Raw genomic sequence first — 72,089 nt, forward strand, 5'->3', positions numbered from 1 at the left:
CAACTCCATGCTAATTCTCATTGCTCTCAAAGCAAACAATGATTTCCGGCTAAGGGCATCAGCTACCACATTAGCTTTGCCCGGATGGTAATTAATGACATAATCATAATTAGCCAGAATTTGCATCCACTTCCATTGTCTTGAATTCAAATCTTTCTGTGTTGGTAAATACTTTAAACTTTGATGATCTGTGTAAATGTGACACTTTTCACCGTACAGATAATGCCGCCATACTTTGAATGCTAGAACAATGGCTGCCAGTTCTAAATCATGGGTTGGATAATTCAATTCATGTGGCTTTAACTGTCTGGAGACATAAGCTACCACTTTCCTGTCTTGCATGAGTACACATCCTAACCCAGTATGAGAGGCATCACTGTAAATCTCAAAGTCTTTACCTGACACTGGCTGGGTCAACACTGGTGCTTCAGTCAACTTTTTCTTCAAAGTGTCAAAACTCTGCTGACATCTATCATCCCATTGAAATACGACTGCTTTCTTCAATAATCTTGTTAAAGGTGATGCAATGATAGAGAATCCCTTTACGAACCTTCTGTAATAACCGGCTAAACCCAGAAAACTTCAAACTTCTGTGACATTTCTGGGTGGTCTCGAATCAACAATAGCTTCAATCTTCTTAGGATCCACTCTGATACCCTCAGATGACACCACATGTCCTAAGAAAGAAACTTCTTCCAGCCAAAACTCACACTTACTGAGCTTGGCATACAGCTGTTTATCCCTCAGTGTCTGGAGTACAATCCGCAAATGTTTATCATGTTCAACCCTGTCTCTGGAGTAGACCAAAATGTCATCTATAAACACCACCACAAACTGATCCAGATATGAATGAAACACGTGGTTCATGAGATCCATGAAAACCGCTGGTGCATTTGTGAGACCGAATGGCATGACTAAAAATTCATAGTGACCATATCGGGTCCTGAATGTAGTCTTAGCGATATCTTCTTCCTTTATCCGCAACTGATGGTATCCCGACCTAAGGTCGATCTTAGAAAACATGCCTGCACCCTTTAGCTGATCAAACAAATCATCGATTCGAGGCAATGGATACTTATTCTTGATTGTCAGTTTGTTCAGTTGTTTGTAGTCAATGCAAAATCTGAATGATCCATCTTTCTTCTTTACAAATAATACCGGTGCTCCCCAAGGTGATACACTGGGTCTGATAAAGCCTTTATCCAATAACTCCTGTAGCTGAATCTTTAACTCTTTTAGCTCTGCTGGTGCCATTCTGTAAGGTGCAATTGATACTGGTGCTGCTCCATGATAGACATCTATGGTAAACTCCACTTCCCTCCTTGGTGGTAACCCTGGTAACTCTTCTGGAAATACGTCTGGATAATCACACACTGTTGGTATGTCTTGCACTTTTGACTGTTCTTTCTCTGCTTGTAATGCACATACTAAGTATGCTTCACAACCCTTCTGAATTAATCTCTTTGCTGCCATGGCTGATATCACATTACCCAGAAAATCTCGCCGCTTCCCGACTATTATAATTTCCTCCCCTGCTGTTGTATATAGTGTCACCCTTTTCTTTGCACAATCAACTATAGCCTGATGTCTGGATAGCCAATCCATACCCAGAATCACATCAAATTCTCTAAATGGTAATTCCATAAGATCTCCTAGAAACTCCTTTCCATGAATAACAATTGGACATCCTTCAACCACTGTATGGGTTTTTACTACATCGCCTAATGGATTAGTAACTACTATACCCTGACTCACATATGCAACTTCTAACCCTTTAACCCAAGGTTTAGGTACGCTAATGTATGAATGAGATGAGCCAGGATCAATTAAAGCATAAACTGTATGATCACATAAAGAAAACTCACCAACTATTACATCTGGAGCTTCCTCATCTTCCCTGGTTCGCATAGCATAGACCCTGGCTGGACCTCTTGTATCGGGTTTGTCCACAGTCTCTGATTGTTGTCTCTGCCCTCTGGAGCTCTCACCTCTACCTCTGCCTGTTATGAACTGTGTAGGAACTTTTGCCCTCATAGGACAGTCTTTCTTCTGATGGTCTGATGCTCCGCATAGCCAACATTTGCCAGTCACCAGCCAACAATCTCCACCATGTCGTCTGCCACAATGCTCACAAGGTGGAAAAGTATAACCGGCTGACTCTGCACCTCGACTGGTGCCTCTACTAGTTCCTCTGCCTGAACCTCGACTACCACCGGCAGAACTAGCCACAACTGATACCGCTGGCATGTTAGCACCCCTAGCTGTGCCTTGGCTAAAGGGAGGCCTAGAACCAGCTGAACTACTAGCACCTCTGAATCTCTTGCTTTTTGACTGATAGGTACTGGGTGAACTCTGAGTTTGGTCTCTCCTCTGCTGAGACCACTGGCGTCTGGTACGCTGACTGGCCTGAATTCGCTCTATCTCCTGAGCTGCCTCTACCAAAGCTGAGAACTCTCTGAATCTGGAAGCTACCACTCCCCTCTGAATCTCATCGTTCAGGCCTTCCTGAAACTTTTTACACCTCTCGGCTTCTGTAGCCACTATCCGCTCACCATACCTGCTGAGTCTGGTGAATTCTCTTTCATATTCAGCAATTGACATTCTGTTCTGCCGAAGGTATAAGAAGTCCTTCCTTCTCGCATCTAGGTAAGCCTCTGTGATGAACTTTTTCTTGAATTCATCCAAAAAGAATTGCCAAGTACGCTGCTCTGCTGATACTCGCTGCTGAACAGTATTCCACCATGTGTATGCCTCATCTATCAGCAATGATGTGGCACAAATCAACTTGTCCTCTAGTGTACACTGTAATTGTTCCAGAACTCTCGATGTCCCATCTAACCAATACTCAGCTATTTCTGGACTATCATCCTTGTTAGCACTGAATTCTTTCGCCCCATATTTTCGAAGCTTCTCTAGTGGGGGCTTTCTTTCTCTTTCTACTACTACTGGTGCTTGAGGTATCACCCCTGCAATCTGTCTAAAAGTATCCGCAAGTTGCTTTAACAATACCTCTTGACCTGGAGCTATTGGAGCCTCACCCTCCACTGCTCTGGCTTGACCCGGTGCTACTGGAGCCTCACCCTCCACTGCTCTGGAGGCGTGTGACTCACTCTCACCTTCCTGAGACATCCTCCTAAAAGAATAACAACTGCTTAGTTCATCAGGGTAGTCATGGCATGTACACTATATTGACTTATGCATGCAAGCCCGGGGAAACTAAACCTAGGGCTCTGATACCAAAATTTGTAACATCCCTTCCCGGTCCACTCGTAAACCCGAATAAACCGAGTCGAGATGCTACAAACTAGTTCACTTATATCCTGTCATGCTGAACTCATAATGTATATTGAATATAATAGCATGCTGATGTGTTGTTTACAATAATAATGTAATTTATATTTACAAGACATGATACTAGTATCATGATGGAATGGGCCCAACTGTGTGCCCTGTACATGCCATGAAAAGGATAGACAAAAGATACACATCCAAATGAGTAGCTACCCTGAAGACTGAGTCTTCTACAGATGAACTGCAGCAGTTGTAAGCTGACTCTCTATGGTCCAGTCTCAAAACCTGCGAGTTAAACAGGTAACTCGCTGAGCAAATAAAGCTCAGTGGATATCTCAACATAAAAAGAAACAAGTAAGCACATACATGTGTAGAAAGAACCATGTAAACACATATGGCACATATAAGCACACATGTCATGATACCTTCATTATACCTTGATGATCTTTCTTACTGTTTATAATACTGTATGATTCATGCAATGTTATGTCAAGATATTTGTATGGCTCCATAAGGTTATAGTGAAACCGAAGTGATAAGAAAAACTGTATGAAACCGGATGAATACTGTATGCTTGGCTGCTATGGCCCATATATAATCATATCCACTCAACGGCCCGTAGCTGGAGTATCGAACTGTATGGGGTGCAGATCTGCTATCCTATGTCGTGACATAGCCTTATCTACATGGTTTCTACCTAACCTCAATGGAGCATAATGTTGGTATGTCAATAGTATAACACAACATCATATTAATAGTTCATAACTTTATAAATCATAATGTTTATTTGATTTCACATCATTTGCATGCTTGCATGTTGTTTTGATACATGTTCTAATGTTGTCTTTTTGTTTTAAAATGATTGGAGGCATACAAGTTGAGCAAAGGAATGCAATTGCATAGAAAATGAAGTCCAAAAGTGCATGAAAACACAAGTCGCGAGCGCGCCTTGCAAAGTCGCGAGCGCGAGATGCAAAAATGAGAGTCAGAGAGTTTCCAGGTGAAAGTCACGAGCGCGCAGTGCAAAGTCGCGAGCGCGAGAAGTGCAAAATGAGAGTCAGTGTGTTTTCGGGCACAAGTCGCGAGCGCGCAGTGCAAAGTCGCGAGCGCGAGAAGTGCAAAATGAGAGTCAGTGTGTTTTCGGGCACAAGTCGCGAGCACACAGTGCAAAGTCGCGAGCGCGAGAACTGCAAAATGAGAGTCAGTGTGTTTCAGGTGAAATTCGCGAGCTCGTCATGCAATTCGCGCGCGCGCGTCGCGTTTTCCAGCCTGCGCAGTCTGTACTCTTTTGGTCATATCTCTCAATATACAACTCCGATTTGGATCATTCAAAAACCCATGTAAAGCTAACACATAGAGGAACAAATAACTCTTCTATGACAGTTCCTAATTCCATCATTAAATAGGGTAAAAATCAAGGTGAAGTCACTAGTTCCTTTCCAGCAAAACCTGTTTCAGCATAAACTCAATATTGCCTTCATATATTCAATTCCTCCCCTGTTTTCTCACCATTTCCAGTCCTCCCACTCAACATGAAGCAATAGATTGTCTCATTATCAACACACCACACAAATTCTCATGCAAAGAAAATGGTAAATGAAAAGAGATATCAAACCTCCACTCCAAAAAGCTTGAGCTCTTCTTTACCTTCCTTTTTCTACAATCTTTGAACTCCCTTCTCCTATACACATCAGAATTCTTATAACTTATCTACAATATAGCTCAATTAGAGGTTGAATAATATAAAGCTTCAAGAAATTCTACTTACTTGGAGAAAATTGAGGTTGCCTTAAACTACCATGAAAATGGATGGAGAAAGGAAGGAGATGAAGAAGATGAAGATAAATATGAAAATGGGAAAGTGAAAATGATTATCACGGGTAGGCCATCAAAATATCAAGAAAAATGATGTGAAACTTACTAAATGGTACCTCAAGTGGCAAAAGGCTATAACTTAATACCCAAGCTTGATCTTTTAATGCAAATAAATCCTAACCCTTATACTTTGATCTTTTTCTCTCAATCAAGTAAGTCCACTTATAAACCCATTCTACCCCAACCGGGTTTGGTTCAACTCGACTCGACTCGACACAGTACAGTGCATAGAGGGAAAAACTGTAAACTCTCGAATTCTCTTTGATTTCGGGACGACGCAAATAAACTGCATGATTCCTTTAATGCTGAAAATATCCTACCTGCCGGGAATGGTTATGGCGAAGTCTGGAAAGACATACCCCACACTGCAAGCTTGGGAGTGTCCGGTGAACAAAGGGACCTTTGGGCTAGGTTATGAGCCCACCGATGAAGACCTTGCTGGAAGGACCAGGAGAAGAAAGAAGAAGGGTATACAGATGCGGCCTTACTTTTTGACTTTGAATGGTCATTTCTGCAAACCGGGAGAAACAATTCCTTATTGTAGCTTCCAGGAACCACTCTACTGCGTGATAATTAAGAAAATGCTGTCCGGGCTGGAAATATTTACTGATGCCTGGGACAACAAGCCAGAGGCAATAACCCAGCTGGAGATAGAAGATCTCATGCAGCCCAGTCTCTTTGACGAGGTTGCAGTTATTACTAGTAATGATGGGAACCAAGACTTGTTGAGCCCGATCAAGCTGAATAAAGGGCCTCTCACCAACTGGTATACCGAGGAGGAGCACGCTGCTGACAAAACCCTTCCAAACCTAGAGTCTAGACCTGATGCCAAGTGCTGTACTGAGTCTGAGTCTGACCCTGAGTCTGAAATTGAGTCAGAGTCCAGTTTCGAGTCTTCTGTATCGGATTTGGAAGATCCGGATTTTAAATTTGATGTAATTTTTTAGGACAATTTCGTCCTTATCAATAAAAGCTTACAGATCATTGGTTACCCTGCGTGGCAATCTTTCCGAGCATATCCTAGGAAAAATAATGAAAAAGAAACAAATGAAATAAAAAATGAAAAAGAGAAAATAATCATTGGCAAAGAAGAAAATGAACATACATACATTGCATCTGACTGTGTGAACAGGGAACAGATCATTGAATGCTTGAAGAAGTTTGCCGATTGCTTCATGTGGAAGGCTAGTGACATCACGGGAATTGACCCAGCAATAGCAGTACACAAGATTACAGTGTACCCTGAGGCTAAGCCGATAAAACAGAAGCTAAGGAGGCTGAAAATAGAATGGTCCTTGAAAATCAAGGAGGAAGTAGCTAAGCAATTGGAAAACAAGTTCATAGAGCCCATTGCCTACCCAACATGGTTAGCAAACATAGTGCCGGTTCCTAAGAAGGGTGGAAAGGTGCGAATGTGTGTCGACTACCGGGATCTGAATAAAGCATGTCCGAAGGACGATTTGCCTTTGCTTCATATTGACTTGTTGGTTGACCGAATGGCTGGACACGAGATGGTCTCCTTGACTGATCTCGCTGTCGGGTACAATCAGATAATGATGCATTTGCCAGACAAAGAGAAGATGGCATTCATCACGGAGTGGGGAACCTACTGCTATAGGGTCATGCCTTTTGGGCTCAAAAATGCCGGGGCAACTTATCAAAGAATGGCAACAACTATCTTCCACGACATGATTCATAAAGAAGTTGAGGTGTATGTGGACGACATGGTTGTTAAATCGAAAACAGCTGAAGAACATACCACAGCACTTGAGAAGTTCTTCCTTAGGCTTTGAAAGTACAATTTAAAGCTCAACCCGGCAAAATGTCTGTTTGGAGCTACATCCGGAGTATTTCTAGGGCATATGGTCAGCCGGAAAGGCATAGAGATTGACCCTTCAAAAGCCAAAGCCATTTTGGAAATGCCAGCACCGAAGACGGAAAAGGAAGTTCGGGGTTTCCTAGGAAGGCTACAGTACATTAGCCGGTTCATTAATCAATTGGCCGATACTTGTGGTCCGATCTTCAAATTACTCAGAAAAGGGGTATCCGTCAAATGGAATGAAGATTGTCAGAAAGCCTTTGATCAAGTCAAACAGTATCTATTATCTCCGCCAGTCTTGCAACCACCAAGGCCAGGAAAACCTTTGCTATTGTACCTATCAGTGACAGAAGAAGCGATGGGTGCAATGCTAGCTCAGCAAGCAGAAGACACCAGGGTAGAAAATGCCGTGTATTACCTTAGCAAAAGGATGTTAGACTATGAGCTGAAGTATAATAAGATAGAGAAGTTATGTTTGGCTCTAGTTTGGGCTTGCACAAAGCTGCAGCACTACCTTTCATCCTATGCCACATATGTTATCTCTGAATCGAACCCCTTGAAATTCCTTATGGAGAGGCCGGTTCTTGACAGTAAGATGGCTAAGTGGGTGTCAGTGCTCGCAGCCTATGACTTGAAATTTGTACAACGGAAGGCAGTAAAAGGAGGAGCCTTGGCTGACCAATTAGCGGAACTGCTCGTGGAAGACGAAATGAGGGAAGTGGAGTTTCCCAACGAAGATCTCTTGAACATGGAAAATGATGTTTGGGAGATGTATTTTGATGGAGCTTCGAATTATCACGAAAATGGAATTGGAGTCGTGTTCAAAACTCCTTGTGGAGAATACGTCCCAATCGCAGTCAAGTTAGATTTTGACTGCACCAACAATGAAGCCGAGTATGAAGCTTGCATTAAGGGGTTAGAAGCGGCCCTGGAAAAAGAGATAAAAGTCCTTAGGGTTTTCGGGGATTCCAATTTAATAGTCTCCCAAGCTCTAAGGAAGTGGAAAATTAAGGAAGAGCGTTTGGTTCCTTACCTACAATGCTTGGACGAATTGGCTCAACAATTCGAGGATTTGTCTTTCCATTACTTGCCCCGAGCCAAGAACCAGTTTGCTGATGCCCTTGCTACTTTAGCTTCCATGGTCAATGTAGAGGGGAATCAAATTATTCGGCCTTTGACAGTTCGGCTACAGAAACAGCCGGCCCACATCATGAATTTGGTCGATGACAAGCCCTGGTTTTGGGACGTACAGAATTATCTTCAGAACGAGACTTACCTGGATGGATCCTCAAAGACTGATCAACGGACATTGAGACGGTTAACATCCGGATATTTCCTTACTGGCGGAGTTCTATATAAAAGAAGTTGGAAAGGTTTACATCTAAGATGCGTAGATGAAGGGAAAGCTCAAACCATTATGGACTCCTTACACAACGGGGAGTCCGGTCCACACATGCACGGGATAGCTCTGGCTCGAAAAATCATGAACCTGGTTTATTACTGGTCAACTATGAATGCAGATTGCGTGAGGCACGCGCAGAAGTGCCATGAGTGTTAAATTTTTGCTAAGCTACAAAAACAGCCTTCGGTCAATTTGAATCCCATTGCTTCACCCTGGCCCTTCGCAACTTGGGGCATAGATGTGATCGGAAAGATCCACCCAAAGGCTTCCAATGGTCATCAATTCATCCTGGTTGCTGTGGATTATTTCACTAAGTGGATTGAGGCAGCCTCTTATTCGATTTTGAATGCCAAGAAGGCAGCACAGTTCGTTCGTACTAACATCCTTTGTCGGTACGGAACGCCATTTGAGATCATCACTGATAATGGGTCCCACTTTCAGAGTGAATTTTCTGATTTGTTGAAAGAAAAGAGAATCCAACATCATAAGTCCTCACCCTATCGTCCACAAACAAATGGGGCTGTAGAGGCTACAAATAAGGCTATAAAAGTCATTTTGCAGAAGACAGTTCAAAAGCATAAAGCTTGGCATGAACAGTTACCGAATGCCCTATGGGGATATAGGACTTCAATCAGAACGCCCACCGGAGCAACTCCGTATTCCTTAGTATATGGTATGGAGGCAGTGCTGCCTGTTGAACTGGAAGTTCAGTCGGTAAGAATCATCCGGGAAAGCCAAATCAGCGAAGCAGATTGGGTCCAGAATTACCACCTCCAACTCCTGGGTATTGATGAGAAAAGATTACAAGCGATCCACCGAACTCAGGTTTACCAGAGGAGAATGGCTAGGCATTTTAATAAGAAGGTCAAAGACCGAAAATTGGAAGAAGGTTGTTTGGTCTTGAAGGAAATTAGACAACCAGTCATAGACCCACGTGGGAAGTTCCGCCCTCATTGGGCTGGGCCCTACATTCTAAAGAGAATATTGTCCGGCGGAGCCGTCATTTTGACTGATTTAGATGGTTTGGAGTTCACGAATCCATGTAATTTAGATAAGTTAAAAAGATATTATGTGTAATTATAATCATCGCATGATGTAAAAAAAGAGCTACATTAGACCTGATTCTCCTCGGAAAAAAGAGATTATGTATCGGAGATATGTAGGCAACCCTCTTTTAGGCGCGGTCTAAACATTAATGGAAAAATCATTTCATAATTCATTCTTCTTTGCCAAAAAAAAAAAAAAAAAAAAAAAAAAAAAAAAAGAGGAAAAAAAAGTGAAAAAAAAAAAGAAAAACCCGCTAAGTTGAAAACCCGAAAAGGGCGGCTTAGGCAAAAGTCGGGGCCTGCTAAGCTGAAAACTCGAAAGGGCGGCTTTGGCAAAAGTTAGAGCTTGAATAAATAAATTGGGAAATGCTTGGAAAGCCCAAAAGTCAAAACTGTAATGTCATTCCGTTTCAAAGTAATAAAGTCAAGCAAAAGAGTCCATAAAGTTCAAAAAATAAAATAAAAGTCTAAGTCCAAAAAAAAAAAAAAAACCATACATCTAAAGAAAAAAATCCAAAGTCAAAATTCTAGATAAAGTCTAGAGTCCAAAAAATCTAAGTGTCCCGTCGCCTACGTGGGGCAACATCCTCAATGTCGTCTTTAGGTGCTAAACCCTCTCCAACCTCGCCTGTCCGAGGAGCCATCACAATCTCCTCATCAGTCCCGTCTGCATCATCGGTGCCAACCTGAGCCCAACCCTCAAGTGCACTTGTGAACCCTCCCCCGAAGGCAAATTTATGCGTGAACGAGGTATGCTCACATGTGTGTTTTATGAAGTCGCCACCTAGTTTATTTTTATAAGGGAAAACTAAGAAAGAACCCTAAATGACTCCAATTGTAATTAACCTAAGTCTAGATTAATTACCCTAAAGTTTAAGGCACAATCTACGAAGCCGAGGTGGATCCTGAGACTATGTAATGCTGATTAACTAACCTAAGTGTAAATGCTTTGCAAGGTAAATTGATGCAATTGGACCAGTAAAGTGTTTTGGTGATTTCGATTTGCCGCTCAGGGTTAAATCCCGAACGTGCCTACGTACCCTCGTTTGAATGAGAGATCAAAGTCGACGTAGTTCGATAAAGCCTATTCAAAGGCATTTTGAAAGGGGTATGCTTCATGCATGAGTGTGTGTATGCTTCGTGCATTTTTTAGGCATTTTTGCCAAAGATTGATTGATTTTTTTGTTTTAGGCATTTGTTACCAAAAGGTGTTTGATTGGGCAATTTATTGCCGAAAATTGATATTTGGGCTATTTGTCGCCAAAATGTTTAAGGGCATTTGTGCCAAAGGGGTTTTGTTGGGCTATCTGTCGCCAAAATGACTAAGGCATTCGTGCCAAAAGATGATATGTAATTTAGGCAATTTATTGCCAAAGAAAAGGTCATATTTGGGCAATTTGTCGCCAAAAGGTGGTTATTTGAATCATAGGCAATTTGTTGCCAAAAGCGATTGATTAAACTGTAGGCAATTTGTTGTCAAAAGGTGATTGATTAAGGCTTTTAGCCACAATTATTGATTAATTGGACTTTTAGCCGAACTGTTCGAAATAAAGGCAATTACACCGTAGTTATTATTTAACTAGGCACTTTAGCCAATATGTTCGGAGTTTTAGCATTAATACAACGATTATTGATTAACCGGGCATTTTAGCCTAAACTTATTTACTTAAGGCAGTTTACTTGCCAAAATGACGATGGTGTGAATGCAGTCATTTAATTAGAATTTAGAGTAGAAGAGAATATGCACAAAATGCTGAAATTAAATGAGCAGAGTTTCGTTATTACCTGAGTTAATCGGCGGCCGCTTCTTAGCTTCAGTTTGAAAATTCCAGATTAAGCTCCTCACTTGGGGAATATTAATTAATTCAATTAAGTGACCAAGTATCACAACAGCAGAGTAATAAAAGCCTAAACTAAATGCAGAAAAGCCGTAAAAGAACCACAAGGAGCGTAGGAAAGAAGAGAGCGTCCGTCAACACAGACCGAGTGACTCAAACTGTCGATTCGGGGCTGTATTTATAGGGAAAAACAAGCTGGAGGGCGGGTGCTACCGCCGTGGACATTACATCCATAATCATTACATCCATAATCGTTCAAATCATTCAAACCAAAGCAATTAAATCAAATAAATAAAAGACCCTCTCTTGCCTTATGGTTCTAGGCGGGCTACAAACCGAACCTCAAAAATACATTCTACCCGATTCGAAATCAAGACCCAAAATCCCACAAACCAAAATCATGCATAATTACATTTTAATATTCTAAACCGAATTAAATTGCAATCTGTTCATAATTGGTCATCTTCGGATTTATTTGAAAAATTTAAACTTTATTTTATAAAAAATTTATTGTTTTTTGTTTGAAAGAACAAAAATTATTTCTGGAACCCTAGAACAGTCACGTCACGCAGCTGTTCTTTGGAAGAACAGTTGCGTAACGGATCCGATAGCTGCATGACGGGACTGTTAAAAACTGTTTCTAAGAACAGCTGCATCATGCAGCTAGTAGTTCCGTAACCTAACTGTTCATAATCCGGAAAACAGAATATTGGGCATGAAAATAAAAATTTTGACATGAACAGTTCCGTCACGCATCCGCCAGATCCGTTACGGATCTAGTAGTTGCATAACGCAACTGATCTGGGTAAAGAAATGATATTTTGGACATGAACAACTCCGTCACGCATCTACCAAATCCGTTAGGATCCACTGGCTGTGTGACGCAGTTGTTCTGGTCCGAGCTCTGTTTTTGTTTAAAAGGTTCGTTTAGACCGTTTTTATTTAAACATGCTTTAAGGGAATCGAAAATGACCACGGATGAACAAAATACAATTTAACTAAGATTAAACTACTAAAACAATAATGAAATAAATAATAAATAAATAAAAGAACACAAAAAGTGTAAAGAAATTACCTAATCCTCAGATTGAGGATTGTGAATGGCTTAAATGCCTTAACGAATGATGGTTAAGGCGCTCCAGAAGCTTTGTCAACAAGGATTTAAACACTCGTTCCTTTTCTCTCTTGATTTTCTTTTTTTATGATTTTTGCTTTCACCCTAATTGATATCTAATGGCTGTTTTTCTTCAAAGGAACTCAAAAGAGTCTCTGGAGAAAAACCTAGCCGAAAATGTGTTTTTTAGATGCCCTCAAAAACCTTTTTTTTCTTTTTTTTTTCAACTGAGAAAAAGATGAATTTATAGAAGTAGGGCAACAGAGGATAGCTGCGTCACGCAACTCTCGACTACGTGACGCAGCTGTCTTTCTGGACCACAGCCACGTGTAGCATGTCGTCATATTGGTGACGTCATACAAATCGGAGCTACATGACGCAGTTGACGGTGCCGTCACGCAACTGATGGCTGCGTGCGCAACTCTGACGCAACCAGACACTCAAAATCGATTTAATTTAAATCCTTGGGTTAAAAGAATTCTAGATAGCATTAACCTTTCATTCCACATCCTCGTATCATCATTGGATCAGGCGGGTGCATAAAGACACGCGTCAACAGGTCTAAATAATGAAAATCAATTTTTAAATAAAATCAACCACACCCGTTCAATTTTTCTTTTAGCAAAATATATATATATATATATATATATATATATCATCCTTAGCCATAAATGTGAAAAAATGGCTTTAGTATCCATGTTTATGAAAATGCGAATTTAGTCGCTAAATTTGAGAAAATGTGGCTTTAATTGTTATTTGATTGAAAATGATTCATTTGGCTTTAGTTGCTAAATGTTTTGAAAAAGAGGCTTTCGTTGCCTATTTAGTGTGAAAATGGTTTATTTTGGCTTTATTTGCCACAAGTTTAGAAGAAAGGCTTTAGTCGCCAATTTGCAAAAAAAAAAAATGGTTCATTTGGTGTTTGATTGCCAAAAGTTTTGAAAAAGAGACTTTGGTTGCCTATTTTGTGTAAAAATGATTCATTTGTCATTTAGCTGCCAAAAGTTTTAAAAGAAAAGAGATGAAGCGGTGCGCAAATAAAATAAAGAAGCATGCAATTCCTTCACAGCACACAAGACAACAAGCAATCCTCAACATTCATCTATTTTAAGCATACAATTCATGTTCATATCGTTCAAAAGCTTAGAGTCTGACATTGAAGGCAATTATAACAAAGAATGCAAAATTATGAAATTGTAAGATCATGCTCAAAATGCTAAGACAAGTGTTATACCTAAAGCATTTTCTAAGTGTAGAAAAGAAATATCTAAATGTAAAAATACAATTCAAAGTCTTTAACCTAAGGTAAAGACTAACATGCACTCTAAGTATTGAAGCATTTATTTCAACCTAAGTTAAACATGATCTAATCTAATTCAATTCAAGAAAGTTTAACTATTTTTTTCCTAGGTTAAAATAGACATTGAATTAATCCTAAGCTAAGAGAACATGTAAACTAATTAATTCTAAGTTTAATTATGCAACCCTAAATTTATCGTGCCAGTAATTAAGTCCTAAGTCAATTATACTTTAATTAAGTTCTAAATTGAACAAATCAATCATATGCAATTTTATTAAAAACAGCTATGTAATTAATTTATTAATTCTAGTCTAATTAATTAATTCTAAGTGCTCATGAAATTATTTATTTAATTCTAAACTAATCAAACCTAAATAATCATGCATTTAAATCTAAACTAATTAATTCTAACTAGGCATTTAGTTAAATTTAAATTAACCTAATTAAATATTAAATCTACGCTAATTAATTCTAACTAGGCATTTAACAAAATCTAAACTAATCTAATTAAATATTAAATATTAAATCTAAGCATATATATTAAAATTAAAAGGAGATGTGGGGCCTACCTCTTGTAGGATGCTTTAGTGGTGTCTCGGAGGCGGTGGCTTCACGATTTTTCCGTCCCATGCATGCAAATTTTTCAACTCAAAAAGTCCTTAAAGGACTCAAAAATAGGTAATAAAACCTTTAAACTATTGGGGCCTCTCACCTTGACGCAGAACGGTTACATGAATGAGAATAACGATTATACTTCATCAGGAGTTTTGATCAATAACTTATGATCTGACGAATAAAATAGAGAATTAAAAATTTCAAGAAGTTTATTGATATGCATAATAATCAAAGGTAATCAGCTTGCCAATAATACAAAATAACCTATTTATAGGTTTAGGCTAAAAGTTATAAAACCTTAAAAATAGCACAAAATTCGTAAATAAACTAAACCCTAGTGAAGGAGGCGGCACGGGCATGCGAAACCTGGCACGCGTACGAAACTTGGCACGGGCGTGCCGTATATTCTCAGGGGCTAGCACAGGGCATGCTTGGCATGTCATAGGCTTGCCGAAATTTGATTTTTTATAGTCTCATCATCACGGGTGTGCTTGCCATGACACGGGCTTGCTAGGACTTCCAAAGGCTAGCAACCACTCATATAATCTTTCCTTGGTCTTGAAGGCAGTCTTCCATTCATCTCCCTCTTTGATTCGAATTTAATGATACTCGCTAAGAAGATCTATTTTAGAAAACACTATAGATCCTGACAGTTGGTCCAACATGTCCTCCAGACGAGGAATCAAGAATCGATACTATACCGTGATCTTGTTGATGACCCTGCTATCCACACACATTCTCCAGGTCCCATCCTTCTTTAGTACCAATAAGGCAAGAACACCACAAGGACTAATGCTCTCCCAGATATGTCCCTTCTTCAGTAATTCTTCTACCTATTCTTGAAGGATCTGACTCTCCTTTGGATTCATTTTATAATGGGGCAAGTTTGGTATCTTCGATCCAGGGATAAAAGCAATCTGATGTTGAATGTCTCGCAATGGTGGAAGTGTAGATGGTTCTTTAATTACGGTATGAAACTCATCTAGCAACTCCTTGACTGGTGGTGGTACTAGGGCCCCTTCATTAAAGCCTATCTCTAGCTTAGTCAGCAATGCCAACGCACTCCGGACTTCTCAATTGCATCAGATAATTCCTGCACATTGGAAGAAATAGCTACTATGGATTTCCCCTCCACTTTAGAAGCTTTGGCAGAAGATCCAGAAGGTAGGACAACTATTTTCTTATTTTTCCAAATGAACATATACGAGTTCTCTCTACCCTTGTGCAATGCATCTACATCAAATTGCGATGGACGTCCTAATAGTACCCCACAGACATCCATATCCAAAACATCACAATTGACACAGTCTGAGTACGATTTTCCCATTGAAATAGGAACCTTACAAACCTGGTTTACTTCAATTGTTGGACCCTTTTTAATCCACCCTACCTTGTACAGTGAAGGATGTAGTTCTGTGGGTAAATTTAGTTTTTCAACCAGCTAGTTGGCTATCAAATTTTCACAACTGAAACTGTCGATAATGAGTCGACAAACTGCTTCACCAATCCAACATTTAGCTTCGAAAATTTTTCTCTGTTGAGTTTCGCTTTCTTGTCTTGGAGAGCACAAAATCTTCTGAATAACAAATGTGACCTAACCTTCTTCTGAACCAGCGATGGATCCTTCATCTTCATCTTCTCACTTTTCAACCTCAGGCACCTCATCAACTACATTAACCTACCGACGCCCTTCATTAGCCACCCTTCGCTCTGGACATATGTTAGATTTATGCCTGGTTTTCTGCAATGATAACAATAGTCTCCGGTTGGCTTCTGATACGGATTCGACTTATTGTTTCTATCTGCCAAAGGTGCCTTTCACCGAGAATCTTTCCTTTCTTCTATTGAGGGCTACTGTGAATTTTGGTTATTAACAGGAGTTGCTACTCTTGAATTCTGTCCACTGAAATTTCTATTGAACTGTTGGTTTCCGGATGAATATTATAGCCTGAAGTTCTAATTACGATTAGACGATTGCCGAGGTTGCTAGTTAATTCTATCTTTTGCACGTTTGGCCATCTCAATTGCATCTGCCAATGTGAAAATTGCAGCTACACCCATCATACACATTATATCATGGTTCAGTACCCTCTAATAATGAGCTACCTATTGGGATTCGATTTCACAATTGTCATAATGAGCCTGTAATCTCAAAAAATCTTCCGTATACTCATCAACCCTTCAGTTTCCTTAAACACAGTCATGATACCTCTTATACAAGATTTGAGTGATCACTGGGAAGGAAACGTTACTCAATCATCTGTTTCATTAAAATCCAATCCCGCACAGGTTCAATCCTTCGATGATCACTGGTGTTCGTTTTGAATAGAATGCCACCATGCTGCTGCTTCTTCTTTCAGCTTGTAGGCCACAATGGAGACTTTATGTTTATCCTCAACATTCATAACCTCGAAGAATCCTTTGACCTCCGCTAACCAGTCAAGAGTGCTTTTTATGTCTAGCGATCTTGAGAAGGGTTGATGGTCTACCTTTATCTTGTAGCCTTCATGAAAATTGTCACCATTGTCTCTGTAATCTCGACCTCCATCATAACGATTTTGGCGTCTTGCATAATCTGGTTGCGGTGGGTTCGGAGCTGCTGCTGTAGCTGCAGGTTGTGGTTTGCCTTATTGAGTAGTGAGAGTCAACTATCTAATCTATTTACAGAGTTCTTCGAACATTGCCTCTATGGCAGTGAGTCGTGTCTCATGATTGTCTGCCATGGAGATACTTTTGCCTTTCGGCTCTGATACCAACTAATGCAGAACGGTTACATGAATGGGAATAATGATTATACTCTGTCAGAAGTTTTGATCAATAAAGTATGATCTGACGAATAAAATAGAGAATTAAAACTCTCAAGAAGTTTATTGATATGAATAATAATCAAAGGTAATCAGCATGCCAATAATACAAAATAACTTATTTATAGGTTTAGGCTAAAAGTTATAAAACCCTAAAAATAGCATAAAATTCATAAATAAACTAAACCCTAGTGAAGGAGGCGGCACAGGCGTGCCGGAACTTGATTCTTCACAGTCTCGTCAGCACTAGTGTGCTTGCCATTACATGGGCGGGCTAGGACTTCTAGAGGCCAGCACGGGTGGGCTAGTTGTGATACGAGCATGCCTGTGTTTCTTGGTCTTGGGCATATCTCATGTCCAGGACTTCCAGAGTCTGGCACAGGCATGCTGGAGATAGCACAGTCGTGCTCCTTCTTCTTAGATCTATAGCGATACAAGACTTCCATATATTTGATTGCTAGTTGCTCCGTATCACACCTAGATTGGAATCCACTTTTGATCAAACACTCTTTAGGAGTAAAGGCTCTTAAATGGATTACTTATATTACTCCACTAAGTGAATGGCCAAAAATTTTTGTGTAAAGGAGGTTTTTTGGGGAGTATTTATAGGTTGTAGAGGTAGTGGGAGCATCCAAACTTACATAATGTGGGATTGGGGTGAAAATTTGGAGGTTTTGAGCGATTTTTGAGAGGCATCCAATGACCAGGTCAAGCCTAATCAGCTAGGCTGACTTGTTTGGCTCCGTTCTGAATTTCTATTTAAATCGGCCATTTTAAGGTCTGTTTCAACTTTGATTTTGGCCAGTAATATACTGTTAGAAATCTATAGATGTCTAGTTTCTATTTCAACTTGAATAACTCAAAATTTTGATTCGTATATCAAGATACGATCAAAAGAGTGGATAAAAGTCACTTTTTAAGTGCTTTTAGCGTGCAGTGAATTTATGCTCACAGTCTAAGGCACAAATTAGCTTAGATTTTGGCTTATAAGATATCATTGGAAAGCTATTTCTATCTTGTTTTCAATGGTATAAAGTGTGTGTCAAAATTATATCTTTGGAAAAATTTATGATGAAAAGAGTGATCAAAGGCCATCATTATATGCTAAGCTGACCTTAGGTTTTGACCGATTGGCTGTCAGTTTGAACAACCTTTTTTGACTAATTTTTATTGATATAAAGGTGTTAAAAACATGTGTTAATAGTGGAATAACTTGGTCCAGGAAAAAAATTATTTATAAATCAATGCAGATAACTAGCATTTTTTGCACTGATTTTGGTTCTACTGGTTTACGTCTAGCTCAAAGGATTTTCAAAGACAAACTTGATTTGAATGGGTGTGGAAAATAAGTGTTCACAATCATGTATTATGGTTATAACTTGGCTTGTATGAGTTAATAATGAAATCTTATTATTCATGGATGTAATTAATTATTGAGATTTGGGAAGTTGGGGAATTATTTGGGTTGAATGAAACTAGGACCATATGTGTTGTAATTCTTTTCTCCTCCCTCTTTCTTTGGATGAATTTTGGTTCTATGGTATCATTGAATAATGATGCTTTGTGAATGCCATATTTTGGTTAAAATTTGCATTAAATGATTTTTGCACCTTAGTTAAGTCAATCTCAATACTTTAAAATGGATAAATGGACAAACTAGCCCGCCTTAAGCCGAGCAATACTAATGCCTAACCGTTCCCGAGGTTGTACCTAAATTCATTACCTAGAATTTGGTTTATGTGTTGTTTTCCTTTAGTGAGGGATTCGATTGATTTTCAAATAAAAAGTATTTTAATAAAATGTCGCCTTTTTGAAGATAAAAGGGATAAGAGTTTGAAGTGTTTTTCAGTGCCTAACACTGATGAGCCTCATGTAAACACTCGCCTAATATCTCTTTAAGATAAACGTTCCCAAAAATCATGGCTCGACGCATCTTCATCCATTCATGCACTGTTCATCTTTTCCATTAATTCCATCAAGGTGCATGCCCTGGATCTATGCTCAAGTTTCATACCATCTTAATCAACTTACTTAATCTAATTGCTTGAATATATCATGAACAGTAATATAAATAAGTTGTGAAATATCGATTACCACTCGGGTGGCATTCAATCCGAAAAAACATCGATATTCGTCACCTAAGATTTTGGAATGTTACAAGTCTTCCCCTCTTATGAAGTTTCGTCCTCAAAATTTCTCAGCTATTCTAAGGTCACTATTGCACACTATACATCTATAATGTTATGTTCCTTATTCCATTGAAAACACAACCTTACTTTTCCATAGCATTGTGTTCATTAACTCCATTTGTCACTACCCTTATGTGACATTACTAATATAACCATAGGAATTGTAATTGGAACTAAGAAATCATATCAACTCATATATATATATATTGCATAATAATCTCATATGAATTCAAACAAAGTTATAACAACAAAATTTAACACCTATTTTAATCAAAAGAGACATGCTTTAATTCACAAGGGTCACATAATCCACATCTAAAAAGGATTATGCTATCTAAAAAAAAAGAAATTTTCTTTTAAGCTTATAAATTCTTCAGTTCTCATGTAGTATAAAGAGTTTTATTTTAGAACCATTTAAAAGTTACAATTATACACTTAGAATATATTCCAGCTCATATTGCATAAGGTCATTCTAATTGCAAATTCAAACATCTGGAAGAGATATGCACTACCATATAAAGATAATTCGTTACAATTTTCTTCTCATGCAATTCAGATGTATGGAACATATGATATGTATATGTATTTAAAGCAACTTGTGAATAGTTTTCTATTGATTCAGTTTAGTATCATGTTACCATGCATGAATCTAGACCAAATTACACATCTTTTACATTTTTATTCTTTTAAGCATGAAAGAAATTCATGGGATCTTAATCATTTTCACAACAAATCACATAAGGCAATGCAGCAATAAACAAGCCTTTAATACACTCAAAATTTTAATTCCATATGTTTCTCCACGAAGCTCAATAAGGCCATAATTCACATTTAGGAACTCATATAATCTTTTGCATGTAGCATATACAACTAATCATAAGATGTGCAAACCCTATTTATATGTTATTTTGTCACTTATGAATTCATTTATCCATCATAGCTCAACAACTCAAATAGCATAAATAATTTAAATTTTATTAAAGATAATCAAATACTGTTCCATAATCATAGTAGATCATATTAAGTCACAATCATTAAATGACTTACAATAGCATATAAGGATCAAAAAAACTGTAACACCCTAGGTTAGCAAGCTATTTTTAAACCTATAGATTGATTTAGTATTTTAGATAATCTTTTTACTTAAGTGAGTTATATGATTTTAAATATGAAAATTTATTTGAATACTATTGTGCTTTTGCTGTTTTTGAAAAAGGTCTTTAAAGTCTAAGTTTTTATAAATTATAATTCACTCCCCTCTTGTGTTTAGCCTATTAGGACCTACAATTTGGTATCAAAGCCTAGTTCTTGATTTATAAGATTTTAACCGCCTTAGAGAGATCCTATGGCTTCATTATCCACCCTTAGTATAGTTGGACCTTCTGAAGGTCAGTCTATTAATAGACCTCCTTTGTTTAATGGTACAAATTACTCTTATTGGAAAACTAAGATGAGAAATTTTGTGCAATCTATTGATATTGATTGTTGGAGAAATATTTTAAATGGTCCTTAAATTCCTAACAGAGTTGTTCATGGTGTTACCATTGATAAGCTTGAAGAGGAATACACGGACAATGATTGGAAAAGTATGTTGGCTCAAGGGTCAAATTCTAATCTCGGAATTTTGATGATTAAAACAAAATAAATAAATTTAAATTATATTATTTATACTAATAATATTTTATGCAGAATACATATGGAAAGTAATAAACGAACAAGGCAAGTCCTACAAATCCAAAGTGTATGAAGACATCCGAAGACCCTAGCGGTTAGATCTTTAGGATTCATTGTAGGATAGAGAGAAAATTCAATTATAAGCACAAAAACAAATTTTTCTCTCATAAAAATTATTTTTCGAAAAATAGATTCTTCAAAATAAATCTTTTCGTCAAAAAGTTGTTTTCGAAATTCCTTTAAAAGAAGTCGAAATGTTCAAATTACCAAAAATTAAAGAGATTATGTCTCAAACGATTTTGGTAATAAAAATAATAATAAATCTTATGCATTTTTTTCGGAAACAAAATCCTCTTTGAAAATATAAGAATTTTAATTTATTTTCTTACCTAAAACGAAGGAAGATCTTATTTTTTCGCTTTAGTAAGTAGAATCTTTTCAAAAAATATTTTTCAAATAATTGCTTTCGAAAATCTTTATGTTTTAGGAAAGAAAGGTCATCTCCTATTTTCTTACCAAAAGGATAAAACGATTTTTTAGTAACTAAGATTTCTGTATATTCTAAATAAGGAAAACAAATATTCTAATTTGAAAAAGAAATATCCACCTTCTAAAAACGAGAGTCACAGACCTCTCTATAAAAAGGCATTTTCATTTTTGAAATGCGTGGAAGAAAGAGTTTTCGTTTTAAGAGTATTCACCTATTGATCTTATCTTTTATCTCTCAAACTTACTCTCTACCCCCTTATTTCTTTTCATCTTTATACTTTACGTTCTTATCTTTAAAATAGAAAAGAATTTTTATAACAACTACTTTTGAAAAACAGTTCTGTTTTCTAAACAATTTTCTAATCTGAAAAACTATTTTTCCTGTGCTTATATTTGCATTTCTGTCTGTCTATTTAGATTCTGTAATCTTTAGAAGACAGGTTTTTATTTGATAAACAATTGTGTAATAGCTTAGGTGAGAAGCTATTGTGAAAGAGGTTATCAAGCAACCTTGTAACACCCTCCGCCTAGCCCTGTGAGACCTGACGACGGATGCCACATTCGGTATCGGAGACACCGTCTTAACTTAACATACAAATCATAAAATAAGATTATGAATTAGAAGTAATTGAGTATTCATAAGTTTAGCGAGTAATATGTTTTTTTTTATTAGATAATCATTTCATTTCGTTTTCATCTTTTTTTTTTTTTTGAAAAATAAATTGGGAAAAATCCTACAGAAATACTGTAAGAATTTCCCTTTAAAAACTGAGCTCGCTAAACATATGAATCCAAAACACTCCCAATTAAACTCCAAACTCCCAACATCTCCAAATAATCATCATAACACAACAACGCTTCTATATTTTCATAACTATATAAATCCTCAATAGCATTTTAATTAGGTGCCATCACAATATTCGAAATACATTCTCTTTTCAAGGAATATATAATTATTCTACACCAAAAATACAATAAGATGTTATTTCCTGAAATAATCATAACTCTTAATAAATTATACACTTAGTATAAACAACCTCCTTAACACAATATTTTATATACATGCCAAAAATCACCATTTACAAAATATCCTACCCAAAATGGTCTATCTACTCTGATGCTACTCCTCTGGTCTTGACAAACATCCTCTGCTCCTAACCTGCGTGTGATAAAAATCAACACGCTGAGTAGAAGACTCAGTGGTGCTAAATAACCAATAATTAAAATAACAAGAATAGCCAAGGCAAGTCTTCTACCCGTAAAAATCATGTATACATACTCCAAAAATATTAAAGAAAATATAAAACATATGTAGTAATTTTTTCGGACCAAAATAATACTGACTCCCGGACCGGTAGTACTATTCACATACCGATCGTACTATTCACAGACCGGTAAATCACTATCCATTCATAGTTAATTATACTCAATAGATTCCTTGGATCTAAATAAAATATTATCCCCCTCTCTGTAGCACCATTCATGACCCAATAAAATAATATCATTTTAAGATTTGAAAATTTTGGGGCATTATAAACCTTCTCCATGAGAGAGATTCTAATGTCTTGAATTGAGTTTCTGTACTCTACCAAAAACAGAAAGGGTTGAGGTTAACTAGAACCTTTGGAAAATCTAGTGGGATAAAGGGTAGATCTAGGTGTTGGTCTATTGCCTTGTACTGTTGGTTTGTCTCTTACCCTTGAAAAGAGATAACATAGTTGAGGATCTCAAGATGAGTCTTGGGTAGTGGATGTAGGCAAGTTAGTGTCGAACCACTATAAATCACTGTGTTGATCTTTTTAATTTCTAAAGTTTTGCTTGATACTACTTTACTCACACTTCTGTTTATATTCTAGAAATGCTAAAATTGTTAATGGTTTTGATATTCTAAAATTGAAATAAGTCTTATCTTCTCTGAATATTAGAACTCTAGAATTTTAATAAGTGAATATAGCAAGTTCTAAACCGTTCTTCTCTTTACAGTATATTTCACTACTTGGGTTTCTAATCAGTTTTCTAAACTTGATTAAAGCTTTGTGAAGCAGTTCTAATTTCAATAACTGTCTCTCATAGAGTCTTATATGATTTTCTAAACTTTATGAGGAAGTTCTAATTACAATAGCTTTCCGTCATAAAACAGTTCTGATATTGAATAAGACATTGTGAAGTAGTTCTAATTAATAGCTGCACTTTGCATAGTCTTTCTATTTTTCCTGAATAGAACATTGTGAGGAAGTCCTAATTCATAATTTATTCTCACAAGTTATTTATTTTTCCGCTGCACTTAGAATTTTGTATTTTGTTTTAAAAGCTAAAATTTATATTTTTAGAAAACCCAATTCACCCCCCTCTTGGGTTGTGCCATACATATATAGGACCCACAAAGTATTGCCCTAAATGCTAAAGCTATCAATATCTTACATTGTTCTTTAGATGTTAATGAATATAACAAAATTTCAAGTTATGCCTCGGCCAATGAAGTATGCGAAAAGCTACAAGTCACATATGAGGGAACTAGCCAAGTCAAGGAATCAAAGATATATCTATTATGGGGAGATTATGAAATGTTTGCCATGAAAAATGATGAAACCATTATTGATATGAATATTAGATTTACCAACATTGTCAATTCTTTGAAGATAGTTGGCAAATCTATCTCGGAAGAAGATCTCATATAGAACTTCTCCAATCTCTACTAGATAGATGGGAATCAAAGGTAACCGTCTTGTTTGAAGCAAAGGATTTCAAAAATCTCAACTATGATGAGTTGATCAGATCACTTCTCATACATGAAATAATGATGAATAGAAAAGTTGAGAAAGTTAAAGACAAAAGGAAGAAAGGTCTAGCCCTTAAAGTTGTCACAAGTGATGAAAGCTCTAGTGATGCTAATAATGATGACGTGGCACTCATGGCAAGAAAGTTCAAAAGGATGCTAAAGAAAGGTCGAACAAGATACAAGAAATTTGACAAGAAAACACCTCCATCTAATTGAAGCTATATGTGTAACAGGTGCAGATGCTTTTACATTCTTTTTGCTATGATTTTTCTTTTTGTTAAGACTCCTAGATTTTTTAAAGTATTTCTGATGTTCTAATGTTATAACATTAGAAATGACATTTTTCTTAATAGAAATATGATTTTGACTTGAAGTACCAACATAGCTAGAACTTGTCTTTTCTTTAGAAAATGATTCTGAAATTGACTTTAGAATTCTAATTTCAGCTTTTAAAGATTCATTTTCAGAATTCAGAGTTTTACATTTTTCTTTAAAGTGTTTCACATTTTCAGAAAACTTCTCATTGCATTCTTTAAGATCTTTGATTTCTATAATAAGATCTTTGCATGTAATTTCTTGATAAAAAGCATATTTCAAATGATTACATTCAGTTTTCAACTTTCTTTAACCTTTCTTTAGAACTTTATGCTTTTTAGCAAGTTTTTTTTTTCAAATTCAGTACAGAGATTATTATAAGTATCTAAAAGATCATTTTCAGATTCAAGTTCAGAGATACTTACATTGCTTTCATCTTGCTTTTGACCTGCTGCATTTGCTTTACTACTTTCAACCTTATGTGATGAAGTCAGAGTGTTGATTTCCTTAGAGTCAGAATTGGTAATGACCATCAGACAGATATTTGCAACTTCCTACTAGCCTCTTTGACTTTCAAAATTAGAATCGTCTGAATCACACCAGGCAACAATAAATGCTTGCTTTAATTTTTCTTTTTTGGACTTCTTTGTCATCTTAAGGCAGTTTGGTTTGATGTGATCGAGTTTGTTGCACACATAACAAACCACTTTAGAAGATTCTTTCTCAGGCAAGTTAGTATTTTTAGGTGAAAAGTTCTTTTTGATGAACTTTTTCTGTGGCCTTCCACCTTTCTTATAGAACTTTTTAAATTTTCTAGCAACAAGAGCTAAATCATCATTATCAAGATCGAAAGAACTATCTTCACTAGAAACAACTTTCAAAGTTAGACATTTCGTCTTTTTATCTTCTCCAGTCAAAGAAGACGTTATCTCTTCTGAAACAAGAGCTCCCATTAAATAATCATAGGTTACTGGAGTCTTTTTATAGTTCATCACAGTTCCTATAGAATTCCACTTTTTAGGTAGAATTCTATGGATTTTCTTAACAAGCTCATCTTCTGAGATTTTCTTTCCGAGAGTTCTCAAAGGGTTGACTGTATTTGTGAATCTGGAATTTAGTTCAGCTATAGTCTCTCCTTCTTTCATATTAAAAATTTTGTACTCTCTCCAAAGGATATTAATTCTGGATTCCTTAACTCGATCTGTTGCCTCATATGTAACTCTAAGCTTTTCCCATACTTATGTTACTGACTTAGATCCAGAAACTTTGTTATACTCTGCTGGATCTAATGCACAATGAAGAATATTGATGGCATTTGCATTTATATAAATATCGTTTCAATCAGCATCATTGTATTCTTCTTCTGTTTTTGGCACTCTTACATTTGCAACAGCTTTCATAGGGACGCGAGGACCAGTAATAATGTTCCTCCAACAATTTATATCAACTGATTTAATAAGTTTTCCATTTTGGTTTTCCAGTAAGAGTAGTTAGAACCATTGAATAGAGGTGGTCTAGATGTAGATTGACCCTCTAAGGATGTAAGTGGCAATGGGGCTGTCATGGGATCTTTTCTCTTAAGCTGTTAAGCTTTGATAAGTCAAGGGATGAGCTCTGGTACCAGATTGTGGGTCTCGTTCATTATGACACAACCCAAGAGGAAGGGTGAATTAGATTTTCTAAAAATTTAGCTTTTAAAACAGAAGATCAGAATTCTGTAGCAACAAAATTAAAAAGCATTTGTGAGAGATAGTTATCACGTTTAGAACTTCCTTGCAAAGTTTATGAAAGATTAGGAAACTGATTATAACTCAAATTCTGATTTCTATTAAATATAAAAGGAAAGATTAGAACTTTGAAGAAATTACAATATAGAAATCCAGAGTTCTAATGATCTATAAAGATAAAGCTTTATCATGATTAGAAACAGAAAATCATTAACAACTTTGTATTTCTAAAAATATTAACAAATGTGTAAGCAGAATATAATCAAGCAACACTTCAGAAAATAAAAGAAAATAACATAGAGATTTATAGTGTTCTGGCACTAATTCACCCCCATCCACTCCTCAAGACTCATCTTGAGATCCTTCACTATGTTATCTCTTTTAAAGTATAAGAGACAAACCAACAGTTACAAGGAAATAGATTTAATACCTAAATTTAACCTTAAACCCACTAGATTTCAAAGATTCTAGTCAACCTTTACCCTTCTATTTTGCAGAGATAAGAAAACTCAGATCAAGATATTAAAATCCCACACAAGAAGAAGGTCGTTTGATAACCTTTTACGACATAACTTCTCACCTAAGCTATTACACAAATGTTTTTCATTTAAAAAACCTCTAGCCTACAACAAATTACAACAATCTATATAGGCAGAGGGAAATGCAACTATAAGCACAGGAAGAATAAAAAACAAATTTTGAAAACAGAAAGAAAGTGCAGAACTATTCTTCAAAAAGAGTTGTTACCAAATTTTCTTTTCTCTTGAAAATATTTCTTGAAGAATAGTGATGAAAAGAAATGAAGGGGGTTGAAGAGAGATGTGACATCCCGACCCGGCAATGCGATCCTAAGAGGGCGGATAGGGCAAAGCTCCTGGCTAGCTTCTAGGATGGCAGGCTAGCTAGGGTAGTGGAATGCGGGACACAGGAATGAATCGAATCATATATCGAAAAGGGGGAAACTAATCATTAGAGGCGCCTTTTGGTGGAGCAGCTAGAGAGTTGGAAGAACTCCAGGGTTAAGCATGCTCGCTGAACAGAAATCTCAGGATGGGTGACCTCCTGGGAAGTTTCCCATTTCACCTGCGGGACAAAACCGTGTGGGTCTTGCCATCTTGTATGGGCGATTTGGCTTGATCCAAAGCGGACAATTTGCTCTGGTGATTGGAGTCGGGCGTAACAAGAGAGCTTTGAGAGATTTGAATTTTGAACAATGGACTCTTACTCTTGCCAACATTTGCTTTTGAAAGATTAGAGAGTTCTTATAAGAAAGAGTGATAATCCCATTATAAATAACTTGGGATTATTGCTTTAATGTGTGATGATTGATTCTAACATTTTAATTCAAAAATAACTTAGCATGGGTTGCATTAAATGAGCTGTAGTTCAAATTTTTAAAAGCTTACATGCATAGCATGGAGTTGAAAGGGTAACTTCAGAAAGCTGTTTAACTTTACAGATAGAAATTGTCAGTTGTGCTCAGAAAATGTTAGCTGTGTCAGATCAGAAACTGCTTTTTGCAAAAATTCATTTAATAGCCACCAAGGAGATTTACTCCAAAAATCTTTTTAAGTGGAAAAATGTTAAAAGCAATGATTTTGGCTATGTCATCTTAATAAATTTATTCAAAAACATTTAAAAATAATTTTTGAGAGAGATAAAATTGATTTTGTGCTTCTAATATTTTTTACCCTCTATCCTAAAATAATTTTCTAAGACTTAATATAATACTAACCAATAAAAAATCTTCATTCATCTTCATGGCCTTTAAATAAAAATCTTGGATTGTAAGAGCTTCATTTCTTCAAAAATTGTTCAACAATAATTTTCTGTATAAAATAACTTTAGCACAACAAGAATGTTAAATTATTTGGTTTGCATAATCTTCAAAATTTTAAGATAAAATTGACCTTGAGCCAACAAGTTTTATGCTATAGTTTCTAAGAGGAGAGGATTGGAAGATAAGTCAGTATCTAGAGGAGAAAGGTTAGGGAAGCCTTCCAATTCAGGTTAGTGCATTACACTTTTCTTGCTTCGTTTAAAACCAAAATGTATTTGATATCACATTCCACATTCACAAAATGATTTATGAATGAAAAGAAATATTGGAATGAAGATTTATTGAATTTTAAAAGAAAAGGAATACGATTTGATAGCCTATGATTTTAATGATTCTTAAAGTTAAATTGAAAGTTTTTATATGAGAAAGGAGGATATTGGCCAATTGTTACCTGTAGTATGAAGGGTGGCCGTGAATGAATGTTTTTAATAGTGTTTGTGGAAATAGATTGTTGCCCAATGTGTTTTTAATTATGTTTAATATATGAAATGATTTATAGTCTCATAGTAGCTGATAGACATAATTATTGCCCTATCGATATCACTTTATTTGTTGAATTTTTTTTTTTTTTTTTAAGTTGATATTGTGATTGATATGGAAATGAATGATAAGCAAATGATATTGTACCATCTTAAATGAGGTTAAGATTGTCCCTCTTCTATTGAGATATAAATCACAGATTGAGGTTGAGATAACTTTGTCTTAATGAGCTCATAGGACATTGATGGCCCTTTTGATTGAGTCTATTTAAGCTAATGACTAAATTGTTTAACTTTCTCCTCCTTCCTTTTCTTTGTATGTTTAATTAGTTGTTGTAGATGTTTAATTTATTTTATTTTTGTAATTATGGCATATCAATATGAAAAGATTAATCTTTTGATTTTCAAAATTAAAATATTTTCAAAATTATTTTTGTTAAGTAATTAGGTTTAAAAATTAAAATCAACCCTTATCTAAATAAAATAATAAAGTGGAGGTCGGCGCCATGGCCAGGTGGGCTCGAGTGCCTAACACCTTCCCAAACCCACACCTAACTTCCTTTTCCAGACTCTGATTAAGCAGTTGGTCTCTCTGCGAGGAATCCAATCGCTACGTGGTAATTATCTCAAATTTTATCTTGGTGGCGACTCCTATTCTCCGAATGGGCCTTAACGCACTCCGTCTTCTCTTAGGCTTTTGGGCCTTGACACAGTGCTGAGCCATTTTCTTAGGCAAAAGCCCACAAAAGACATGTGTTAATTTCACTATAATTTAGGGAGGTATTTTTTTTTTTCCTCTTTCTATACTATATCCCCTTTAAATCAAAATGGAAGGCAAGATTAATTTGATCTAATGGTCAAATATCAGTTCACTTAAATCTTTCCATATTTATACTTTAACCACTACCTTTCTTTGATCCTATTCAATCAAACCTCAATCAACTTTCACAAGTTACACTATTTCCAATCTCTACAGTCATTTTACAAGTATCTCTCCCATGTACTATTTATCTTTTCCATTAATTCTAACTAAGTCCATAATCCAGTTTTAAACTCTGGTTTATAGTATCTAAATGCTTATTTTTCATGGGGAATGCACTATTTATCTAAATGCTTATTACAAATATTTCTCTCATGCACTATTCACAACCCAAAAATGTACTATTCACTAACTCTAGATTTTGAAGCGTTACAACGAGACTCGGTCAGAATGAGCATTCCAATTTTTTTAGTGAATTCAATAAGTGCTCGGGTGGGGCCTCACAGTTTGTGACTCTCGTAGGAAAATTTCTCCCAAAACTAAATAAGAGGACTGCCAATTGGTTGAAAAAAATATTTTTTGAAGTAATTTCAATTTGGCCTTTCTATTTATAAGATTTCACCTCTTAAACACTTCAACCGATAAAAACTATTACATTGAATATACCATCTTGTAAAATTAAATTAATTAAACATTAGATAGTTAAAAATGTGATAATCATGGTTCTAAAATTGTACCGGCCATAAATAGCATTAATACTTTGCATATAAAATTCATAAGTTGAGGAATTATAATAGATTTTTTATAAAGTTTAATGTACCATAAAGGTTATAGGAGCAAAGTTCGAGGTTAAATTTATGATATAGCCTAAAAAAATATATAAGCGGAATAACTATTTGAGAATCTATTAATTAAATAAATGAAACTTAGAGATGATGATAGAATAATATTTTCAATTTTCGTTTGAAATACAGATTCAAATACAATACAGATATCTTATTTTTGAAACTTGCCTTTCTATATAATAGGTATATAGTCAAACACAATATGGGAAATACTTTTTCTGGCGGTGGCAAATGAATCAACACGGCGGCATGTCAGGCGGTGGAGGAAGCATATGCGCTTCTGGATCTTTTCCTTCCTTCACTATAAACACCGTATCCATTCCCCACGACAAGTGCCGATCTAAATGGCAGTGCATGAACCACACTCCTGTTTACATATGATAATAAGTCAATATAATTATGGTCCTCTAATTTAATGTTTTTTTTTTTAATTTTTAAATCCTTCCTAGTAAGTTTTCCCTTTGCATTTTTGGTGCACATAATTTACATTATATGTAAAAAAAAAAAAAAAGGGGGGGGGGGGTGGCTTTAAATTCAAATTTGAGTAAGAATCAATATATTTGGTTAGTTTAATTAGGAATTAAATATATTTTTAAATTCAGAATTAAATGAGCTGTACAAGATGAAATAATTTTTTGTTTTTCTATAATTCCCATGGATGCTCTATTCAGAAAATTTTTTAAATGAAGTTATCGAATTTTAATTGAATGTCAAAATTACATAATGAACGCAATTGACTTTCAAGAAAAGAACTAAATTGAACACAATGTTAAAAATAATCAAACCAAAATAATGAAGAATTAAAAACAAAACAATTAAAATAATTGAAAAATATTTATAATAATTAGCTATGCTCATAAATAGAATTGGTATTATTAATTAATTAATTAATTAATGACACATACCAGGATTATCTGCCTTGAATCTAATAGTAGTCCAACCATTAATAGGTACGGAAATGGTGTTTTGAAGAGGAGGATCCACAAGATTGTACCCTAAAGGATCTTTTTCTTGATCAAAATTTCCAAATCCACTTCCAACAACATAGAAACTAAATCCATGTAAATGCATTGGATGATCACTAGCTCCTCCAGCCACATTAGTCCCTTGAAATACAATCTCAACCGTTGAATTATACTCCACTACTTTCACCTCTGTGCTTGGCTTTGCAGTCACTAAATACAAGGGCAAATCCTCAGCAGTAAAATTAAACAACAATGGCGGCCGATCTGGAAATCTAGTTCCAAACGCACCGTTTTGTTTATAATAATAAGCTTCAAGCACATCCAAGTTAGGGTTTTCAAAGCTTATGTTGTTTAAACTAGCAGCTAATCTTGTTCCATTTGGACCAGAACATGAATCAATCAAACAAGGAAATGTATTAATTGAGACAGTAATAAATAATTCTTTATTTATTTTCAAAGGGACGTCATTGTTTTTATCTGATAATCTTTTAAGACTAGCAGTGAAATTGAAAGAAGCGGCTGTGTCATTGTAATAAGGAAGATTAGGTAATAACGGAGTTGGGTTTGCATTTGGTGTATGGTTTCTATTATTGTATTGGATGATTGCGGTGGTGGTTGTGTTATCGATGGGGAGGTCTTCTACGGCGGAGTAGACTCTTGCGGCCATGTAATAGAGGTTATTGGGCGGTTGGTTAGCATGTAATAAGATGTCAAAGGTTTGACCAGGGGATATTGCGATGTAATTAGTTGTTAATGGTTTTGTGTAGCTAGCATCGGTTGCTACTACTTTTAGATTGTGATTTGCAATGGAGAAGAAGAGAATGTCTTGTACTGCTGCGTTGATTACTCGAAGAAGATAAGTTTTACCATAGTCCACCATGAGCTTGAATGTTTCTGCAAGTAGTGAATTCCACAAAGAAAGTAACTATAGTTAGTGGTAGGAAGAATGAAGTTGGGAGACTAGAGATAATTAAATAAAGATGACTAGCATTTTGTTAGTGATTCTAACGATACTTGTCAACTAAAACATACCCATTTCTTTTCAGGTTAGCATCTTCTGGATATCGCTTGACTATATTTTGTGACCATATTTAGTTCTAGCAACGAATTTTCCAAATTTAGCAACGGAAAATATCCATTGTCCATTGCATTTTTCTTGTAGTGACAGTTAAGTAGCAAGCTAAACAAAATAATATAAAATTAATATCTAAATGTAATATTATTTTGGATGAGTTTTGACCAAACATTAACATTAACTCTTGATTGGTTGATTAGGCTGATTTTATGTAAAGGATAAAAAATTAGCCCCAATTTAACATGATTTGAAACTTGGTTCAATCTATCTAATTATCAAGTCTATTTTTTCGTATAAACTCACCTTTTAACGCTTTGTATATAGTATTACAACTTGATTGCAACTTGCATTTTCTTTATAGTATTCCCATATTGCAATTTAACAAGCAAAGTGAAAAATAGATTACTTTTGTGAATGCATGTCTATATATGTAGTTGATTTTGCATTTTTGGTAACCAACAAAAGAACTTTGACAAATCAAGTCTTCTCGAAGAACATTGATTAAAAAGGTTGATTTGCACTTCCAAATTCCAACTCCATCACCAACTTGTTGATTGTTTAACTTTGCCCAATCAAAGTTCAAGTAGGTTTCCTTTGTGACAAAAAAAAAAAAAAAAAAAAAAAAAAAAAAATCCAATAAAGTCCAGAATCCAATCTTGGCAGTGGCGGAGCCACATATGGTTAACACATATAGTTGAGAGGGTGCACAAGCACCCTCGACTTGAAAATTTTTTCTAAGCAACTATTAATATATTTGTAAAATGAACTCTTTGAATTGTTATATTTATAAATGGTGAATCTCCTGAAATTAGTTTGATTATCTTTTTAGGTATATGAAAAATTAAATTAATGTTGTAAGAGATAAGATTTAGTTGAGAGAGGCTTATTGTTTATCCATTAGCCTTTAAGTTAGCATTAGTTTTATTTATTGCCACATAGACCATAGAGAAAGCATTTTTTGCAAATAAGATTGTGAAGAGTCCGTTGTGCAATCTAATATATATAAAATACTTAATGAATGATTTTTTAATCATTTATATAGAAAGAGAGGCATTTAGTAGCATTGACAATGAGCTAATTATTTAGTGATTTCAAAATATTGAATAATGTAGAGAACAAATGTGATTTTTTTTTAAAAAAAAGATCATAGAATTATTTTCTTTTTATTATGTTTGTTCTCTTTTTATTATGAATGGAAGTAGTAGGCTTTTATTACAGAATTCAATCTATTGTTAAATTTCTTATACTAACAAAAAATATATTATACATAAGTCAATAGCAAAAACTTACAAGCTTTACCTTGTTTTGAGCACGGATAAAGATCACCAGGTTGACCGTTAATAGTGTAAGCTTCAGAAACATTAGGGTCTCCTCCTGACTGCAGAAATGCATCATAAAGCTCCATTATTCCTTGCTTCCACCAATCTCCTGCACGTATTAATTTATTGTTTATATATTAATATATTCAGAGCCCACAAGAATATCAAATCTTACACATGCAATCATTTGGTGGAAAATCTGTATATAGCTCCATCATCCCTCTCCCCATCCTATGTTACGTGCTTTATTCAACTTTTTCTTTTATCATTTAGTGGTAATATGGATTTGCAAGCCAGTATTATGTACTATGTTACGTTTATTTCTTTTGGTTGGGTCAAAGGTATATTATCTATGTCAAGATTTAAAATTTGCAAATAAAGAAAAATTGTCAGTTTCCTTCAATAATTAATCGAAATCGATAAACTGAAAAAAGCTACTCAATAATTAAAGTAAGTTTCATCGTTAAGCACTGAAATTCAAAATTCGTATTTCGCATGTATTATTGAGGAAACTGATATTGAATATAATTAGGTCTAAGAATTTGTTCTTTTCTATTTGAATTCAAAGTTCTCTTTTTTCTTTGGTAATGTTCTCTTATTGCTTTCAGTTCATTACAGTAAATTAAAGCATGCACATACTAGTCCAAGTTCAAAACTAAATTATAAAAAATTAAAAGGATTTAGATATTGAATGTAATTAGGTCTAAGAATTTTGTCTATTTCTATTTTTACTATCTAAAATCGATTTCTAGGGATAGACACATATACACGGATATGTTAATTTTATTTAATGCAGTAATGTGCTAGCTAAAACTTATATTGGTTATGACAAGGTTTCCTCTACCTAGAATGATAGGTACTTCTGCATGAGGCTTGGGAAAAGGGTAGGTACTTCCTCTCTTAGGGTATATAACTATAGCTCCATGAACAGTTGCCCTTGTCCAATCACTATGTGCATGCCACCATAGAGTCCCTTCTTCTGTAGAAAATATAACCTTTTGGCTAAACTTTCCTCCTGGTTTAATTGGACATTGTGTTACATATACAGGACCATCTGACCATGGATTCCTAGGCTGTTTCACTCCATGCCTGTAAACATTTAAGAATTTAATGTTACGAGTTGGACATTTTCTTAATTTAAATTTCAACTGAAGCCTAATTGACAAAGATAATTAATACATAAATAATAAATTATGGAGAATTTACCAGTGAATAGTGACATTGTAGTTGCCCATGTTATAGACATCAACAATAATTGTTTTTCCTTTTGTAACATAGAGCGTTGGTCCTGGAAATTGCCCATTCACAGTCAAGATGTTCTTTGTGCTGCATAGTCTTGTATATGGAGTTTCTTCCAGCTATATATAATTAAAAAAATTCAATTACAGCTTTTTAAGTAACTTTTAATATTTTGACTAGTCAAAACTTAAACGCTATTTTTTATAGTGTTTAATAACATAACGTTTGAACTAACTTTTAGAGATTAAGGTAACGTTTTATAAAAATTTAACTCATGTAACATTTAACTGTTAACTATCGTTTAACTTTAGCGTTTTATGAAAAGCGACTCAAATAGTTAATAGCTATCAAAATAGATAATTTTGCGGAAGAAATTATTACTATTTCTACTTATATCATAGAAATAATGCCCATGTACCAGAAGTAACATTTTAAGTATATACCTTGATATATGTTATTGGTGTTGTCCAGTTTGGTTGCAATAAGCTAGAGCTTATATCAGGACAAGTTTATCGGTCATTAAATTTTAACATTATATTGGAATAATTTAAATATATCAACAATAACTACATTTATTTTAATATTATTTTGAAATTTAATCATTGATAAGCTCATTTTTATATAACGTTAAGCAGCCTCCTTCCCTCCTTCCCTCTTATACATAAAACTTGAAAAGTTTATAATTCCTGTCATGGAAAATATTTTTAACTGTAAAAGCTTATATATGATCCTTATTAATAAGTTTGTTTCAAATACTCTTATGTACAAAAATAGGAACAGGGTACTCACCACAAATTTATAACGAGCAAAAGCTTGGGAATGGAGGACGATAGCAAACAGTAGAAACACTGAAACTTGTAAGGCAAAAATCTTCGAGATGGAACACATTTCTATGCAATTAGACGGAAGTTTGTTTAGTTTCTTGTTTTAACAACGTATAGTTATATTAGCTTACATATATATAAAGTAAGTATACATGTAAACCAAATCATGTCATTTTCAGAATACATGAACACACGCATCTTCCTTCCAATAAAGAAAAGTAAAACACGTTCCTTCATGACATGGATAATAATTTCTTCTTGCGGTGGGGTGGGATATAGGTCAGTCTTAACTGGATTAGTTATTACTAATACTATTATTATTATTGAAAACTTTATCAATTTACACGCAATTTGTATTATTATATTACAATTAAATATTAATTGATATGGAGCTCTCAATTTCCTATAACAAATTAGAATTTTCTTTTAAAAAAATTTTTTTTAAATTGCTTACATTAGAAAGAGGTGCTTTAGACATTCTTTGTTTGAAACTCATATTTAGCCTAGACCATCATAAGTTAAATTATAATCTTTGCAACCCTTTGAAGCTTATATTCAAATTTTTCTTATTTTATCCTTTATGAAACCTAGACATTAAATCAAGGTTAAATCCTTACCTTAAGTGCAAGATGTATAAGTATGGAGATTAGTTATATTAGAAAAAAAAAAGAATAAGAAGGGAGAGTTAATTCATTGATGCTAGATAGGAAATAATTATAGCAAAAAGAATAAGAATAAGTTTGGGGAATTATAGTTAGGAAGTAATTATCAAAGTATTAATTTTATGAAGGAAAATTGTTACCAAATCATCTTTAATGTTGTGCTAGTGAAATATTTCAAAGTAGTCTTTCCTTACAAAAAAAAAAAAAATGTTTTGGTATAATTAAAATAATCATATTATTTATTTTTGTGCTTTTTGTTTACCTTTTTTTCCTTTTTCTTTGTTAAGCAAATTTTATACTCTAAAACCCCATTACAACCTTAATAAAAGACCTTTTAATCTTTTAATCATGTTGCATTTTAATTGTGAAGGGTGACTAATTTTACTTATGAGAATGTTAAATTTATATTGTTCATCATTTTTTATAAAAATTCATTTTTTATTTGTCATTATTTGAGCAATTATTTGTTTGAAAGATCTTACTAGCTCATGTTTAAATTAATAAATTGTTTTTTGTTTGAAACTTGAATTTTTACAAAAAAAAAAAATAGTATATAAAATACTTGGTTTATTATCATGTTACTAAATTATTGGTATTTTTGAGATTTTGAATAATTATTCTCAACCATACTAAGCAAACTTTCTTAGCTCATTTATTTTATATTTTTGTTTTGCTTTTATTTCTAGTGTTAATCTTTGGGGAGAAGCAATAGTTTAAATTTAGAAAATTTGATAGGTTGATTTTTATAATATTTTTAACATAGTTTTTATTTCGGATTTTTTAATAGTTGTGATTTAATTTAGGTTGTTTTTATTATTTATATTTTGGTTTAGTTTTTAATTTTGTTTTCTTTATAATCTTGATATCGTTTTGGAAGATCTTTGTAAGAATTTAATTAGCAATTTGTCAAATATCAAATAATAAAAAATGTGTAACACAAAACTAATTACCTAATTTGAGTTTTATCATAATGGATCGCTTTAGATTTCTAATTAAGAAGAAATACAAGAATAAGTCATTTTTCTGTATTTTTGGTTGATTTCCTACAAAAATGCTGCAAAATTTGCTAAGATCAAGTGAAATGTGATTCAAGGAAGCTTTAAACAAAAACATAAATAAAAATTAATTAAAGTAATTAAAAATATTAAAAATCCTAATAAAAACTATATTAAAAATACTATAAAAATAACACCTATCGCAATTTCCCAAACTTAAACCATTGCTTGTCCTCAAGCAACAAAACTAAAAAAAAAAAAAAAAGAAAAACACGAGCTAAACAAACTAACAAAGCTAGCTTAATATGGTTGGGGATAATTATTCACAATTTCAAAAATATCAAAAATTATTAACATGAGAATAAATCAAGTGTTTCCTATATTAATTATATTCTAGCAAAAATTCAATTCTCAACAAAACACATCCCTTAATTTAAACATAAGTTAATAAGATTTTCAACACCAATAATTATTCAAATTATGATATATAGACTATGAATTTTCACAAAAATTATTAACCTTTAAGCAAGATGTTTAACAATATAAATTCAACATTCTCATAAGCAAAATTAGTCATCCCTTCTCTACAATCGAAACGCACACAATTAAAAAGATCAATAGGTCTTTATTAAGGTTATAATGGGTTTTAGGGGGTATAATTTAGCTAAACAAGGGGAAGGATGAAAGGGTAAACAAAAAGCACAAGAATGCATAATCTCAAGATTTTCATTATATTAAAACAAATTTTTATTTGCAGTGGGAGATTAACTTTGAAGTTCTTCACTAGCCCAAAATTAGAGATACTGTGACACGGTTTCTTGATAATACTTTGATAATTTCTTTCTTGCTTCAATTCCCCAAACTTGATTTCTTGATTGATTGCTTCTTTTATGGGATGTTTTGCTTTGAGTTTTCTAATTGCTTCACTTGCTAGTATTAATGAAAATTTTTCCCTTTTATTGCTATGTTTTGATAAAATCAATTCCTTCAATTATACAATATTGCACTTAGGGTAAGAATTTAATTTTGTTTAATGGCTAGGCTTAATAAGGGTAAACGAGAAAAATTTTGGTTATAAGCTTCAAATTGGTTGCAAAAGTCATAATTTAACTTAGGTGACCTAGGCCAAATATGAAGTTTAACAAAGAATGCCTAAATCATCTCTTTTTAAATGTGAGCATTTAAAATTTTACCTCAAAGAAAATTCTAATTTGTTCTAGAAATGCCAAAGTTAAATAAACTTTGATTAAAACATACCTATATTGTGGGTCCCGTATATGTATGGCACAACCCAAGAGGGGGGTGAGATGGATTTTCTAAAAATATAAATTTTAGCTTTAAAAACAAAACTCAGAATTCTAAGTGCAGCGGAAAAATTAATGAACTTGTAAAATAAGTTATAGATTAGAACTACCTCACAATGTTCTATTAAAAAAAATTGAAAGACTTTGCAAAGTGCAGCTATCAATTAGAACTGTTTTACAATGTCTTATTTAATATCAGAACTGGTTTATGACGAAAAGCTATTGTAATTAGAACTTCCTCATAAAGTTTAGAAAATCATACAAGACTATGCGAGAGACAATTATCGAAATCAGACAAAGCTTTAATCAAGTTTAGAAAACTGATTAGAAATCCAAATAGTGAAATATACTTGAAAATAGAAAAACAGTTTAGAACTTGGTATATTCACTGAGTAGAAGTCTATAGTTCTAATGTTCAGAAAATATAAAGCTTATTTCAGTTTAGAACATCAAAACAATTAACAACTTTAGCATTTATAAAATATAAATAGAAGTATGAGTAAAATATTTATCAAGCAAAACTTCTGAAATAAAAAGATCAACACAGTGATTTATAATGGTTCGGCACTAACTCACCTACATCCACTCCCTAAGACTCATCTTGAGATCCTTAACTATGTTATCTCTTTTCAAGGGTAAGAGACAAACCAACAGTACAAGGCAATAGATCAACACCTAGATCTACCCTTTGTCCCACTAGATTTTTCAAAGGTTCTAGTTAACCTCAACCCTTTCTGTTTTTGGCAGAGTACAAAAACTCAATTCAAGACATTAGAATCTCTCTCACGGAGAAAGTTACTTGATAACCTATTTCACAATAGCTTCTCACCTAAGCTAGTACACAAATGTTTATCAAATAAAAATCTGTCTACTAAAGATTACAGAATCTAAATAGACAGACAGAAATGCAAATATAAGCACAGGAAAAACAGTTTTTCAGATTAGAAATTCGTTTAGAAAACAGAACTGTTTTTCAAAAGAAGTTATTATAAAATCTCTTTTCTCTTTTAAAGATAAAACGTAAAGTATAAAGATGAAAAGAAATAAGGGGGTAGAGAGTAAATCTTGAGAGATAAAAGATATGATCACTGGATGAATACTCTTAAAACGAAAATTCTTTCTTCCACGTCTTTCAAGAACGAAAACGCCTTTATATAGAGAGGTCTGTGACTCTAGTTTTTAGAAAGTGAATATTTCTTTTTCAAATCAGAATGTTTGCTTTCCTTATTTAGAAAATATAGAAATCTTTGTTACCAAAAAAATAAGTCAACATTTTATCTTTTTGTAAGTAAATAAGAGACGATCTTTCTTTCCTTTAAAATAAAGATTTTCGAAAGCAATTATTTGAAAAATATTTTCCGAAAAGATTTTACATACCAAAACGAATTAAAATAAGATCTTTCTTCGTTTTAGGTAAGAAAATAAATCAAGATTCTTAAAAGAATTTGTTTCCGAAAATGAAGTACATAAGATCTTTATTCTTGTTACCAAAATTGCTAGAGACAAAGTCTCTTTGATTTAGGTAATTTGAATATTTCGAATCTTAAGAGAATTTGAAAACAATTTTTAACGTAAAATCAAGGAACGAAAAGATTTATTTTGAATAACTATTTTTGAAAAATAATATTGATGAGAGAAAATTGATTTTTGTGCTTATAATTGAATGTTCTCTCTATCCTACAATGAATCCTAAAAGTCTAACCACTAGGGTCTTCAACTGTCTTCACAATTCTTGAATTTGTAGGACTTGCCTTGTTCATTTATTACTTTCCATATGTATTCTGCATAAAATATTATTAGCACAAATATAATTTAAATTTATTTGTTTTGTTTTAATCATCAAAATCTCAAGATTAAAATTTGACCCTTGAGCCAACATATATATCATAAAATTCACAAAAATTAGTGCTTATGATCTTAAAAATAAATGATTAAATCAAAGAATAATGTTAAGTTAAAAAAAAAAAATTAAATTAAAGCTTAAACATACTAGACTAGAAAAACAACTAAAATTATCACAAGTTACTAAATTATGATAATTTTTAAGACTGCTCATAATTATTCCAACCATATTAAGCTAATGCAACAAATAATACTAAAATTTAACTTAAATTTTCCTTCTCCCAAATTAATCTAGCACATTGTCCCCAATGTGTGTTTTATCAATTCCCCAAACTTATTATATTACCAAGAATGATGCAAAAAAATATACATATATATTAGAGCTGAGAAACTGTTACCACCATTGTATTGAAAAATACAATAAAGAGGAAGGAATTGATATGATAAGAGTCGGGCATCGGAAATTCTCAAAGCTACGAAAAAAAATCACTAAAACAAAACACATTATATGCGAAATACTTAATATTAACAAGAACATGGTTTGAATAAAAAGGAAAAATTAAAAAAAGTATAAAACAATATCAAAACAATGCGAAAAATAATGAAAAATAAAACAATTATTCCTTGGGTGGTGGAGGTGGATGCGGCTGCAACAACTGTATTATAGTTTGGAGTTAACTAGCGATTTCTTGATATTGGCTTTGCATGGTATCTATTCAAGAATCGAGGCTCCCTTGCATAATTTCTATGGATTGGAACCTGTGAGAAATCATGGTCTCCACTCCTTGAAAGCGAGCATCAAACATGTCCATTCTAGACATCATACGTGCGAGACCCTTTTCGTTGGACAAATTGGACGCTCCTTAAAAAGAACGACTAGCTCCAGATGTACCCTGCACCAGAAAAAGTACCAAAACTAGGGAAAGAATGTGGAATGTCCTCCTCCATATTAGTTTCATCACCCTCTTCAGTTTCCTCAACCTCAGGTCTTGCTTCTTGGGATCCCACAATACGGAATGTATCCCCTACCTTCTCTACTAACCTTATATGCACCATGACATCAATATCAAGTCTAGTACCCTTTCCACCTCCCACAATATCATAAACCGATCGAACAAGGTTCCATGCTCTCAAATAAGAAGCAATGCGTATCACAAAACATCCCATCATAATAGCTCCCCTTTCTGCCTTAGCAATTCTAGACCATCATTGGCATAACCAAAAACCAACATTAAGAAGAATGCCCTGGTTCATTGACTAAATGAATTATCCTAAATAAAGTATAATTCATTTAGGCTCAACACCTCATCACTCTCACTACGTCCAAAAATTGTGTTAGCCAAAAATTTATGAATATACCTATATACTGGGTTTCTTAAGTTTGAGGTTTTTGATAATCTAGGATTGTACCCAATTTCCCCAGTCAGTCGTGGCCATGTTCCACAATCATTGAAATCTTTGGGTGTTTGCTTAATAGCATTCTCAATAGGAAACCCAAATATATGGCTCACCTCATTCACCGATAATTCATCATTTCTGCCAAAAAGTATGAACCTAGTCTTACTAGTGTGAATACTCAAATTTTGAGGCTCAAAAAGCCAATTTTCTCGGACTGCAAACAGTCTGGCCGGACCAGAGGCTATTTTGGAAATTTACTGGAAATATGCCAATATGGTACTTAAAATGTCCGGGACATCGCGAGGATCGCAGAACTAGTCCCAGAATATTTTTTAGAGGTCCGGAACTCCCAAAAAATCCTCCGGAACGTAAACTAGAAAGTCCGCCGGCGTCGGCCGCCCTCCCGGCAGCAGCTGCTGCCCTCAAGCCCGATTTTTGCCTATTGTGAATACTCAAATTTTGAGGCTCAAAAAGCCAGTTTTCCCGGACTGCGAATAATAAAATTTGCTACAGTAAATTTGACTTTTGCTACAGCGCCCATTTTGGAAACTCGTCGAAAGTATGCCAATATGGTACTTGAAACGTCCGGAAAATTACGAGGATCGCAGAACTGGTCCCGGAATAATTTTTGGAGGTCCGGAACTCCCGGAAAAGCTCCTGGAGCGAGGTACGAGAGACACCACCGCACACGGCAGCAGCGGCCGCCCTGGGCTGCCGCCCAGCTGCGGCGGAAGCAGCCGCCGGCTCCGGCGGCAGCGGCAGCCCTGGGCAGCCGCCCCGTCGCGGCGGCAGCTGCCGCCGACCCCGGCGGCACCTGCCGCTCCACCTCCTGGGTGGCAGCTGCCGCCGACCCCGACAGCACCTGCCGCCTCACCGCCCCAGACCCGTTTTTTGCCTATAAATAGGCCACTTACCCCTCCATTTGAGCTGGCTCGGTCCATGTTGACGGATGCTCCTTCTCCCCCCACGCTCTTTGCGATTTCTTTTACCGCTTTTTTGCATTTTAATTCAATTTTAATTGTATTTTGTTGTGATACTTGGCCACTAAAATTGAACAAATTAAAATTAATTAATATTTTCCCAAGCGAGGAGCTTAATCTGGAGTTAAGAAGTGGTCGTCGATTAAATCAGGTACTTAAACGAAACTCTGTCTATTTAATTTTAGCACTTCATGCATGCTTCTCTTCTACTCCTAATAATTCTATAACTGCATAAATGCATTCATATCATATTTAGACAAATAAACTGCCTCAATCAAATATGATTAAGCTTAAATACCCGGTTAATTAATAATCGTGGTATTAATGCTAAATCCGACAATATTGGCTAAAGCCTAGTTAATTAATAACTACAGTTTAATTGCCTTTATTTCGAACAGTCCGGCTTAAGTCCAATTAATCAATAATTGTGGCTAAAAAGCCTTAATCAATCACGTTTTGGCAACAAATTGTAACACCCACCGGCCAATCCCAGAGAACCAGACGGCGGATGCCACAATCGGTGCCGGAGCACCGTCTTATGTCACTTATTAAAGCTAGATCACAAATTAGAAGTGGTTAAATTTTCATAAGGAGGCAAGTAATTAACATTTTGTTTTGTTTTTTTTTTTTTGTTAACGAAAATAATATTTAAGGAAATTCCTACGAAAATTTCGCAAGAGTTTCCCCTAAAAATTAACTTGCCACACAAAGAAAATATACACACTTCCAATTTTCTCCAAACCCCAAAACTCCAATTCAACATAACATACCACAAGCACTTCTAAATATCCATCAACATACGCATCATAGTCTAAACACATTCTTTTCAAGGAATATATAATCATCATACACCAAAAATATATAAAATGTTATTTCCTTCAATAATCATAACTCTTAATACATTATAAACTTATTATATACAACCTCCATAATACAATCTTTATATACATTCCAAAAATCACCATTTACAAAATATCCTACCCAAAATGTGATCTCTACTCTGATGCTTGTCCTCTGGTCTTGAAGAACACCCTCCGCTCCTAACCTGCGCGTGATAAAAATCAACGCGCTGAGTGGAAGACTCAATGGTGCTAAATAACCAACAATTAAATTAAATAGAAAAGCCAAGTCAAATCTGAAATTACTCAACTATATAAATACCGAAATCGCATTCATTTAATTCAAATACTTTGAAATCAATGAGAAGATTATAAATACAAATATGTCTTCATTCTTTTATAGCAACAATAAAATTTCATTTTTTGTTGAGGCTCGTACTCATGCAGAATGAACATAAGCAGATTTGATCGTGGCCTATATTAGCGCCACCCCCATCACATACTCGTGGCCTATGAAAGCACCACCGTGGCCTATGAAAGCACCACCCCCATCACACAATCGTGGCCTATGAAAGCACCACCGTGGCCTATGAAAGCACCACCCCATCACACAAATAAGCGCGTCCGCCTATTTATAAGGGCTGATAACCCTAGCATATGATCATAGCTTCACAATAACAAAATCCATCTCATCATACCACGTCTCAATCATGCATAGTAGAGCCCAAATCAAAGTCATTCTTTCACAAAAGCAATAATTCTTAATCAAAACCTCTTCATTTAGTACTCATCAGTTCAAAAGTTTTACTCAAAACACTATAAATGTATATATACTTAATATAGTATAAAAGTACATAAATCAAGAACTTTTCAGCATTTCCAAAACTTGACCTCTGCTGGGTTTTTAACACATAATTTGAGTTATGGGTCTCCAAATTGAATGAAATCAGATTCATTAGAAAGCTAAGACAAAATGATACAAATGTTCAGAAGGGACCACAGCCCAGATCACAGAGTAAGATAACAAACAAAAGCTCAGAACACAGACTAACAGATCAGACCTGATTCAGCAGAACCAAGTCCAATGTTTCTTGAATTCCTACTTCACCAAACACTCAAATGAAACCAATCCAGAACGAGAGAATTCTCAAGACACAGGGCAACAACTTTTATGAAGAACTCAGAACCTAATCTTATCATTATAGTGGTCAAAATGGGCACTCAATTTAGTAATGCATGTGGCCCGACACAACAGAGTCAGTTTGGGTGTTTCAGCCATAAGGTGAGCTATGTATCTCCAATTTGGACACAAGAGGATGGGTTGGAAAGATAAGAAGTAAAGATATAACTTTTATGAAGAACATAAGACATTATTTTGCCATTTGAGTGGTCAAAATGGACAATAATTTCGGATATACAGGTAAGACATCATAACAGAACCAGTTTTGGTATTTCAATCATAAGTTGAGCTACAAGTATTGGAATTAGACATAAGAATATGTTTTGGAAAGCTGAGAAATAGAGCTACAACTTTCATGAAGAAGTCAGAAACAAATGGGAAGTATAAAGGGGTCAAAAATGAGTTCCAATCCCACGGCAGAACACATCTCACATTAAAATTCAGCAATTTCAACAAAACATACAAAGTTCCCAAAATATATTCAAAACCCTAGCCATGTAAAACAACTTAAACAAGTGAAATTATGATTGCACTAACCTTATTAACAAGCTTGAATAAGCTTGGAAAGCCTTACTCCTTGGCTTTCTCTTTCCCCTTTGAGGATGGTTCTCCAACCTCTTCAAAGCATGAAAAATCAACATTACAAGCAAAACTTGACAAAAGAAATAGTTGGAGCATGATTTAATGCATCAATAACATGTCTAAACTATGAATTCTACTTAACAATTCACAAAACTCAAAAACCACAACTTACTTGCTTCAATGGTAACTTCACTTCTTTTTGCTTTTAATCACAAATCTCAACTTCTACTCCTTAATTCTTAAGCATTAAGTCCTATTCTATGGTTTAATTAGGTAGTTTGGTGGTAAATTTGGAGGTAAGAAAATGAAGAAAATGAAAGAAGAAGGAAGAAAATGGAAATGGCGTGGAGAAGAGAAGAGAAGAAAGACAAAAATATTGTGGTGTTTACTTTTAAGTGCCAAAGTCAAATTTGACTTCCTAAAATCATGTAAAATGTGTGGCTAAGATCAAGTCTTAAGTAATCTCATCCAATGGCTCTAAATATTCCTCAAATAATTCTCTTCTACTTCTTATTTAACTCCACTAATTAATTAAATTAACTCCACTAAAATAATTCCTCATTTATTTCTTAATATACCACACTAGAAATATTATGCATTTAATACATAAACTCTCCAAAAATATTCATTAAATATTTTCTACCCACCTAAATCAAGCAAGCATGCTCCAAAAATAGTAAATAAAATATTAACTAAGCATAGTAATTTTTTCGGACTAAAATAATACCAAGTCCTGGACCGATGGTACTGTTCACAGACCGGTAAATCACTATTATCGACACTAAAAGAAAAATCAGTCTGTTACACAAATTGCCTATAATTAAATCAACCACATTTGGCAACGAATTGCCCACGGTTCAATCAATTTTTGGCAAACAAATTGCCTATAAATTAGATTAACCACTGTCTAGCGACAAATCGCTTAAATCAGAATTCTTTGGCAAAATGCCTTAAATAAATCAACTCATTTTGGCTAAAAGCCTTAAAATCAATCAATTTTGGCGACAATCGCCCAATCAACACTTTTGGCAAACGAATTGCCTAAATCAACTCATTTTGGCTAAAAGCCTTAAAATCAACCGTTTCGGCGACAATCGCCCAATCACATCACTTTTGGTAAACAAATTGCCTAAACCAACTCATTTTGGCCAAAGGCCTTAAAATCAATCAATTTCGGCGACAATCGCCCAGTCACATCATTTTGGCAAACAAATTGCCTAAACCAACTCATTTTGGCCAAAGGCTTTTGGCAAACAAATTGCCTAAACCAACTCGTTTTGGCCAAAGGCCTTAAAATCAATCAATTTCAGCAAAATGCCTTAAAATCAACCATTTTCGGCTCAAAGCCTTAAAATCGACCATTTTTGGCAAAATGCCTTAAAATGAACCATTTTTGGCTAAAAGCCTTAAAATCAATCATTTTGGCGACAAATCGCCCGACAAAATCAATTTCGGCAATAATAAGCCCGAACATCAATTTTGGCAATAATAAGCCCAAATATCAACTTTGGCGACAAATCGCCCGACAACCATTTTTGGCACAAATGCCTTAAAACCAACATTTTTGGCGACGAACGCCTAATCGAATCAATCGATCCTTTGGCAAAATGCCTAAACAAACATGCACAAAGCATACACACACTCATGCATTAAGCATACTCATTCAAAGCCCTTCAAAAAAGGCCTATCGAACTACGTTGACTTTGATCTTCCGTTCAAACGGAAGTACGTAGGCACGTTCGGGATTTAACCCCAAGTGGCAAGTCGAAATCACTTCAAAATTGGTCCAGATTACATTAATCACCTTGCAAAGCATTCATTCATGGTTAGTTCATCAGCATGACATAGTCTCGGGATCCACCTCGGGTTCGAGGACCATGCCTTAATCATTGGGATAATTAATCTAGTAATTAGGTTAATTAAAAATGGAGTCACTTAGGGTTTTTTCCTAGTTTACCCTAAAATAATTAAACAAGGTGGCGACTCACACATTCACGTGCATTTCTTCTCATTCATCATATGCATTACATGCCTATGTGTTTTTCGGGGAAGGGGTTCACAGTTTGGCGACTCTGCTGGGGAATATTTGATGTAATCATTTTGCATAAAGTGGACTACAATTGTTGTGTAAAATTAACCTGCCCTTCTTTAGAGTATTATTTTACTATGCTTTGTTTTGCAGGGTATCTTAACAGGAATCAAGTGTTCTTTCCTTAAGAATACTTGATATGGAAATTTGGACTTAATTGTAAAATGTGATTAGGACATTAAAAACTTGTTGATTTATTTGCACGATTGAGAATCTTTTTCTCCATTGCATAAAAAATGAACTTCAAATGAATTTCTTCTCCTTCTGTTCAAACTTCTGAGTCTGGATAGCAAGTAGCGTTGATCGACAGGTCTCTTTGATTATGTCGACGGACAGCCAAAGCGTCCTCCCTGTTACCGCAAACCATCCCTAATCCTTTTGGGGGTGGCCCATGAGTATGCGTACCGTTGGACCCACGCGAAACTCTTTGTTTCACATGTGGTTAGGTATATCCATGCTCAAGGTTCAAGGGTCCCTTAATAAGCCAATTCTCTATTTGTGTCATGCCCTATAGAACCTATCCTTTAGGACTATATGCGCCCAATGATACGAATCATCTCATTGAAATGGATTATGACATGTTGTTGTGTAGATTCACGACATATCATAAACACAGAAAAACACAAAAAAGGACAAAAAAAAAACATTTCTTTTTTAGTCATGCACAGTTGGACAAGGAGTCGATCTACCTCATATCAGCTACCCTGATACACAATACTACCCACTGTACCCTAATCCAATTACCCTTATACTTACAGGTACCCCCTGTTTAAGTGCCAACATTAGTGCCAGCCACACCTACAGTGCTATCACCAACCTCACCAACTTCAACTGCACCAATGGCATCACTTACTGACATCAAAAATCTCATGGAACAAATGGAAGCTAGAATGGAGGCTAGAATGAATGAGGCATTGGCTGTCCAGAGAACTGCCTTATTAGCTGAACTAGGTGGTAATGGAAATGGGGCTTCATTTGGGGGAAATGGTCATGCTGCTGTGAACCCCTCCCCAAAATATCATGGGCATATGAATGCATGTGACTAAGGAAGAAATGCACGTGAATGAATGAGTCGCCACCTTGTTTAATTGTTTTAGGGTAAACTAGGAAAAACCCTAAGTGACTCCAATTTTAATTAACCTAGTTACTAGATTAATTAGCCCAATGTCTAAGGCATGGTATGCAAACCCGAGATGGATCCCGAGACTATGTCATGCTGCTAAACTAACCAAAATGAATGAATGTTTGCTTTGCAAGGAAAATGAAGTAATTGGACCAAATGAAATGTTTGAATGAATTCGACTTGCCACTCGGGGTGAAATCCCGAACGTGCCTACGTACTTCCGTTTGAATGGAAGATCAAAGTCAACGTAGTTCGATAGGCCTCTTTTAGAGGGCTTTGAATGGGATGCTTTATGCATGAGTGTGTGTATGCTTTGTGCATTTTGTTTAGGCATTTTGCCAAAAAGGTTGAAGGATTTAGGCACTTGGTGCCAAAATGTTGATTTTGAGGCTTTTAGCCAAAAGAATTTCATTTGGGCTTATTCTTGCCAAAAGATTGATTTTTAAGGCATTGGTGCCAAAACGAAATTGTTTTAAGGCTTTTAAAGCCAAAACATTGGTTTAGGCAATTAATTTGCCAAATGATGCTAATTGGGCGATTGTCGCCAAAGTTGATTGATTTAAGGCAGTTTATTTGCCAAAAAATTGTTTGAAGGCTTTTAGCCAAAGAAATTTAATTTAAGCGATTTGTCGCTACAAAAAAAAAGGTTAATCTTCACTTATAGGCAATTTGTTTGCCTAAAGTGATTAATCAAAGGCTTTTAGCCAAATTTTTGATTTAAGCGATTGGTCGTTTTAAAAAGATTAATTTTCACTTATGGGCAATTTGTTTGCCTAAAGTGATTAATTAAATTGAATTATAGGCAATTTATTGCCATAATAAGAAAAAGTGTTTAATTAGGGCCTTTTGGTCACAATTATTGATTAATTAGACTTAAGCCAAAACTTGTTCGAAATAAAGGCAATTTCACCATAGTTATTGATTAACTAGGCTTTTAGCCAATATTGTCGAATTTAAGCTTTAATACCACGATCATTAATTAACCGGGTATTTAGCTTAAATTTATTTAATTGAGGCAATTTATTTGCCTAGTTAATGGTATGAATGCATTTATGCAGTTATAGAATTTAAGAGGAGTAGAAAAGAAGCATACATGAAATGCTAAAATTAAAAAAGACAGAGTTTAATTTTGTGTACCTGATTTAGTCGACGGCCACTTCTTAACTCCAGGTTAAGCTCCTCGTTAAGGGAAATTAATTAATTTAATTTTAATGATCACTTAACAAAGAAAGAAAGCAATAAAAGCTAAATTAAAATGCAAAAAAAGCAGTAAAGAATCGCAAGGAGCGAGAGGGAGAAGGAGCGTCCGTCAATACAGACTGTGTGTGGAAAAAAGGAGGCCCGAGGCCTGTATTTATAGGCACAAAAAAACGGACTGTTTTCGGTGGCTGGGTCGCCGGCCCGGCGGCCATCCCGGCGGCCGGGCCGCCGGTTGGGCCACCGGCACGGCGGCACGCCCGGCGGCCGGGCCGCCGGGTCTCGGCGGCCTGCCCGGCGGCTGGGCCGCCGGGACGGGCTGCCGACTTGGCGACCTTCCCGGCGGCCGAGCCGCCGGTCCTTCGGCGGCCTGCCCGGCGGCTGGGCTGCCGGGATGGGCCGCCGGGTCGGTGGCTGGCTCCGGTGGCTGAGCCACCGGGGCAGGCAGGTTCACTCCGGGGGCTTTTCCGGGAGTTCCGGACCTCCAAAAAATATTCCGGGACCAGTTCCGTGATCCTCGTAATTTTCCGGACGTTTCAAGTACCATATTGGCATACTTCCGGTCAATTTTCCGAAAGGCCTCCGGTCCGGCCGGACTGTTCGCAGTCCGGAAAAAACAGGCTTTTGAGCCTCAAAAAATTTGAGTATTCACAGGCGACTGCAGCCGCTGTCGCCGGCGGCCGCCTTTAAGGGCGGCCGCCACCGCCGCGGCCGGGAAAACCGGCTTTTCGAGTCTCAAAATTTGAGTATTCACAGTTGCCCCCCACCGGCAACCATAAAAATGATTTATGGGCGTCGGTGGTTGTCTGAAGACCAAATTTTGAGGATAGGCAGAGGAGGGAACCCCGCCGTGGTTTTTTTTTTTTTTTTTTTTTTTTTTTTTTTGAAAATGAAAAGATCAAATGCATGGATTTATGTTGGTAACTTAAAGATGTTTTTGCCTCTTAATGAGGGCTTAAAAAGAAGTTTTGCCTCTTAAAGGACTTGAAAAGAGAGGTTTTGCCTCTTAATGAGGACTTGAAAATAGATTTTGCCTCTTAATGAGGGCTTGAAAAGATGTTTTGCCTCTTAGAGGACTTGAAAAGATGTTTTGCCTCTTAATGAGGGCTTGAAAAGAGATTTTGCCTCTTAATGAGGGCTTGAAAAGATGTTTTGCCTCTTAGAGGACTTTGAAAAGATGTTTTGCCTCTTAATGAGGGCTAGAAAAGATGTTTGGCCTCTTAGAGGACTTGAAAAGGTGTTTTGCCTCTTAATGAGGGCTTGAAAAGAGATTTGCTTTATTTTTACTTTTCTCATTGAGAACCAAGGGTCCACCTAAAGTCGAAATGATCAAATGGCTTGGTTTTGGATGAAAAAGGGTTGGTTATTGGTTAGGGTTTCACCCTAGGTTTTATGTAAGAAAGTTAACCATTAACCGGGTTCTACCCTGGGTTTGGGTAAAAGAGATTGACGATGGTTGGGTTCCACCCTGGGTTGTGTATGTTTTTTTTTTATAACACTTGCCCCTGAATTCGACTTGGAGGATTTTGCCCCCTGCTTGAGGGAATTGATGCCTTTATTAGCTGAAACAGAATTTCTTCTTAATGAAAGACTAAAATTCTGTGATTACTTCTGTGATGGGAGAATGGTGAAGGTTCTTATCACTTCTTGCCCCCAGAATGGTGCTGACCATGGAATACTTCAAAACATTGGTGTTGTATTTGTCCTTTCGATCGAGGAATCAAAGAGAACAAGGTTACTTATATGACTCGAGGAAACGGACAATGTGGATGACATCGCTCGTCTGAAAGGATCGAAGAAACGATGGTCCGAGTGGAGACGAGGTATTAAAGAATTACCTCTCAATGATTATGTTTGACACTTTTTTGGGGGTTGTTTTGACATTTTTCTCTCTCCCTCTTTCTTCGAGGAATGACTCAAAGAGTGACGCTTTCAAAACGAACTTTTGAGAATGACTCGATTTTTGTGGCTCGTTGTGGAATGACCACTGGTGATGGAGACTTGATTTTAGAGACTCGATTTAGAGACCCAAAGTTTTCTTGTAGTGAATTTTGACTCGAAGGAACTCAGTGATTCCTGGAAAAAATGATTTATATACTCCCAAGGAGACCTTTGAAAGCACCTTTTTTTTTTTTTTTTTTTTTTTTTTGGCCTTAACTTTTGCCTAGTAGCCGCCCTTTCGAGTTTTCGACTCTAGCAGGCTCTTTGCCCTAACTTTTGCCTAGACCGCCCTTTCGGGTTTTCAGCCTAGCGGGCTCAATTCTTGCCTGAAGCCGCCCTTTCGGGTTTTCAACTCCAGCTTTTATTTTTCTTTTCTTCTCTTTTTTTATTTTTTATTTTTTATATTGGCAAAGAGAAAATGCTATTTATGATGCCAACTTATGTTTGTGACCGCGCCTTTGTGGCTGCCTACGTATCTCCAAGAACTCTTCGGGGGATGGGGAGAATCAGGTCTTTCGTAGTTCCTTCCGGGATGCGAACTTCGTGCTCGGCTGGTGCGGAATTCATCTCCGTCTTGATGTTAGTGCGGAATTCCTTTCCGTCTTGGTGCGGAATTTATTTCCGGCTTGCTGCTGGGGCAGAATTCAATTCTGACTTAATTTTGATTGTGGAATTCATTTCCGATTTGACTTCTTCGGGATTCCTTCCTGACTTGATATTAATACAGAATTCATCTCCGATTTGATTTTTTTTTTTTTTTTTTGCGGGATTCCTTCCCGGCTGGATGTCTCTGCGGGATTCTTTCCCGACTGGATGTCTTTGCGGGATTCTTTCCTGGCTTGATGTTGATGCAGAATTCATTTCTGACTTAATTTCTTTCGCGGGATTTCTTCCCGGCTTGATGTCTTTGCGGGATTCCTTCCCGACTTGATGTCTTTGCGGGATTCATTCCCGACTGGATGTCTTCGCGGGATTCTTTCCCGGCTTGATGTTGATGCAGAATTCATTTCTGACTTGATTTCTTCACGGGATTCCTTCCCGGCTTGATGTCTTTACAGGATTCATTCCTGACTTAGATGATGTTGAATCAACTTATTGACCCGAGCTTGTATGATAGTGATGACCCTAGGCGAATCTGACTTTGTTGTTGTAGTGGTTTTACCACTGGTTGACTGAAATATGACTTGCATTCATCACAAAGAGTTTTGAATACCCATATTGTGGTGGTAACTTGAGTGGGTTGAGTGTTGAAGAAGCTTTTATGCTTTGAGTTTGTGGCTTCGCCATGTTTAAATTCTTGAGGTTAATTTGATTCCTTTTCTTGAACTTTATCTTCCTCTGAATTTGAAACTTATTTCCTCAATGGTTCTCCTCTCCATAAGGAATTTTGAGGAGACTCTTCCTTTTCCTTGTTTTGAGAAATGACCCTTGTTTATAAGGACACTTGCACTTGTGCCATGCTTGGCACTTGATTTTCAAGGTGTTTGTTGTCATCCAATTTGTGGAAATGACTGCTTGCTTTTTCAAAATGTGAGCAGCCGCTTGGTCTTTGTCCTTATGGCTGAAATGATTTGTCATCTACCCTTGATGGGCTTGAATTTAACGGAGAGCTTGCAGTTGACTCGTTTCTGACAACTTGATTTCCTGTAGCTTTGTCCTTGATTTCTTTCTTTTGTGCAGAGGTTCCTTTTGACCCGCTTTTTCCTTTCGCTTGCTTAGAAGCAGCCTCTCCATAAAGAATTTTGAGGCAACTTGATTCTGAGATGACTTGAGTAGTGTATGGATAGCATTGCGATTACGTGCAGGCCCAACCCAATTCCAAACATAAACTTTTTTTTTTTATTCTGTCGCTTTTAAGCTCAAAATTCAAACACCTCTCTGTCGGAGCATCTTCCATTCTTGGGTTTTTGGAGAAACCATTCTGGCCCTAACCCCTTCAATCGGCTTTACCTTGGTACTGTTTGAAGTCTTGCGTGCCCTTTGCTGGATCCTTTCCATGATTTCCCCTTTGATGGTGCTTCTTAGGATGCCCCCAGCTTTGATTGATACAGAGCAAATGAATGCATTTTTCTTTGCCAATTTTTATTATCTTTTTTTTTTATCATCATCATTTTTTTTTTTAAATTTTTATTTATTTATTTATTATTTTTTGCTTTCACAGGAAAGGATAGGGAAAGAGTATAAACATGATTGGAACGTAAACTGATCCCTTTTTATTGATAAGACAAAAATTGTGTACAAAAGACACTTAGATTTACAAATGAAAACTTGAATGGAAATGAAAATGAAAAGAAAAAACTAGACCCTAAAAGATAGACTCTGTGATGGACTAGGATTGGATTGACTGTAGTGACTTTGTTCTTCTCGATGCTTCAATCGATCAGACATGTTGTTGTTGGTCTTGAACAATTCCTTTGTTCGGTTGGAGGTTTGATATCAATCTTCTCAAACACAAACTTCATTCATTTCTAAGAGAAGTTCGAAAGGATCGAACAATTCTTGTTCAGCAAAAAATTTTTTTCGCATTAATCCCATGGTTAGGCGAGGGATTGGTTGATGTTCAGCTTGCTCTTGGGGATGATGGACCCATTGTCAACCAGGTCTTGTAGACGGTTTTTCAAAGTCCAGCATGATTCGGTCTTATGCCCATGTCCTTGATGGTACTCACAGTATTCATTGGCTTTGAAATTCTGGGGCAGGGGGTTTGGTAATGGCCTTGCTTCTAAGGGCTTCAGTAAATTTGCTTTCACTGCTTCTCGGAACACCAAAAGGGTTGGCATGCCGAGATCAGTATATTGCCTCCTTGGCTGATTGTTTCCCAAATTCCCAACACGTAAAGGATTCGTGGGGATTATACTGGCTATTTCGTTTGTCTCACTGGACCCAACATGATTCTGCTTCTTGTATGAGTCTTCTTTGAGTTGACCCAACTGGATTAAGTCTTCCACCTTAGTTGCAGTCGCAATGAGCGATTGGAACGTAGGCAAGTACTGTGTTTGAAGCTGTGACTGGTAGACAGGCAGTAAATTCTTGATTATTATGTCAACTTGTTCCTGTTCAGAGGGTCGGTTGATCATTTGAGCAGCTTTGGCTCTCCACCTCGAAAGGAACGAGGAGAAAGACTCATTGTTCTTTTGTCTAGTGGTTTCCAGCTCCCTCCGGGTAACATCCACTTCGATATTATAATGGTACTGTGTGTTGAAAGCATTGCATATGTCCTCCCAATTCTTCATTTTGGAACGATCCAAGCTTACAAACCATCTTAATGCAGCACCAGTCAAAGATTGCTGAAACAACTGAGCAAGGAGCTCGCTGTTCAGGCCAAACGGGTTTAGGGCACCCATATACATTTTCAGGTGCGTTTTGGGACAAGTGGTTCCGTCAAACTTATCCATGTTGGGCATTTTGAATTTTGTAGGTAATCTTGCTTCGGGGAATAAGGACAAGGAGTCCATGTCCACGACTTCTTTGTGTGTCTTAAGGGCGGTGATTGACCTTTCCAACAATTCCAACTTCTCTCTTATTTTCTGAGCTTCCAGCTCAGAAGCAGTTCCAGAGGGCATGTCATCCAGGTTAAGGGTAGGGTTTGGCGGTTCTGCAGCAGGTCCTTGATTGGAGGCAGAAGGTCCACTTCCCCCGGCGGAAGCCCCATTTCCATTACCACCACCTAGTTCAGCTATTAGGGCAATCCTCTGGGCAGCCAATGCCTCATTCATTCTAGCCTCCATTCTGGCTTCCAGTTGTTCAATGAGGTTTTGGATGTCAGACAGTGATGCCATTGGTGCAGTCGGGGTTGTTGGACTTGTGAGCTCAGTTGGTGTTTCGGGTACAGGTGGTCTTTGGAGGGGTACCTGTGAAAGGACATAGTCAAAATGATTAGACTATAAGGTATTTTCATAGGGTATGTGAGATAGTGTGAGGTAGGGTAGTGTATGGGCGAGGTATTTGGACATGACCCTTGTGATGTGGGGTGATATTGGTATGCTAGGACACCTAGGATAGAACTCCATGGGATGTGATATGTAAGGTAGAGTGTTTAGGGCTGGACACCTCGACTTTTCGAAAGACCCTAAGTTCTCAAAAAAATTTTTTGGGCCTTAGGGGCCAAAATGTGAACTTTTGGGCCTTTGGGGCCAAAGTGTGAATTTTTGGGCCTTAGGGGCCAAATTGGGAATTTTTTTTTGGGCCTTAGGGGCCAAATTGTGAACTTTTGGGCCTTTTGGGCCACATTGTGAATTTTTCAGGTCTCAGGGACCAAAATGTGATTTTCCAGCTTTGAAATGAACTGTTGTTTTTTTTTTGTGAAGTATGGGATGAATGCGTGAATGCGCACAACATCACAACATAATTCATTTTAATGGAATGATTCAGCATCATTGGGTGCATACAGCCCTAAAGGATAGGTTCTATAGGCTATGACACAAATAGAGTATTGGCTTATTAAGGGACCCTTGAACCTTGAGTAAGGATATACCTAACCACATGTGAAACAAAGAGTTTCGCGTGGGTCCAACGGTACGCATACCCATGGGCCACCCCCAAAAGGATTAGGGATGGTTTGCGGTAACAGGGAGGACGCTTTGGCTGTCCGTCGACATAATCAAGGAGACCTGTCGATCAGCGCTACTTGCTATCCAGACTCAGAAGTTTGAACAGAGAGAGAAGAAATTCATTTGAAATTCATTTTTTTATGTAATGGAGAAAAAGATTCTCTCAATCGTGCAAATAAATAAATAAATTAAAATGTCTTAAACAATTTGTACAATTTGAGTTTAAATTCCTCATCTCGTATTCTTAAAGAAAGAATACTTGATTTGTGCTAAGGTACCCTGCAAAATAAAGCATTGTAAAATAATGCCTTAAAGAAGGACAGGTTAGTTTACACAGCAATTGTAGTCCACTTTATGCAAAATGATTACATAAATCCCCAGCAGAGTCGCCAAACTGTGAACCCCTCCCCAAAATATCATGGGCATATGAATGCATGTGACTAAGGAAGAAATGCACGTGAATGAATGAGTCGCCACCTTGTTTAATTGTTTTAGGGTAAACTAGGAAAAACCCTAAGTGACTCCAATTTTAATTAACCTAGTTACTAGATTAATTAGCCCAATGTCTAAGGCATGGTATGCAAACCCGAGATGGATCCCGAGACTATGTCATGCTGCTAAACTAACCAAAATGAATGAATGTTTGCTTTGCAAGGAAAATGAAGTAATTGGACCAAATGAAATGTTTGAATGAATTCGACTTGCCACTCGGGGTGAAATCCCGAACGTGCCTACGTACTTCCGTTTGAATGGAAGATCAAAGTCAACGTAGTTCGATAGGCCTCTTTTAGAGGGCTTTGAATGGGATGCTTTATGCATGAGTGTGTGTATGCTTTGTGCATTTTGTTTAGGCATTTTGCCAAAAAGGTTGAAGGATTTAGGCACTTGGTGCCAAAATGTTGATTTTGAGGCTTTTAGCCAAAAGAATTTCATTTGGGCTTATTCTTGCCAAAAGATTGATTTTTAAGGCATTGGTGCCAAAACGAAATTGTTTTAAGGCTTTTAAAGCCAAAACATTGGTTTAGGCAATTAATTTGCCAAATGATGCTAATTGGGCGATTGTCGCCAAAGTTGATTGATTTAAGGCAGTTTATTTGCCAAAAAATTGTTTGAAGGCTTTTAGCCAAAGAAATTTAATTTAAGCGATTTGTCGCTACAAAAAAAAAGGTTAATCTTCACTTATAGGCAATTTGTTTGCCTAAAGTGATTAATCAAAGGCTTTTAGCCAAATTTTTGATTTAAGCGATTGGTCGTTTTAAAAAGATTAATTTTCACTTATGGGCAATTTGTTTGCCTAAAGTGATTAATTAAATTGAATTATAGGCAATTTATTGCCATAATAAGAAAAAGTGTTTAATTAGGGCCTTTTGGTCACAATTATTGATTAATTAGACTTAAGCCAAAACTTGTTCGAAATAAAGGCAATTTCACCATAGTTATTGATTAACTAGGCTTCTAGCCAATATTGTCGAATTTAAGCTTTAATACCACGATCATTAATTAACCGGGTATTTAGCTTAAATTTATTTAATTGAGGCAATTTATTTGCCTAGTTAATGGTATGAATGCATTTATGCAGTTATAGAATTTAAGAGGAGTAGAAAAGAAGCATACATGAAATGCTAAAATTAAAAAAGACAGAGTTTAGTTTTGTGTACCTGATTTAGTCGACGGCCACTTCTTAACTCCAGGTTAAGCTCCTCGTTAAGGGAAATTAATTAATTTAATTTTAATGACCACTTAACAAAGAAAGAAAGCAATAAAAGCTAAATTAAAATGCAAAAAAAGCAGTAAAGAATCGCAAGGAGCGAGAGGGAGAAGGAGCGTCCGTCAATACAGACTGTGTGTGGAAAAAAGGAGGCCCGAGGCCTGTATTTATAGGCACAAAAAAACGGACTGTTTTCGGTGGCCGGGCCACCGGGTCGGCGGCCTGCCCGGCGGCCGGGCCTCCGGGTCTCGGCGGCTGGGCCGCCGACTAGGCGGCCTGCCCGGCGGCTAGGCCGCCGGGACGGGCTGCCGACTTGGCGACCTTCCCGGCGGCCTGCCCGGCGGCTGGGCAGCCGGGATGGGCCGCCGGCTCGGCGGCTGGCTCCAGTGGCTGAGCCACCGGGGCAGGCAGGTTCACTCCGGGGGCTTTTTCGGGAGTTCCGGACCTCCAAAAAATATTCCGGGACCAGTTCCGTGATCCTCGTAATTTTCCGGACGTTTCAAGTACCATATTGGCATACTTCCGGTCAATTTTCCGAAAGGCCTCCGGTCCGGCCGGACTGTTCGCAGTCCGGAAAAAACAGGCTTTTGAGCCTCAAAAAATTTGAGTATTCACAGCCTTTAAGGGCGGCCGCCACCGCCGCGGCCGGGAAAACCGGCTTTTCGAGTCTCAAAATTTGAGTATTCACAGCTGCATCCAATCAAGGACCTGGTGCTGCATCTGCATCCTCAAACCCTACCCTTAACTTGGAGGACATGCCCTCCAAAACTGCTTCTGAGTTGGAAGCTCAGAAAATGAGAGAAAAACTGGAATTGTTGGAAAGGTCTCTTACTGCCCTTAAAACACACAAAGAAGTGGTGGACATGGACTCCTTGTCTCTGTTCCCCGAAGCAAGACTGCCAACCAAGTTTAAAATGCCCAACATGGATAAGTTTGATGGAACCACTTGTCCCAAAATGCACCTGAAAATGTATGTGGGTGCCCTCAACCCTTTTGGTTTAAACAGCGAGCTCCTTGCTCAGTTGTTTCAACAATCACTCACCGGTGCTGCATTAAGATGGTTTGTCAGTCTAGATCGGTCTAAGATGAAGACCTGGGAAGACATCTGTAACACATTCAATTCACAATATCATTATAATATGGAAGTGGATGTTACTCGAAGAGAACTAGAGACCACCAAGCAGAAAAATAATGAACCCTTTTCCTTGTTCCTTATGAGGTGGAGGGCCAAAGCCGCCCAAATGATCAACCGACCTTCAGAACAAGAACAGGTAGACATAATAATAAAGAACTTACTACCTGTCTATCAACAACAGTTGCAAACTCAATACCTACCATCGTTCCAGTCACTCATTGCCACTGCTACGAAGGTAGAGGATTTACTTCAAATGGGGCAATTGAAAGAAGACTCGGGAACCTCAAAATACAAGAAACCTAGCCAAGCTAGCAAAGTCCACGAAGTGGCAAGCATCACCCCCACGAATCCTTTACGCGTGGGAAATATGAGAAATGGCAGTCAGTCAAGAAGAGCATATACTGATCTCTGGATGCCAATCCTTTTGGTATTCCGAGAAGCTGTCAAAGCAAACTACATCAAACCTTTGGAAGCAAGACCACCACCCAACCCGGGGCCCAAAATTTCAAAGCCAATGAATACTGTGAATACCATCAAGGACAGGGGCATAATACTGAAGCGTGCTGGACGCTTAAGAACCGCATCCAAGACTTGGTGGACAACGGTTCAATTATTCCAAGAAGTAAACCAAACATTAGCACTAATCCCTTACCAAATCACGGGGTAAATGCTATTGTTTCTGACCAGGAATTGATCGATCCTTTCGAGCGATTCCTAGAAATGAATGAAATCTGTGTCCTAGACCTGAATGACCTAACCGAGGAAGTCGACGCTATAACCAGAAGCGGGAGACAGTATGAACCATTAGTTTTGGACAAAGTCCAAAATAACCCCTACTAAAGGACAGATGAACCAAAGGAAGACCCGGTACTCTCACAGTTAAAAAAGACACAAGCTAGGGTATCGATTTGGGAACTTCTGGCATCATCCTTTCCTCATCGCCAAGCTCTTTGCAAGGCTTTGAGTCAACTTCAAGCATCGGTGGAAGTTAGCCCTGAAGTGTTGGTATCCACCCTCACCCAATCATCAAAGATGCAAAGCATCGGGTTTTTCGACGATGACTTACCCAAGGAGGGAGGCAGTCACAACGATGCCCTTTACATCACTGTTCAGACCAGAGATAAAACTGTGCCCATGGTTCTCATAGATAATGGGTCAGCACTGAACGTTTGCCCACTAAGGGTAGCCAGCTGTCTGGGGTTGGAGGAAACAGATTTCATTCCATCCGACCAGATAGTGAAAGCATATGACAGCACCCGAAGAGAAGTATTGGGGGTTGCTACACTAAAATTAGTAATTGGGCCAGCCATAATGGAGGTACCGTTCCAAGTAATTGATGTGCCCACCAGTTTCAACCTGCTTCTAGGACGACCATGGATACACCATACCAAGGCAGTACCTTCCTCTTTGCACCAAAAGGTCAAATTCCCCTACGAGGGTAAAATTATAACGATTCAAGGGGATGATTACAGCCAGATCAAGAAACCCAAGGGCCAGCCTCTCTTTGAGGTCAACCCCGAAAATGCCAATTTTCCCCTTTCGGGATTTCAGTATGACACTGTGCAGTTCATAGAAGGAAAAACTGTGAACTCTCGAATTCTCTTTGATTTCAGGACGGTGCAAATAAACTGCATAGTTCCTTTGATGCTGAAGATGTCCTATCTGCCGGGAATGAATATGGCAAGGTCCGGGAAGAAATACCCCGCGCTGCAAGCTTGGGAGTGTCCGGTGAATGAAGGGACTTTTGGGCTGGGTTATCAGCCCACTAATGAAGACCGTGCTGAGAAGACCAAAAGAGGAAAGAAGAAAAGCATACAGATGCCGTCACACTTCTTGACTTTGAATAGTCACTTCTGCAAATCGGGAGAGACGATTCCTTATCGTAACTTCCAAGAACCGTTTTACTGCCCGACTGCTAAGAAGATGCTGCCTGGGTTAGAGATATTCTCTGATGTTTGGGGTAACAAGCCCGAAACAATAACTGAACTAGAAGTGGAAGACTTCATGCAGCCCAGTCTCTTTGATGAGGTTGCAGTCGTTACAGGAAATGATGGGGACCAAGATCTGCTGGGCCTGATCAAGCCGAACGAAGGCCCTCTCACCAATTGGTACGCTGAGGAGGAGCACGCTGCTGATAAACCCCCTTCCGAGTCAAACCTAGAGTCAAAATATGTAATCAAGTCCTGTATTGAGTCTGAGTCTGACCCCGAGTATGAAACCGAGTCAGAGTCTAGTTCCAGTCCTGAGTCGTCTGTGTCGGATTTTGAAAACCCAGATTTCAAATTTGATGTAATTTTTGAAGACGATTCCGTCATTATCAATAAAGGCTTGCAAATTATTGACTACCCCGCATGTCTATCTTTCTAAGCATTTCCAAGCAAAAATAATGAAAAAGAAATAAATGAAATGAAAAATGAAAAAGAAAAAATAATAATTGGCAAAGAAGAAAATGAACATACATACATTGCATCTGACTGTGTGAACAGGGAACAGGTCATTGAATGCTTGAAGAAGTTTACTGATTACTTCATGTGGAAGGCAAGTGACATCACGGGAATTGACCCTGCAATAGCGGTGCACAAGATTCCAGTATACCCCGAGGCTAAGCCAGTAAAACAGAAGCTAAGAAGGCTGAAAACAGAATGGTCCTTGAAAATCAAGGACGAAGTAGCCAACCAACTGGAGAATAAGTTCATAGAACCCATTGCTTACCCAACATGGTTAGCAAATATTGTGCCGGTGCCGAAGAAAGATGGCAAAGTCAGAATGTGTGTGGACTATCGGGATTTGAATAGAGCATGTCCGAAGGACGACTTCCCCCTGCCGCATATTGACCTGTTGGTGGACCGAATGGCGGGACACGAGATGGTCTCCTTAACCGATCTTGTTGTCGGATACAACCAGATAACGATGCATGTGCCGGACAAAGAGAAAACGGCATTCATCACGGAATGGGGGACCTACTGCTACAGAGTTATGCCTTTTGGGCTCAAAAATGCCGAGGCAACCTATCAAAGAATGGCTACAGCCATCTTCCATGACATGATTCATGAAGAAGTAGAAGTGTACGTGGACGATATGGTTGTTAAATCAAAAACAGCTGAAGAACATACAACAGCACTTGAGAAGTTCTTCCTTAGACTTCAAAAGTACAATTTAAAGCTCAACCCGGCAAAATGTCTGTTTGGAGCTACGTTTGGAGTATTTCTGGGGCATATGGTCAGCCGAAAGGGCATAGAGATTGACCCTTCAAAAGCCAAAGCCATTCTGGAAATGCCAGCACCGAGAACGGAAAAGGAAGTTCGGGGTTTCCTGGGAAGGCTACAGTACATCAGCCGGTTCATCAATCAATTGGCCGATACTTGTGGTCTGATTTTCAAATTGCTCAGGAAAGGAGTAGCCGTCAAATGGAATGAGGATTGTCAGAAAGCTTTCGACCAAGTCAAGCAATATCTATTATCCCCGCCAGTGTTACAGCCACCAAGACTAGGAAAGCCTTTGCTGTTGTATCTATCAGTAACAGAAGAAGCGATGGGTGTAATGCTAGCTCAACAAGCAGAAGATACAATGGTAGAAAATGCCGTGTATTTTCTCAGCAAACGGATGCTAGACTACGAGCTAAAATACAATAAGATAGAGAAGTTGTGTTTGGCTCTAGTATGGGCGTGTACAAAGCTGCAGCACTATCTCTCGTCCTACACCACCTACGTTATTTCTGAATCAAACCCCTTGAAATTCCTTATGGAGAGGCCGGTTCTTGACTGTAAGATGGCTAAGTGGGTGTCAGTGCTCGCAGCTTATGATTTGAAATTTGTACAACGGAAGGCAGTGAAAGGCGGAGCCTTGGCCGATCAATTAGCAGAATTACCGGTCGAAGACCAAATGCCGGAGGTGGAATTTCCTGATGAAGACTTGTTGAGCTTGGAAAGTGAAGTCTGGGAGATGTACTTCGATGGAGCTTCAAACTACCATAGAAATGGGGTTGGTGTCGTATTCAAAACTCCTTGTGGAGAATACGTCCCAATCGCAGTCAAATTAGATTTTGACTGCACCAACAATGAAGCCAAGTATGAAGCTTGCATAAAGGGGTTAGATGCAGCCTTGGAAAAAGAGATAAAGGTCCTCAAGGTTTTCGGAGATTCCAACTTAATAGTCTCCCAAGCTTTAAGGAAATGGAAAATTAAAGAAGACCGTTTGGTTCCTTACCTACAACGCTTGGACGAATTGGCTCAGCAATTTGAGGATTTATCCTTCCACTACTTGCCACGAGCCAAAAATCAGTTCGCAGATGCTCTGGCTACTTTAGCCTCCATGGTCAATGTAGAAGGAGATCGAGTCATTCGACCTTTGATAGTGTGGCTACAGAAACAGCCAGCACATGTCATGAATTTGGTCAATGACAAGCCCTGGTACTGGGATATACAGAATTATCTTCAGAATGAAGCTTACCCGGAGGGGTCCACCAAGACTGATCAACGGACATTGAGACAGTTAACATCCGGATATTTCCTTACTGGGGGAGTTCTGTACAAGAGAAGTTGGAGCGGCCTGCACCTAAGATGCATTGATGAGGGAGAAGCTCAAACCATCATGGATTCCCTACATAATGGGGAGTCTGGTCCACACATGCACGGGATAGCCTTGGCTCGGAAAATCATAAACCTGGGTTATTACTGGTCAACCATGAATGCAGATTGCGTGAGGCACGCGCAGAAGTGCCACGAATGTCAAATTTTTGCTAAACTACAAAGACGGCCTCTGGTCAATTTGAATCCTATTTCTTCACCATGGCCTTTCGCAACTTGGGGCATAGACGTGATCGGAAAAATCCACCCTAAGGATTTTAACAGTCATCAATTCATCCTGGTTATTGTAGATTATTTCACTAAGTGGATCGATGCAGCCTCTTATTCTGTTTTAAATGCCAAGAAGGCAACACAGTTCGTTCGTACTAACATCCTTTGTCGGTATGGAACGCCATTCGAGATCATCACGGATAATGGGCCTCACTTTCAGAGTGAATTTTCTGACCTGCTGAAGCAAAAGAAAATTCAACATCATAAGTCCTCGCCCTATCGTCCACAAACAAACGGGGCTGTAGAACTTGCAAATAAGGCTATAAAAGTCATTTTGCAGAAGACGGTTAAAAAGCACAAAGCTTGGCACGAACAGTTACCGAATGCTCTATGGGGATATAGGACTTCAATTAGAACGCCCACCGGAGCAACTCCGTATTCTTTGATATATGGCATGGAAGCAGTGTTGCCTATTGAGCTGGAAGTTCAGTCGGCAAGGATTATCCAGGAAAGCCAGATCAGCGAAGCAGACTGGGCTAAGAATTATCACTTGCAACTCTTGAGTATGGACGAAAAGCGACTGCAAACAATCCACCAAACTCAAGTCTACCAGAGAAGAATGGCACAGCATTTTAATAAGAAGGTCAAAGACCGGAAACTGGAAGAAGGTTGTTTGGTCCTGAAGGAGATTAGATAGCCAATCATAGACCCACGTGGGAAGTTTCGTCCTCATTGGGCTGGACCCTATGTGTTGAAGAAAATATTATCCGGCGGAGCCGTCATCTTGACTGATTTGGATGGTTTGGAATTCACGAATCCGTGTAATTTAGATCAGTTAAAGAAATATTTTGTGTAATAAGCATTGCATAATGTAAAATGAACTACATTAGACCTGATTCTCTTTGGAAAAAAGAAATTATGTATCGGAGATATGTAGGCAACCCTCATTGGATACGGTCTAAACATTAATGAAAATCATTCCATAATTCTTTCTTCTTTGCCAACAATAAAAAATAAATAAATAAAAAAAAGAAGAAAAAAAAACCCGCTAAGTCGAAAACCCGGAAGGGCGGCTTAGGCAAAAGTCGGGGCTCGCTAAGTTGAAAACCCGAAAAGGGTGGCTTAGGCAAAAATGGGTAGCTCGCTAAGTTGAAAACCCAAAAGGGCGGCTTAGGCAAAAATTAGAGCCTGAATAAAGTTGGAAAACGCTTTGAAAGCTTAATAAGACAAATGACAAGCCCAATTAAAAGCAATAAAGTCAAGCAGAAAGCAAAAGAATCCAATAAACAAACAATGAAGTCTAAGTCCAAAAGAACATACATCCAAAAAATCTAAAGCCAAAATTCCAAATAACATCCAAAATCCAAAGCCAAAGTCCCAAACAAAAAATCAAAAGAGTCAAAACAAAGCCAAAACATCAAAAGCCCATAAGAGTCTAGGTGTCCCGTCGCCTCCGTGGGGCAACGTCTTCCGATTCATCCCTAGCTGTTGAACTCTCTCCAATCTCGCCTGTCCGAGGAGCCAACACAATCCCCTCATCAGCGTTAGCCTGAGTCCAACCTTCAAGTGCGCTCAGTAGTGCTTTCCTCCTTGGCCTTTCAATCGGCCAGACAGCGGCCAGGAACCAGGTTCGATACTCAGGAGAAGTCTGAATACCAACAGGATTAGGCAAAGGCCTAACCATATGATGGTCCCTAACCCAAGCCCTAAGGACGGCTCGGGTAACTCCCGGAGTGATGGCTGAATCAGATGAAGAGTCATCCACAATCGGAACAGTCTGATCTGTCCCCATCTGCCTCAAAACGCGCGAAGCGCAGTACCAAGTGCAATGTGTAAGACCTAAAAGGTAAACCCGAGCATGGCGAAAGCTAACCTGGATGAAGCGGATGATGTCATACCAGGGCACGAACCACAGTACCTCATTTGGACCCAATTCAATCAGCCATGAGGTCCATGCATCAGCAGACGGGTGTGTGATCAAGATCTTCTGCATACGGTACTGAACAGGGTTATAAGGCAATGAAGTAGGAGCAGCAACCACTTGGAGGTGGTCCTTTAACCAAACCTGAGTAATGGATCCTTTCTATTACAAAGGAACAGGCCAAAAGAAGAAAAAATAGAAAAAAATAGAAAAAAAAAAAGAAAAAAGGAGAAGTACCTGGAGAATAATCGGGGAAACCGTCCAGTCCTCGAAGCCTAAAGCAGCTCTGTCAAGGCTCCTGATAGTTTCTGCCAGCACAATGCCGCTAATGCAACTCATGTCCTCCATCTGCCAAACCATGGGACAGAGTCGCAAATCCCCGAAGCCTGGGTCTTTGTTGAACAAGAAACCAGCTAACAAGCAAAAAACCAAGGCCCGCATTCTCAGCCTCATCCAGTCTGGGTTGTCTGATCGAACCTCTGAAAACTCATCAATTAGGGGCAGCAGAATTGCTTTCTGATCACCAACAATCATAGCCCTAGCTTGTGGTCGGCTGAACTGAAACAGGCTTTCAAACAACCGAACATACCCGACTTTGACCTCATGCCTGACTAAAGGGGCATTGGGGTCACACCCTATGATAGCACAGAATTCCTCAAAAAGAGGGCACATCTCCTCCATCATGGCCCCGAACCGGAAAATGTGGGCCTCAGGGTCCCAGAGTCTGATGCAGGCCCATAAAAAGTTCCAGTCGACTACTACCCCCCTAAGGGTAATGATAGGAGAGAGACCGTACCTCCCCAAGTTGATCTTTTCGACTTTGGAGAGACTCCTAGTCTAGTTGTGCATGCTGTGATTAAAAGAAGGATTCATTCTTTGAAAAAACAGAGGAAGAGAGAAGAAAAAGAATGAGTGAAAAAACCAAAACAAAGAACCAGTTTTTATAGAGAAAATGCACCGAATGAGGGCGGCAGCAGCCGCCGAATGGTGGCGGCAGCAGCCGCCGAATTGCCACCGAATGACGGCGGCAGCGGCCGCCGAATTGCCGCCACACACAAAAAAAAAAAAAAAAATATTTTTGTCCATAAGCCGAAATGATGAAGTCCCATTTTATTTCAAATTCAATAAACATGCATACATATTTTCAGTACTAACCAAGTGCAGGTATAAATAAAATTCAGTACAGAAGTACAGTGCAGAAGCATGGTCAAAGTTTAGTACAGGAGTTCAGACAAAAAAAAAAAAAAAAAAAAAAAAAGAAGAACAGAAAAATCTGGCAACCATGGCTTCAGCGACAGGGCCTCCTCCTCCTCTGATCATTATAAGGCTCCCGAGTCCAGGACGAAGACAGTTCTTGTTGCATCCCAAGTATCAGTTCCATCATCTGACTGACCAATCCGACAGGAACCTAAAAAAAAAAATATGCAGGTCAACATCAAATCTCTTATGAATCCTTTTTGTGAGAGATTTACCAGTCTTTACTTATCGCAGTAATGTCCTCGGAAGGCAGATCCAAGCGATCCACATTTTCCAGCGAGACTTCTCAAAAGGCTAGAGGAATGTCAGGAGTATGGTAGGAAATGCTGTACGGAAGGCGTAAATTGGCCAAGTCTGGATGAAGCGACTCGGTAGCCTCTGAAATAGCCCGGGGAGCCCTGGAATGACCGGCCGAGAGGCTAAGCCCGGCTTGAGATGAACCCTCAGCCGGAGTAGAAGAAGAAGGATCGATCGTAGGCCTCCTCCTTAGAGTCCTACTCGAGGAACCCGAAGCCCGAGAAGAGCGGGTGGCGGGCGGATGGAAAGGTGCCGATCTCTGAAAACTATCAAGCCGAGATCCAATGGGCTGCATCAGAAAAAGTCTGCAAAACTCGGCGTAATCTCCCTCCAAGATGAACTCCCCATACGGAACACCCTCAGTATGAGCATCGGTAAGCGTCATATGCTTGCCCGCTCGCATGTCCTCGGGAGGAGAATAAGGGATAGAACGACAGCCTCTTATTTGAAAGTCTACTCTCTCGCCCAAGTAATATCGTCTCAGGACGAGGTGCAACAGGACCACCCTCCGCCGAGACAAGTCATCCGACTGCTGGAAATGGGAGTCAACCTGAATCCAGCTCTATAGGTGGGTAGCCATCGCCCCCACCTCAACCTATAAAAAAAGCAAACATGTTAATAAATCCTTTTTATTCAACATATTCAAGAATTACTAAACACATGCCTGCGCCAGACTACAAGTATCAAAAAAGGCTCTCAGATCCTTTAGCGAGTTCTTGTGCCGACTGGTATGAAGGTTTGTTCGGTACCATCTCCAAGCCAAAGGTACCAGCCCTAATCCGAGATCAGCATGAATCTGCTCTGGGCGAGTGAAAGGAAAGTACTCAAATGCCCAAGTCTGCAAAAAAGAGGAAACAAGAGTCAAAAGAGGTCAAATAAAACAGAAAAATACAGAATGTTCTTCACATTACCTCCCAGAAGTAGTAGTGTGAACCCCTTCCCCAAAAGCACATAGGCATGTGATGCATATGATGAATGAGAAGAAATACACGTGATGTGTGTGAGTCGCCACCTTGTTTAATTATTTTAGGGTAAACTAGGAAAAAACCCTAAGTGACTCCATTTTTAATTAACCTAGTTGCTAGATTAATTATCCCAATGTTTAAGGCACAGTCTGCGAACCCGAGATGGATCCCGAGACTATGTCATGCTGATGAACTAACCGATGGATGAATGCTTTGCAAGGTGAATGATGTAATTGGACCAAATGGAATGTTTATGTGATTTTGACTTGCCGCCCGGGGTGAAATCCCGAACGTGCCTACGTACTTCCGTGTGAATGGAAGATCAAAGTCAACGTAGTTCGATAGGCCTTCTTTGAAGGGCTTTGAAGGTGTATGCTTAATGCATGAGTGTGTGTATGCTTTGTGCATGATTTTGTGTATGCTTTGTGCATTTTGTGTGTATGCTTTATGCATGATTTTGTGTATGCTTCGTGCATGATTGTGTGTATGCTTCGTGCATGATTTTGTGTATGCTTCGTGCATGATTGTGTGTATGCTTCGTGCATGATTTTTGTTTAGGCATTTTGCCAAAGAGTTGATTGATTTGATTTTAGGCATTTGATGCCAAAAATGTTGATTTTGATTGATTTTAAGGCATTTTGCCAAAAATGTCAATTTTAAGCGATTTGTCGCTAAAATGGTTGATTTTACGGTTTTAAACCGAAAATGATTGATTTTGAGGCATTTTGCCAAAAATGTCGATTTTAAGCGATTTGTCGCTAAAATGGTTGATTTTACGGTTTTAAACCGAAAATGATTGATTTTAAGGCATTTTGCCAAAAATGTCGATTTTAAGCGATTTGTCGCTAAAATGGTTGATTTTACGGTTTTCAACCGTAAATGATTGATTTTAAGGCATTTTGCCAAAAATGTCGATTTTAAGCGATTTGTCGCTAAAATGGTTGATTTTGAGGCAATTCATTTGCTAAAATGTGTGATTTAGGCGATTGTCGCCAAAATGGTTGATTTTAAGGCCTTTGGCCAAAATGTGTTGTTTTAGGCAATTAGTTTGCCAAAATGTGCGATTTAGGCTTTAATGCCACGATTATCAATTAATCGGGCGTTCGAGCTTAATCACAATTTATTGTCGAAACGTGATTGATTAAGGCTTTTAGCCACAATTATTGATTAATTGGACTTAAGCCGGATTTGTTCGAAATAAGGCAATTGAACCATAGTTATTAATTAACTAGGCTCTTTTAGCCAATATTGTCGGATTTAAACTTTAATACCACGATTATTGATTAACCGGGCATTTAAGCTTAATCAAATTAATTAAGGCAGTTTATTTACCAAAAATAATGACGTGGATGCATTTATGCAATTGTAGAATTATTAAGAGTAGAAGAGAAATATGCATGAAGTGCTAAAATTAAATAGGCAGAGTTTTATTTACATACCTGATTTAATCGACGACCGCTTCTTAACTCCGGATTAAGCTCCTCGCTTAGGAAATATCAATTAATTTTAATTTGTTTAATTTTAATGTCCAAATATCACAATAAAAATGCAATAAAAAATAAATTAAATGCAAAAAGCGGTAAAGAAAACGCAAGGAGCGTGAGAGGGAGAAGGATTCGTCCGTTAACACAGACAGGGGTGTGCCAAAAACAGCCTGAAAATGGCCTATTTATAGGCCATTTTTGGGTCCCGGGCGGTAGCTGCCGCCTGGCATGGCGGTAGCCACCGCTCAAAAATCTGGGCGGTAGCTGCCGCCAGGCTCGGCGGTACCTACCGCCCTGTCGGTGGGGCGACAGGCCTCGCCCGCGCAGGGCGAGAGGCCTCGCCCGCGCGCGGCGCGAGGGGCCTCGCCCGCGCGGGGCGAGAGGCCTCGCCCGCGCGCGGCGCGAGAGACCTCGCCCGCGCGGGGCGAGAGGCCTCGCCCGCGCTGGGCGCCAGGCCCTCGCCCGCGCTGGGCGCCAGGCCCCGCCCGCGCTGGGCGCCAGGCCCCGCCCGCGCTTGGCGTGGGCTGGCGCCGCCGTGGCCGGTGTGGCCACCGTGCCTCGCTTCGGGAGCCTTTTTGGGAGTTCCGAACTTCCGAAAAATATTCCGGGACCTGTTCCGCGATCCTCATAAAATTCCGGACGTTTCAAGTACCATATTGACATATTTCCGGTGAACTTCCGAAATGGCCTTCGGTCCGGCCGGACTGTTTGCAGTCCGGGAAAATTGGCTCTTTGAGCCTTGTGAGTCAAAGTTACTGTAGCAAATGCACTGTAGCACAATTAAATTTGCTGTAGCAAATTCATTGTAGCACAGTCAAATTTACTGTAGCAAAGTCAACCAACAGGCTTTTTGAGCCTCAAAATTTGAGTATTCACAGTTGCCCCCCACCGTCGACCATAAAAATGATTTATGGGAGTCGGTGGTTGTCCGAAACGCAAATTTTGAGGATGGGCAGAGGAGGAAACCCCGCCGTTGTTTTTTTTTTTTTTTTTTTTTTTTTTTTTTTTTAAATGAAATGATCAAATGCATGGATTTATGTTGGCAAAGAGAAAATGTTATTTATGATGCAAACTTATGTTTGTGACCGGGCCTTTGTGGCTGCCTACGTATCTCCAAGAGCTCTTCGGGGGATGGGGAGAATCAGGTCTTTCGTAGTTCCTTCCAGGATGCGAACTTCGTGCTCGGCTGATGCGGAATTCATCTCCGGCTTGATGTTAGTGCGGAATTCCTTTCCGTCTTGGTGCGAAATTTATTTCCGACTTGCTGTTGAGGCAAAATTCAATGCCGACTTAATGCTGATTGTGGAATTCATTTCCAATTTGATTTCTTCGGGATTCCTTCCCGACTTGATTTCTCCGCGGGATTGCTTCCCGGCTTGATGTCTTTGCGGGATTTCTTCCCGGCTTGATGTCTTTGCGGGATTTCTTCCCGGCTTGATGTCTTTGCGGGATTTCTTCCCGACTGCATGTCTATGCGGGATTCTTTCCCGATTTGATGTTGATGCAGAATTCATTTCTGGCTTGATTTCTTCGCGGGATTCCTTCCCGACTGGATGTCTATGCGGGATTCCTTCCCGATTTGATGTTGATGCAGAATTCATTTCTGGCTTGATTTCTTCGTGGGATTCCTTCCCGACTGGATGTCTATGCGGGATTCCTTCCCGATTTGATGTTGATGCAGAATTCATTTCTGGCTTGATTTCTTCGTGGGATTCCTTCCCGACTGGGTGTTGATGCAGAATTCATTTCTGGCTTGATTTCTTCGCGGGATTCCTTCCCGACTGGATGTCTATGCGGGATTCCTTCCCGATTTGATGTTGATGCAGAATTCATTTTTGGCTTGATTTCTTCGTGGGATTCCTTCCCGACTGGGTGTCTTTGTGGGGTTCCTTCCCGATTTGATGTTGAATCAACTTATTGACTCGAGTTCGTATGATAGTGATGACCTTAGGCGAATCTGACTTTGTTGTTGTAGTGGTTTTACCACTGGTTGACTGAAATATGACTTGTATTCATCACAAAGAGTTTTGAATACCCACATTGTGGTGGTAACTTGAGTGGCTTGAGTGTTGAAGAAGCTTTTATGCTTTGGCTTCACCATGTTTGAATTCTTGAGGTTAATTTGATTCTTTTTCTTGAACTTTATCTTCCTCTGAATTTGAAACTTATTTCCTCAATGGTTCTCCTCTCCATAAGGAATTTTGAGGAGACTCTTCCTTTC

The 72,089-nt window shown here is 37.7% G+C and overlaps 1 protein-coding gene across 1 annotated transcript; it reads right to left on the bottom strand.

Moving 5' to 3' along the window:
• Nucleotides 1-30,315: 30,315 nt before the first annotated feature.
• On the bottom strand, nucleotides 30,316-35,718 carry LOC105645042 (laccase-15). Its single transcript, XM_012230541.3, has 6 exons — nucleotides 35,589-35,718; nucleotides 34,767-34,918; nucleotides 34,405-34,649; nucleotides 33,541-33,669; nucleotides 31,107-32,060; nucleotides 30,316-30,568 (listed from the first exon to the last, which is right to left on the bottom strand). The coding sequence occupies exons 1-6, from the start codon at nucleotides 35,685-35,687 to the stop codon at nucleotides 30,438-30,440; spliced, it is 1,710 nt and encodes a 569-aa protein (XP_012085931.1). The 5' UTR covers nucleotides 35,688-35,718; the 3' UTR covers nucleotides 30,316-30,437.
• Nucleotides 35,719-72,089: the final 36,371 nt, after the last annotated feature.

The sequence above is a fragment of the Jatropha curcas genome, chromosome 9, assembly GCF_041381405.1.
Source record: "Jatropha curcas cultivar XTBG-Jc1 chromosome 9, XTBG_Jcur_1.0, whole genome shotgun sequence".
Taxonomy (NCBI): domain Eukaryota; kingdom Viridiplantae; phylum Streptophyta; class Magnoliopsida; order Malpighiales; family Euphorbiaceae; genus Jatropha; species Jatropha curcas.

What these genes read in the sequence shown, in the direction of transcription:
- LOC105645042 (XM_012230541.3), bottom strand. Translation starts at nt 35,687, where the DNA reads ATGTGTTCCATCTCGAAGATTTTTGCCTTACAAGTTTCAGTGTTTCTA. An exon ending in TACAATGTCACTATTCACTG is followed by an intron (nt 34,650 to 34,766) that starts GTAAATTCTCCA and finishes AAATGTTTACAG; the next exon opens with GCATGGAGTGAAACAGCCTA. An exon ending in AGAAGTACCTATCATTCTAG is followed by an intron (nt 33,670 to 34,404) that starts GTAGAGGAAACC and finishes TAATACGTGCAG; the next exon opens with GAGATTGGTGGAAGCAAGGA.